Source organism: Spinacia oleracea, chromosome 2 (assembly GCF_020520425.1).
Source record: "Spinacia oleracea cultivar Varoflay chromosome 2, BTI_SOV_V1, whole genome shotgun sequence".
Taxonomy (NCBI): Eukaryota; Viridiplantae; Streptophyta; class Magnoliopsida; order Caryophyllales; family Amaranthaceae; genus Spinacia; species Spinacia oleracea.
This window is the reverse complement of record NC_079488.1, coordinates 94,062,484-94,134,572: the sequence shown is the minus strand read 5'-3', so window position 1 is coordinate 94,134,572 and position 72,089 is coordinate 94,062,484. Positions and strand designations below refer to the sequence as shown.

Genomic DNA, 72,089 nt, shown 5'->3' with positions numbered 1-72,089 from the left:
CAATCAATCAACAGGGAATAATATTAGGCCATTTGAGGAATTATTTACGGAATGAAAGACATGTATATTTCCTAAATTCACTCTTATAATCAGCGCAATAAATACGAATATTCACCGAATACAATTTCAACTTACAATGTTAAAAAATTGCCCCATAAATATTATTCCAAATCAACAAAAAAAAAGAAGCATAATTGGCTTAAAATAATAAACACAAATCAGAGCCAATTTAATTTCATCACACTTTTTTTGTAAGATAAGAACAATAAATACATTAGGAGGCCCTCATTTCAATCCAATCAACTGTTCTATTTGCTATTTCTGAAAATATGTTTGATATTCCATTTGCCAAAGTACCGGAGAAGATCTTTTATATCCTTGATGATTTTGCGTAGTTTCCTTAGAGTGGACCAAATATCATTTCTTAGTGTTGATAATAAGCAAGTTGTCGCCTTCAATGAGAAGTTTCTTTACTTTTTAGCTTCACGTAGCCCTTCATGCAGAGCACAAACTTCCGCCATAAGCGCGTGAGAGATGCCAAGATTATAGGTGCAGGATGAAATGACATTGCCACCACTATCTTTGATAATTAATAATCTCTTCTGCTGCTGGAGAAAGTCTGCAGGAGCCGTCAAAGTTTAGCTTGAAGGTATCCAGAGGAGGGGTACCAACGACCTAATAAAGGTGGTGGAGGCAGAGGAGTGCAATTGTGTGAGGTTAGAGGAGTAATCTTGAGTCGATGAGAGTTAATATGCAACCAATATTGCCATACATGGTAAGCTAAATTAGCTTTGTGAAAAGTTATGTGGTGGTTAAAAGAACCATTGTTGAAGATGTTATCATTTTCTTTCTTTCCATATAGCCAGATAATGAAAATAAATTTGCTAATCGTAGTGAAGGAAATAATGCCCTTGGTCCAAGTATGCATTCAATGTTAAGTCTAATAAATGCGGTTCAGTATTAATTAACAAGTTAATAATTCAGTGAGATCAAGTGAGCTGAATGCCTAGCTAGAGGCCGCTTCAGTTCAAGTGGAATTAATGATATTAATCCACAGCTTACTCTTGACTGAACCCGTAGGGTCACACAAATATTACGTAAACGGATCAAGTATTTAATGTCATTAAATACTCCATCTATGGATATTCGGAATCGACGGATATTGGTTTCAGTGGGAGCAGAGATCGTCACAGGCAAGAAATGAATACTCCGGAAACGATGATATTGCCGGAAACGGAAATATGGATCGTATCGGAAATATAAATATTATCCAAGTCGTAGATGTTGCCGGAAACGGAAACATGGTACGTATCGGAAAATATTATCGGAAATGGAAATATTGCCGGAATCGGAAATATTACCGGAAACGGAAATATTGTCAGAATCGGAAATATTATCGGAATCGGAAAATAATTCCGGAAACGGAAATATTAAATATTTGTTCGAAACGGAAATTGATTCCGGAATCGAAAATGTTGAATATTGTTCGTATCGGAAATGAATTCCGGAATCGGGAAATTAATCGGAAGCGTATCGTACGAATTAGCATCGGACGAGGCCTGCCAGACGAAGGCCCAGCACGAAGCCGGGCCATCGCCCAGCAAGCCAGCGCGCCACAAACGCACCAGCCAAGGCTGCGCCAGGCCCACCGCAAGGCAGGCCCAGCGCGCGCCAAGGCTGCGGCAGCGTGTGGGCTTGCGGCAGTGGGCTGCGAGCTCATGGGCTGCGCGCGCGCGCATGGCGCCCCTCGTGGGCTGCTGTGCGTGCGTGTGTGTTTGTGTGTTACTCGAATCCTGAAGCTACTGGAATTTGTCATATGATTAAATCTAATCCGAAAAGATTTAGTTTATTTAATTAGAGTCCTAGTAGGATTATAATTAAATAAATTAGTATCCTAATAGGATTCCAAATCCTTTTCCATAACTCTATAAATAGGTGCCTAGGGTCACATATTTACATCGAGCATTCAAGTATTCAAAGTGAGTTTTGAGAGCAAAATTCAGTCATACATTTGCCTATAAAGTGCCGAAAATAATAGTACCTTAAGGGCGATTCTAGTTGGTCAATCTTAAGGCGGATCCGGACGTGCTGTGGACTATCTACGGAGGGACGACACTTGGAGTCCTAAAGACTTGTTCTTGTTCGGTTCGGGCGCAGCTAGGGAAGGCACGCAACAAAGAGTATGCATCTAAACTATGCTAAATGATTATGTGTAAATAATATGTTTTCCTGGCTATATGGTTTTTCCGCATGATTTATGAATTGTCATATGTATCATAACCTAACAGTGGTATCACGAGCCTCTTATTATTTTCATAATCTAAATTGCATGAACATGGTTAAATATTACAAATTTGCAAGAATTAAAAGGGGTGATTAATTTTCGTAATTGTTAATTAATTGCAAATTGCGTTTATTTAATTATACGTACGCAGTTTTTCGGCAGTTTCTTCGTTACTCATCCAAATCGAGTGATTTTTGTGTCAATTCCGCATGTAAAAGGCATTCTAAAATTTTGACAAAATTATAATTTTCTGCCGAACCCAGAATTCTCAAATTCGAAGCCTAACTATGACTTTTCGGAGGTTTTAGTTTTTCGAATGCAAAATTTCGTAAATTTAAGATGTTAAATTAAATATTTGCGATTCTTGTTGATAAATCTTGAATTTTTGATTGACCTACTGTATATGTTTAACAAGTTTGAATGCCTAGCCTTGTTAATTATGCAATCTAATTTGTAATTATGATTAATTTGTTGAAAATTAGAATAATTTAGAATTAATTTGATTTTCATAATTAATTATAATTTAATTAGATACCTATGATTAAAAATCACCATAAAAATTGTAAATTTATGATAAATTTTAAATTTTTATGACCTAGACTTGAATCCATGTTAATCGGAAATCAATTGAATAATAAATTTTCGATTTTCCCCCCTAAAATTATGAAATTAATATTATTTATTAATTTGTCATTAATTTTAAATATAAATTTTTTAAATTTTATGCGATTCGCTCATATAACTTGCACGCACAAAGCAATGGACGCTACGTGTTACCCTTAAGGGGTGTTGTATAGTGCGGGCATGTGACGACGAGCAAGGGAGCTCGTCGCCCATGCGGCACGAATGCAATGAGCAAGGCCATGGTGCACGAGCACAAGGCAGCAGCCCTGCCTTGTGTCGTGGGCTGTGTGCAATGAACGAATGGGCGAGGGCGAAAGCAAGGCACATCAGTCGCGTGTGGGCAGCAAGCGAGCTGCGCCACAGCGCGCCTTGCCTCGCGCAAGCGTGCGGAGCCTCGCGCGCAGCGAGCGCACGCTCGCGTGCCACGAGTGCTACGCCCAGCGTCGATGCCTCGCGCAGCGAGCGCTGGCGAGCGCGCGCAGCGAGCGCTGGCGAGCGCGCGCAGCGAGCGCTGGCGAGCGAGCGCAACGAGCGATGGCTCGCGTGCATCGAGCGCTGGCGCGCGCGCAGCGAGCACCAGCTCGCGTGATGCCTTGCGAGGGAAAGCAGCAGCAACGATGCGACGCAGCGCATGGGCTGCGCGCACATGGCCAGCGATGGCTGTGTGCGTGTGGCCCATGGGCGTACGTTGCGTGGGGTTGTTGCGTTGCGATTAGATCGTTTTGAAATTTTAATTTGAAATTTTCAGTTTACGTAATTTTAATTAATTTTAAAATTAATAATTTAAATTATTTTCTTGGATTTTAGTTTTGAATATTGTAATTATAATAAATTTTATTTATTCTAATTATTTTACTAAAATTAAAATCATGAATTAATTTAAATATGACTGAAATTAAATTAAACTTTATGGATTCAATTATAAATTTATATGAGCTTTAAATTTTAATTAAATTTGTATGTTTCCGGTTAGACTAGAAATACATTTTTATGTTTAAAATTAGTAAAGCATATGAATTTATTGGTTTAAGTGGGAGCCCTTTTAGTCATAAACTCTTGATTAGGTCTACAAATCCCTAAGGTTAAAACAACTTGATTAGAATTAATAAGGACTGAATAATTGGTAGATTATTGGTGCCCTTGATTAATTGCTGCAAATGTTTACGTGATGCATAATGTGTTTTACTAACCAGCTATGTGGGCCATTCATGATAATGAATGGGTGAATGGTATATATTGTATATGTACTGTTTTGCAGGTTATGAAGTGACTAGTATGGCCCAAACAGGATAGAAAATATGGTCTGCGTACCATTAATTTGAATGTAATTGGTCTAAAGTACCAAAGTGTTTTTCAATTCAAATATGGTCTGCGTACCATCAAATAGTTGTAATTAGTTTTAATTATAGCTTATCCTATTTGAAGAAAATGGTACCTCCCACGGAGATTTTCAAGACGGACTTTGAAGTTAAAGCTTCAAGATGAAGTCGGGCCATACTAGATCACATTTATCTTATGCATGTTTTAAGTTATTTATTGCTTTTAAATATGTCTTAAAATGCATGAGATCAAAAGCTTGATTATGTTGCATGATTAAGGATTTTAGTTCACTTAAAATCTAACCAACATAGTAAGAGCCTTAAGTTCCAAACTAAAAAATTGAGTTAAAAGGTGCCATGCCAAAATATACACTTGCTTGGATATCCTTTACATCAACCTAGTAATAGTTTTCGCTCAGCGAGGTGTTACTTATTGGTCCTAAAGGGGAAAGGTACACAAATAATTGTGAGTACATGTTAGTTTTGGTGAAACTCAACGATATAAGTAAGGAGTCCTTTTATGTCGTGGCAAAATCGATAGGTTTACCTAATAAGTTCTTAGACGTACCTATCAACCAAGAATAGTTTCTAGACTATTAGCAAAAGGCTTTTGCTTACCTAAGATGTTTTAGGATTAAGTCGACAAACTGTGCTTAGTTTTTCAATGATTTTAGGATCTTGGAATCATTTTATTCACACCTGCCGGAACACATAACTTGAATAAAATGCTTAATAAACATTGAATTATGCATGTATGCTAGAATTTAAGTTTATTAAGAGAAACTGTGAATGGTTATTTATTTGTTTATTCTTTTCAATTGTAGTTTTAAATATGGCAAACAACAATTCATTCAACATTCGATCAATTCTCGAAAAGGAGAAGTTGAACGGGAAGAACTTCCTTGACTGGCAAAGGAACTTGCAAATAGTTCTTATGCAGGAAGAAAAGGAGTATGTCCTAGAAGAGGCGATGCCCGAAGCCGCAGGCGACGGGGTCACTCAGGCAGCCCTCAATCGTTGGATTGATGCCAACAAGGATGTGAAATGTCTAATGCTCGCCACCATGAGTGCGGATCTGCAGAAAACGTTCATCAACTCAGATGCTTTCACAATCATCAGTGAGTTGAAGAACATGTTCCAAGATCTGGCTCGAGTCGAAAGATTCGAGATTCATAGGCAAATTCTTGAGACCAAGCTTAAGAAAGGCGAGCCCGTAAGTCCACATGTTCTCAAAATGATTGGACTCATTGAGAATATGAGTCGGCTGGATCAGCAATTTTCTCAGGAAATGGCTATAGACACCATCCTCCATTCTCTTCATAGCGGGTATGATCAGTTCAAACTGAACTACAGTATGAATAGTCTGGACAAAACACTCACTGAGCTTCACGGTATGCTGAAGACCACTGAAAAGACGCTCAAAAGTGATAAGCAGGATGTGCTTATGGTGCGTGGGGGCAAGTTCAAGAAATCTGGAAATAAGAGGAATGCTAAGAAAGGTGGCAACAAGGCCAGCCCAACTAAGAAAACTGGCGCCAAATCTGTAAAGAGGAAGGTCAGTCAACCCACTTCTGAATCCGAATGCTTCTACTGCAAAAAGAAGGGGCATTGGAAGAGAGATTGCTTGAAGCTAAAGGAAGATCAGAAGAACGGAACAGTCGTTCCATCTTCAAGTATTTTCGTTATAGACTGTATACTTGCTAATTCAACTTCTTGGGTATTAGATACAGGTTGTGGCTCACACTTATGTTCCAATCCACAGGGACTAAGAAGAAGTAGAAAGTTAAGCAAGGGTGAAGTCGACCTGAGTGGGAAATGGAGCACGGATTGCTGCATTAGCTGTAGGAACTTACTATTTGTCGTTGCCCTCCGGGCTAGTTTTGGAACTGGAAGAATGTTTCCATGTTCCAAGTCTTACTAAAAACATCATTTCAGTTTCTTGCTTAGTTGCTAAGGGATTTTCCTTTTTAATAAAAGACAATAGTTGTTCGTTTTATTTTAAAGAGATGTTTTATGGATCTGCTAGATTAGTCATAAACTCTTGATTAGGTCTACAAATGTTTATGTGATGCATAATGTGTTTTACTAACCAGCTATGTTATTTTAAATAATGCCCTTGGTCCAAGTGAGCTAACCAGCTAACCAGCTATGTTATTTTAAACTCGTTTTATTTTATTTTAAATAATGCCCTTGGTCCAAGTATGCATTCTATGTTAAGTCTAATAAATGCGGTTCAGTATTAATTAACAAGTTAATAATTCAGTGAGATCAAGTGAGCTGAATGCCTAGCTAGAGGCCGCTTCAGTTCAAGTGGAATTAATGATATTAATCCACAGCTTACTCTTGACTGAACCCGTAGGGTCACACAAATAGTACGTAAACGGATCAAGTATTTAATGGCATTAAATACTCCATCTATGGATATTCGGAATCGACGGAGCTTGGTTTCAGTGGGAGCTGAGATTGTCACAGGCAAGAAATGAATACTCCGGAAACGATGATATTGCCGGAAACGGAAATATGGATCGTATCGGAAATATAAATATTATCCAAGTCGTAGATGTTGCCGGAAACGGAAACATGGTACGTATCGGAAAATATTATCGGAAATGGAAATATTGCCGGAATCGGAAATATTACCGGAAACGGAAATATTGTCAGAATCGGAAATATTATCGGAATCGGAAAATAATTCCGGAAACGGAAATATTAAATATTTGTTCGAAACGGAAATTGATTCCGGAATCGGAAATGTTGAATATTGTTCGTATCGGAAATGAATTCCGGAATCGGGAAATTAATCGGAAACGTATCGTACGAATTAGCATCGGACGAGGCCTGCCAGACGAAGGCCCAGCACGAAGCCGGGCCATCGCCCAGCAAGCCAGCGCGCCACAAACGCACCAGCCAAGGCTGCGCCAGGCCCACCGCAAGGCAGGCCCAGCGCGCGCCAAGGCTGCGGCAGCGTGTGGGCTTGCGGCAGTGGGCTGCGAGCTCATGGGCTGCGCGCGCGCGCATGGCGCCCCTCGTGGGCTGCTGTGCGTGCGTGTGTGTTTGTGTGCTACTCGAATCCTGAAGCTACCGGGATTTGTCATATGATTAAATCTAATCCGAAAAGATTTAGTTTATTTAATTAGAGTCCTAGTAGGATTATAATTAAATAAATTAGTATCCTAATAGGATTCCAAATCCTTTTCCATAACTCTATAAATAGGTGCCTAGGGTCACATATTTACATCGAGCATTCAAGTATTCAAAGTGAGTTTTGAGAGCAAAATTCAGTCATACATTTGCCTATAAAGTGCCGAAAATAATAGTACCTTAAGGGCGATTCTAGTTGGTCAATCTTAAGGCGGATCCGGACGTGCTGTGGACTATCTACGGAGGGACGACACTTGGAGTCCTAAAGACTTGTTCTTGTTCGGTTCGGGCGCAGCTAGGGAAGGCACGCAACAAAGAGTATGCATCTAAACTATGCTAAATGATTATGTGTAAATAATATGTTTTCCTGGCTATATGGTTTTTCCGCAAGATTTATGAATTGTCATATGTATCATAACCTAACACGTAGTAGGGTGTTCTCTGTGATATGTGATAGTGCCAAAAAGTCATAAGAGAGAAGGGAGAAGTCGAGCCATATTTACATACAAAATGTCATTATCTTAACCGACCAGTAAGTTTCAAATCAACCTCATTTAAGGAGGTGTTTGGTTCGAGATCTTTAGGTATGAGGTACGGGTTTAGAATGATCCAAAACTCTAAATCCATACCATTTGTTTGGTTGGTAGTTTTAAGAGTTTCAAACTCATACTTCAAACCCTCAAGGTAGGAGGTTTATGAACCCTAGGGAGGTAGATTTGGCTCATACATTTTTAATAGATATCAAATAAAAGAGAAAAGCCTCATTTCCGATTTAAACGAAACACATAGTATTAAGAATCAAATTACAAACCCATACCATCTTGATATTTCTGATTCCAATTCATACCACTGTGCAAACCAAACGCCCCCTCAGCAACAAAGCCCCAAGGTTTATCACGAGTCCTGCACTCCTACTCCGTACACGGTGCTGCGGTAGTCCGTAACTCTTATTTTTTAACACAACCGAATTTCTTAAAATCGCACTTCTTGAAATTTGTAACTCCAAACCCAATTTCTCTAGGAAGACCAGAAGAGCAGCAATGGCAGGGGAGGAAGACGCAGGAGAGTTCTACCTGAGATACTACGTCGGTCACAAAGGCAAGTTCGGCCATGAATTCCTCGAGTTCGAGTTTCGGCCTGACGGCAAGCTTCGATACGCTAACAACTCCAACTACAAGAACGACACCATGATTCGCAAGGAGGTCTTCCTCACTCCTGCCGTCCTTCGCGAATGCCGTCGCATCATTTCCGATAGCGAGGTCTGTTTCTCGGATTGTTGCTTTGATTCGTTGATAATAAATTAGGGTTTTGGGTTTCAGTTTGTTGGCAAAGGTTTAAAATTTTATAATGGAAACCCTAATTCTAGCCATTCCTTCCTATTTCGTTGCACTATTCAGAATAAACTAGTAACAACTAACTAGGCAGCGGCTTTCAGTAACAATTACATGTTGTTTTAGGTATTATAGTTCTTTGGATTTGTTGTGTTGATTTTTCTTGTTTGTATAAGCATTTAGTACCGGCTTAAAATTTAATAGGTGGTTTTACTTTTGTTTTTTGTTATTTGTTAGGTGTTTTTTTATTCTTGCAATGTATCAGGTTGCTTGAACTGTAATAAAGGACCATTACACCGATGCTTGTGATTGTGGTGCCTATAGTTTCTGACGTATCACCACTCTGTCAATTTTTTTCGAAATTTTGTTTCAATTAGATTATGAAGGAAGATGATAACCTCTGGCCAGAACCTGATGTTATTGGGAGGCAAGAGCTGGAGATTGTGATGGGCAATGAGCATATCTCATTTACAACTTCAAAAATTGGTTCCCTTGTTGATGTCCAGAGTAGTAAAGATCCCGAAGGACTTCGCATATTCTACTATCTTGTTCAGGTCAGTGCTTATTTTTACTTCCTCTTTTTTAGCTTTTAGTTCACATTTTTATTTATTTGTTGGGGGTCCTGCTTTTAAGTACGCTTTTGAAAGTCTGTTGTTTAAAGGCTTCCTATTACTCGTTTCCTTCCATCGTTCCATTTTTAAGTGTTTGCACATAGAATTGTATTTTTGTTGGTCCTTGAATTTCTTGCTATATATATGTTCCTTTGAATGCTTTACAAGTTTATCATCTTTAATTTTCTTATCGTGGTTCATATTTTGGATGTGTTTTTTACTTCTTTAAGCAAGCAATATAATTTTGGTTTAGTTGTATGCAATTGTATTCTTTAAACTACAATCATAAAGTCTATTTTGCTGGATTGTTTGCATTTTTGTGGTGGTATTGAGCGGATTCCTCAAAAACTCTTGGTGGATTTCCTATGTTATCTTTTCCGTTTTCTTTTTACTTTTTGTCTGAGTAGCAATTTCCTAATCGAAATCTCTGCTAATACTCCGCTACAAAATTAGAGGGATTTGTCAATCTCCCACCAAGAGTTGGAACTTGGAACAAGGGACTCCATTTATGCATGGTTGCTTTCAGGTCATTGAGTTTGAGATCTGTAAAATTGTAGACAAGTAGATACTTGTTAGATGGAAAATAAACGAAGGATCCACATTGGAATATTGGTTAATCTCCATAAGCTGGCCATGGCTCATCGCTCATGACCTCTTGTCCTCCAGCATTGGTGCTAATAGTGTGTCTTTGCATTTTGTGTCTAGCTCCTCTGCTGTTATCTTTGCCTTTAATGTCAATACCCTAAGCATTGCTGCTTGCCTTTTACCTCCAACACGCTGATCTTTTATTTTGTTGTTGTTGGGATCAACAGTAAAGCGTCTCCCCCCCATGGCCATGCACATGTCCGTGCCCCATAAAGTTAATGAATCCATCTTTCAAATGGTCAATTGTACATGATTTTATAGGCCAAATCCTAATGGTCGCGATTAATGGTGAAGCAAGCATGATCTCCTTCGCGTACGCTTGGCATCCAAGAAAATACAATCTGCCACCATTTTCTTGCTTGCTCTCCAAGTAAAAGTATACGCGAAGGACATCATGCTTGCTTCCTCATCATTCTCCCCTTCTTGAAAAAGAACTTGTCCTCATGTCCATCTTGGCCACGAAATGATCCAGATCCTTCTAACATGAACTATAAGTGTGAACCTTGAAAGAACATCCACACTACAAATTATCACCAAATTCAAATTCATGGAAATCTAATGTTTTGATCAAAGAATTTAATTTGTGGTTCCAAATCAAGTACACCGTGTCTTACTACATTCACATCTTCACAAATCTGATATGGTCGTTTTGTTGGATCAATTGATAGTGGATAAAAAGATTTGGCCTTTCCTTCATGAAGAAAATCCAAGGTCTGATCTTTATTGTTGAAACAAGAAAAAGATTTAATCTTAACTCATTATCAAACACTTGTGAATCTGAAATTTGTCCTTCAGCATTGGCAATGAATAACTCGTCTCCTTTTTCTTCTTGTTGTCGAAGTAATTAGCAAAGCGTTGAGTGTTGGTGGATGCTTAAGATCCTGCAATAACTTCTTAGCCCTCTCGAATCTTGCAACCATGTTTGAAAATCGGATATATCATCGAACTCACCCATCAAAAAAAATATCAGAAAATTTGCATTGAATGTTTTCTATCACTCAAGATACGTTACTCGTAGAAATGCTATGAAATTATGCAGCCTAAACCTCCGATGTTTTTTGAGTTCAATGCAAAAAGAGTCACTAAAAAATTCGAAGTAGAACAATCACAGATCTGCTCCCAGAATATCAATGCTCCCAAAGTAACGATATTTCGTTTTGATCTCTTGAAACGAATGGATATGACACCCAAAAACCAAAGCTCTTGGTATCAATTGATGTGGATCTTGGTGCATTTAACTTAGGTTCTCACAAGCTTCACTTGTTTTAGAGAAAACTAAGGGTTCTAAATCTGATTTTAGGCTTTACTCACCTTAACTCACAATTGGGGATATGTTTAGACTAATTTAATTTAGCTTCACTCACTAATAGAATTAACCTAGTTTAGAATCAGGTTTCACTCTCCTAAAACTAAGAATTTTATGTCTAACTTCACTCGTCAAACACAAGAATAATCTGGAAAATAACTCATTCCAAATCAGAATCATTATCGAAACCCAATTTGTCTTGTTCTTGCTTGCTCTCCAAGTAGAAGTGCACGCGAAGGGAGTCATGCTTGCTTCCGCATCAACGACCATCTACGAAAGAGGCACTTTGTAAGAGGGGGAGGGTGATAGGGAGGGGTTGGGTACTCCCTGAGGACCCACAAGTAGCTCTAGCGCTGGAGGAAAGGGAGAGTTTTTGACAGTAGGATTGTAGGACTTTGGGGTGCTCCCCTACTGATTTACTTAAAGTTCATAACCATACAAAAATATTTTGGGGTGTTGACCACTTGAACATTTGCGGCAGATTTTGACATAAAGCCCATGTGCTCTTGTATGATGGTATTTCTTTTCTTGTTTACAGGCATGTCTCGCTCATTAGAGAACAACTTTATAGGTTCTCAAGTTTTACCTTTACTCAGTAATTCAAGGTGTATTTTTTCCTCATTTTCAAGAACATTGACATGAAGTCATCCTGGATGATCATGAACATTGTAGTGTTTTGAATCTTTTGACTCTGATTTGGCCTTGAGTTAGTTGCTGCTGCTCAAGAACAATTATTTTGCTATTAGGTTCGGCTTTTGTGGTGTTAGTTGAAACTTACTCTTTACGGAGTACTATTTAGCGATGCTAAATTTAAGATGATGCTTACCTCCAGAATCATCTGTAGCCTGCCCCTTGTTACGTCATGCTTTATCATATCTCCTTTCTGCAAACTGTAATGACTCGGTAAACTCCCTCTCCCCCTCATGTGTGTGACTCGGGAACACCATTAACCATGAAGTGATGTTTCTCTTTGCAGTGTCATTGAACATTAGGTGCAGGTTGAATGAGTTTTTATTGTTATTTGCTTAGATCTTGGGGCTTACTAAACCCCGCCCTAGTATTACTCACCTCTCTATATTACCGCCCTATTAAATGACCCAACTACCCTTTTTATATTTCTTCCATCTTTTACACTTTGTACCGCATTTTAATTAACATGTAATCAATAATTAATAAACTAATCAAATAAATAATATTACTCCGTATATTTTTTCGAATTCAATATTAAATTACAAAAGACTAATTAAAATCACAAAAAAAATTGAAAAAATTTATTTTATATTTTAACATGGAGACTTCCACAGTATGAGCTTCTACCGTGGTAGAGACTTCTTTTGTTTGAGCTCCTACCATGGTATGAGCTCAAACAACAGAAGTCTCAACCATGGTAGAAGCTCGAAACGTGGAAGTCTTTGTAAGTTTTGTTATACAAAAAAACAAACTTTTTAACATGGAGACTTCTGCAATTTGAGCTTCCATACGGTGGAGACTTCTTCTGTTTGAGCTTCAACCATAGTGGAGACTTCTTCTGTTTGAGCTTCAACCATGGTGGAGACTTCTTCTGTTTGAGCTTTTACCATGGCACAAGCTCAACTGTAAAAGCATATGTGAAGTACCATTTTAAAAAAAAAAATATTAATTAGATTTTTATTATTTAGGGAACCAAATTAATTTCTATTATTATTATTATTATTATTATGATTTATTATATTAACCAGGTTAATATATATTATTATCATTAATTAAAATTCGATTATTTTGTTTAAACACGTGCACTTCTTCATTTTGAGTTTGGTCCATGGTAGAGACTTCTGCGCTTTAAGCTTCTACCGTGGACGGAGCTTAAGACGCAGAAGCCTCTACCATGGACTAAGCTCAAAACGAAGAAGTCTAAATTTCTATAAATTATTGTTTTTAATTTTTGGGTTTTTAATAAATTTATGAACCAAATTCATTAAATTCTAAAAATTAATTTAAGGAACCAAATTAATTTCTATTATCATTATTATTATTATTATTATTATTATTATTATTATTATTTATTATTATTATTATTATTATTATTATTATTAACCGGGTTAATACCTATTATTATCATTAATTGAAATTTGATTATTTTGTTTAAACACATGGACTTCTTCATTTTGAGTTTGGTCCATGGTAGAGGCTTCTGCGCTTTAAGCTTCTACCGTGGACGAAGCTTAAAACGCAGAAGCCTCTACCATGGACCAAGCTCAAAACGAAGAAGTCTAATTTCTTTAAATTATTGTTTTTTATTTTTGGGTTTTTATTAAATGTATGAACCAAATTCATTAAATTCTAAAAACACATTAACTAAATTTATTAGCAAGTTTGATGGAGAGATTAAGAGTGAGGTGGGGTAAAATGGGGGAGAGAAAAAGATAATATAATCAAGGGTATTTTAGTAACTATATAGGGCGAGTGAGTAATAATAGGGCGTGGTTTAGCGCTCCACTAGATCTTGAGATTGAGTGGAATGAGGTAATCTGTTGCCTGCAGGCTGCAGGAGATGATACACAGTGGTCTTTTTGTTTGGTTCTGTTGTAGGTTGGGGTTAAAGGTTATAGAATTTGGGGTTCTGGGTAAATGGAACTGTAGCGGTGCAAATAACGAGCAATTAGTTTATTGCTGACTATTGTGCTGGTTGGAAATAAGTTGTCCATGACTACTACTTTTTCTCTTTTAAGTTTCTTTTGTCTGCATGAACTTTATGTAAAACCACGGCAATATTAAACTTTGCCTCATTGTTCTTGCAGGACTTGAAGTGTTTTGTATTCTCACTTATCTCACTTCACTTCAAAATCAAGCCAATATAAGATTAGTGGTTTTATCTGCTTTGTAAAATCTCGATCGGTGGTCATTTGGTGATGTATTTTGGATTCCTGATTAAAATGTGTGCACATGTAACTGAACCTTGATGGGTTTGTCATTTTTCTTAGTTGAATTAGTTTATATGGCTTGTATCTGACATGGGGTGGACGATTCTGGATGTTTGTTTTTTGCATCTAGTTGCTGCCTTCTTGGTAAAGTTCCCATGGATGCTTGAAATTCAAGAAATTAGCAGTTGATTTTTATGCTTATTCACTTGTTCAATTCCGTTACAGTCATGTGATCAATACCCACATTGTTACGTGTTATACCATCCAAGTTTACTTATCAAACGCACACAAGAGGAAGTCTTTGTCACAAGTGACTTGTGTCCATATGGACACAAGTGAGTACCAATACAGAATCTGGTGTACCAATACAGAATATGTTAGTACCAATACAAATTATGTGAATACCAATAACACAATATGACTTGTATTGGTGGTACTTCTAATCAATTTTGCATTTTGGTACTGACATATTATGTGTTGGTACTTAAGATGGTTGTATTTGGATCACTTGTGTTCATATGGACACAAGTCACTTGTGTTCATATGGACACAAGTCACTTGAGGTTTAGAAACCCTCCGCATACAAAGGCATAACTAAATTGGGGTAAATATTACACTATGACAAAGAGGCATTTGACCCATCCCACCCAATTTTGTTATAAACTCAGAAGACTTGAATAAATGTGGGTCAAACGACTCAAACATGGCCCTAATAGACTTGTTGGATAGAGTGGCCGAATTTTGTAACATTTGTTCATCGACAAAGGCGTGCTCTTTATTAATTTTAGCTCACGGGAATTTTTTTATATGCATTTGAGAACAAGGTTGCGACTTTCATATAAAGGGGTCTACCCAATTTGTGGACTATGGACAATGATGTACAATGAGTATGATCCACCAAAAGAACATGCGTGTATAACAAAAATAACATATGATAGATGTAGGTGAACCTATTGGATTCTCTACTTGCCCGCAAAATTAAGTAGCGAAAATCTAACACCATACCTCATTTGTTGTTAAAAGTTACACTTCCTACCATCTTAACCAACAACTTATGTTGTGTCTTTCCATATAAACATATATACTCCTTTTTCCAATAAATTATAAATTGAATAAAAATAAGTGCAAAAAAAAAGAATTTTTTCCTTAATTTATAAATGTACAATCATTACTTTCCTAGCTTAGAATTACAAAAAAGCTCGAGTAATAGAGTGCAATAACGAGAAAGAGGGGAAACATTGACGGAGATGGAGTAATTAATCAAATGACGATGAAGAAAATGATTTGGTTATTTTGATTTTCTTATGTGGGGTTAAAGATTGGGAAGGTTGTTGATCGTTCACTAATCTTTGTCTCACCATCGCCAATTCGATGACAACACCGTCTATATGGGTACATATTTACAAAAATAAATCAGAATAAATGTCAAAATCCATGACAACGTTCGGGCCACATACTAATTAACTTCTGATAAACAGGTGAATCAATTGCAACAAAGTACAAGTTGATTTTAATCTCCTTCAAAGTTGATGCAGGCTTCAAAAGGTAGGCTAAGAATCTAAGATATCGATTTCCATACCTTCACCTAGGACAAACAACGATGATTAACACACTTAAGGCCTTAGTAACTATTCATAGTGTCCCCTCATAATAAAATAAAACTATTCATAATATTAAGGGGTTACTATTCGTCATCCATGTTTACTTATGTCGTCCACCTCACAAAAAAGAAATTTTCCCTTTTGCCCCTTTTACCAACCCAAATACCCCAACCAACACCTCAGCCACCACCCTCTGCAAACATGTCCACCATCAACACCCCAACCATAGCCACAACCGCAACAACCACCATCACCACACTTTTTTAAATTTTTAATTAGTTAAGTTGAGTTTTAAAAAAATTCACAAATATAAGCGACCTCAATGAAAAATTAATAAACAAAATTAACAAAATTACAAATAAAAACGAATTTAACAAAATCGGCGAGTAGATTTATAAATCGAAGTACGGAGTATAATAAAATAAACATCAAACCTCCACATAATGATTGATCATCAAACCTCCACATAATGATTGATCATCAAACTTCACATTTAATAACATGAACGCTGCACTCCACTATTGTGAAAATAATTACGTGTATCCGGATGCAACATTTATTGGTTGCCCCTCTTATATTTTTTCCTCACATATAAAGAAAACATGGGAAAGGGTGTACCTAATATGTCTACACCATTATACCATCCGTCACATTCTAACATATCTTTTGTACTCCATACTTCGTATCTTTTTTGGTTGCGGTAATGCCTTCTAATTTTAAGGATTGAATTAATCAATTTAAAGATTTATTAACTCCTTAACATCACTATTACTTAGGCCCTGCACTTTTGGACCTTTTTTTCTTCTTCATCATTTCAGTTTAGTTTAGTTCAGGTCTAATAAGTATAGTTCAGCTTCGATCCAATAAGTTCGGTTCAGATCCATTAAGTTCAGTTCAGTTCAGATTCAACAATTCCACTTCAGTTCAAAATAACAGGTTATAGTTCAACTTTGTTTAATATTACTAATATTTTCATACCAATATAATTATTATTTTATTTGTTATTATAAATTTTCCAGTTAATATTAATATAGTTATTTTTATTCTTAATATTGTCATTATTATTACGGAATATTATTTTTTAGGTAAATGAAAGCATATTTAATAACCAAAATAATGAGTACAAGGTTAAACGACCAACAAGCATTTGTAGATCATGAAATATGTGTTTCTATAGAATTTTGAACTATAGAATTTTGAACTTACCATTTTCTTCCACATCAACTTCATCATCATCTTCATGTTATGTCTGGTCGAATAGATCATGAAATATGTGTTTCTATAGAATTTTGAACTTTAGACATGCCATCTTCCCGATCTCCAATAATTATTGGTGGATCTTCTCTTTCATGACCATTTGTATGATGTTGTACCACTTTTAATCCAAGCGTGTGCATTCGTATAAAATTATATATGAAATGTTAAGTGAAAACAATTATTGGCTTTATATACACTTGTGTGACTTTGGTCATATTATATAGAACCTTTCACCTTTTCTATAACTCCTCAAACATCATTTCAACGGTAATTCTCAATGATGAATGTCGACAATTAAAGTGGTATGAAATTCCTACATGGTGCATCCATATATCCCGATAAATAATATTTCGTATCTAACTCATTAATTACTATTCGGTGACAAATATCCAATCATATCCGGTTATCCAATATACCAGTTTTTAATATTTGCTTTAAGCTACTTTAATTAGTTTTCATATTTTTCTTATTGTTGTTACTAGATTTTAACCCGTGCGATGCACGAATTCTTATTAAAATGTTAAGTTAAGATAAAAATCCTATATATACCGATTTCTATCTTTTATATATTACTCCACTATTAGAGTAGTTTTTAATTTTGGATTAAGTTTCATTTTATATACATTCTTTAATTATTAGAGTGTTTGATTTTTGGATGAAGTTCTATATGATTAATATTAGTAATTAATTAATAATAATATCTACATGGTACCCACTTATTTATCTATGTGGTACCCAACGTTTTAAATTCAAAATCTTATTTTTCATGGCTGAAACCATTAGATTTTTTACGTGGCGGTCTAATATTGGATTATTGTTTGATTTTGGATTGAATTTTATTTTAGATTAGTATTTTATTTTGGATGAAATTTTATTTTAGATTTATTTTTTAAATTATTAGATTGTTTGATTTTGGATGGAGTTGTATATATTAGTAATTAATTAATTAAAATATCTACATGGAACCTAATTAATTATCTACGTGGCACTCGATCTTTTTAATTCAAAAATAAATTAGAAATGTTATTTTTCATTGGCCGAAATCATTAGATTTCCTATGTGGCGCTCTAATAATTCAGCATATATATATATATATATATATATATATATATATATATATATATATATATATATATATATATATATATATATATATATATATAAGATTATTATTCCCCCCGTCCCTTAATACTCACATCGGTTTAACCGGCACAAAGGTTTAGACAATTTGATTGACTTATTAATTTATTAAGTGGTAGTTTGTAGTGAGTAATAGTTAGTGGAAGATGTGTCAAATAAAGGGGTGGGGTGAGGGGGTTTGAATTGTTTAATTTTTTTTTTTTTTATGAAGTAGGAATATATGTGGGTTGATGGTTAAGTGAGAGAAATGATATACTATTAGTAAAAGTATGTCATTTATACTATTAGTAAAAGTATGTCATTTATACTATTAGTAAAAGTATGTCATTTATAGAACTGTGGCGAGTATTAAGGGACGACTTTATAAGGAAATTGGGGCGAGTATTAAGGGACACATCGAGTATTTATAATTTATGGTTTATTTAATTTCAGTTAAGTTTAATTAATTTAAGTTCGATTCAGTTTAGTTCAGTTCAGTTCAGTTCAGGTCAGGTCCAATAAATACAGTTCAGTTCAGGTTCAATTAGTTCAGGTCCAATAAATTCAGGTCCAATAAGTTCAGTTCAGGTCCAATAAGTTCAGTTTAGTTCATGTCAGGTTCAATAAATTCAGTTTAGTTCAGGTCAAATTCAACAAGTTCAGTTCAGTTCAGAAATTTTCAGTCCAAAAGAACAGGACTTTATCCTTAACCTTTCAATCGTGCACGTGATATATTAAATCACCAAGGAAATTAATAGTGGAAGTTATTAGGAGTTACATAGAAGTTATTAAATCACAAAAAATTAGAAATGCATAAATTAAGGATTAAGAGATTGGAGGTTTGTGGTTAAAAGTGGAAAGAATGACATTCTTATTATTATATAGGATTTGTACCGGTTAGTCTCTTTAAATGCAAAACATATAATTTTGAGTATTATCTATTTCAATTTTTTTAATGTGTCTTAGATTTTAGTTATGGAATATCATTTTAACAAAGTTTAAGAAATATTTGGTATTTAAGTTACACAAACATAATTTAATATTGTTGATTCAACCTAACTTAACTCACCTTATTATTTCTTATATCTATTTTTAAGGTGAATATTGACTAGTACCCCAAAATAAATGCACACCACAAATTTTAATTAGTAAAACGTTTTTTGTAGACATCATTTAAGTTAGCATAGATAAAACAACAATTTACTAAAACTTTAGAGGCTTTAAAACATTCCTATAATTTCTGAAAAAAACAAAAACAAAACAACAACTCATAATCTACGTACTAAACTTAGCTACCTTGAAGCCTATAAAACTAGTAGTCTTAATCATAAAAATTCATCTTGTCATCCAATAAAGAATATTAAATTATAAATATATAGGTAACCCAAAATACTAGCTAGTAGGAGCATACTACTCCTACAAATGGCGTTGATGAACAAGAAGGTTGCAACATTTTTGTTGATCGCCATGGTTCTTATGACGACGACATTTGCAGAACTTCTTCAAGAAGCACGACCAGGATGCTTGGAACCATGTAACACAAAATGTACGGATTTGAAGAAATACAAACCAGAAAATTGCACTGCAGCATGTACTAGTATATGCAAATTACCTGCCGTTAACAATAATAATGGTGTAACATCTAATTCATTATACTCTCCGTCCAATTCGATTTTTGGCAGTGATATAGATGATCTTCTTCGTTCCTACTTAAGCGCCTACAGTGGTTAGTAAAATTAGTTTGTGACCTAACCTCTCTTTCTATATATATATATTGTATGTCAAAATTGATGACCATTTCATTAAAAGGAGTATTTTTGTATCTCGAAATTCAAATATATGTTATGCATTCGTTTAAAAAGGGTGCCTAATTCTTACTTGTGGACGAAGATGATCAATTAAGTTATTTTTGTGAATTTTTGTTGTTATTTTGGATTAATGTCAAGCGTTTTTGCACGATGATCATTTCCTCTGTTCTATTTTAGTCCACACATTTTATTATGGCACAAATATTAAGAAAAAAACGACAAATAAAGGTAATAGACAATGATACCCCTACCTACTAACACACGAACTATATACCCACACCCACATGTAATTATTGAATAAGAAATTTACATTATAAAACTAACCAAAATAAAAAGTGTGTCACCTAAACAGAACTTTCTCAAAAAGAAAAGTGTGCCAACTAAAAAAGAATGAAGATAGTATATGAGTGCAGATCAGATCATCATGTAAAAAGAAAAAGAAAAAAAATATTGCATTATGGGATAGAGATTCGAGATCGTATACATCATCAATATTTATATTAAGGGAAGATTTATATGTTCATATTCTAGAACAAAATTTTCAACAATTTCGCTATATGATGGTGGTGTTTGATCAAATTATGGTAACGCTTTAACCTATATATGTAACATTTATTAATTTTACAATTTCAACTGCTATTTTTATCGAATACTCATATTATCAGGTATCAAATTACTTTGACGTCGATATACCAGTCAGTTGCTCAAGCGTTAAAAGCTACCATCTACCGCTAGTTTTACGGAACATGATTGTTAATGTTATTTGAGAAAAAAAAAACTATGAAACCAATACCTCTAACATTAAATGCTTAAACAATCATATTGCCAAACACTTATAAATTTTATAAGTGGTGTTTTTATTCTTAATTAAAGTGCTACCCGATACCTTAAATGCTACCGCCGAACTATTTTAGGGCAGGTTCGGCGGACATTTTAGGTAGCGGCCTAGCGGTAGTGTCTTTACCTAGTTGATTAAAACGCTACTTATAAAATTTATAAGTGTTTGGTTAGGTAGTTGTTAGCGTAAGAGGTAGTGGTTGTGTAGCTTTTCTCAAACGTTAAATATCTTAGCGTTCAAAGGTATCAAACATCATTTGATCAAATTATGATAAAGTTTTAAACAATATAATGTACATATCTTTTTATTGTATCTTACAATCTTATCAACCTCTACCTTTACTGAACATTCTTACTATTTTGACAAGTGCTTTTTGAAAACTAATCATTACCAGCTTACCTTGACAGCTATCTCATGTTCAATTGCTAGAAGCTACCAATTACCGCATATTTTGCCGAATGGGGCCTTAACGTTGTAAACCTTTGTATTTACTGGGTTTGAAAAAAAAAAACTTTTCATAGTTCTGCATTCATTTAAGCTAATTAATAACCAATTTTCCCTAATTAATTGTCCAGATGTTATTTGTGTAGACAAAAATTATATTCTGGCCGGGAAATTATTTTTGTATTTGCTTTTGTTTGTTTTTTTGAGGAATGAAAAATAATTTTCTCAAAGATGAAAAATAACTCCTCAAAATAGGAAAGCATTTTCCATTTGTAGGAAAGGAATGCCACAATTTTCTTTTCTACTCTCACCTCTAATATTTTTTTTTCTCACCTCTTATCCATCATCTCATTTCCTCTTCACTTATATTTTTTTATATAACGTTTCTGGTAAGGAACTATTTTACAATAATTATGATTTCTTTGGAAATTATTTTCCATAAAAATCATTCTCCATCAAAAGTATTTTCCGTTAAAACAAAAGGACTTGTAATAGTAAAGTAGTTGTATGTGTCGTCATAAAAAATGGTTAATATCCAAAGTAGTCTTTAGTTGTCTATTGTGCGTAATTTAATTTTTTTCGCCAAAATAAAAATCTATAGAATGTAGTGGAAGACACTAAATTTATTCATTGGTGAAGATTTGTGTGATAACCTTGCGTCGAGATCTACCACCATTAGAATTTGATCAAATTCTAATTCAAATTACAATAGATTCATAGACCCACTCATTAAAGGCTGTGGAAGTTATGTCATCAACAACAATCGTGATTTTACGAGAGTAGAATTTTATTTAGTTCAATTTAATACGTATTTGTTGAATGACTTTAATTACAAATGTCGTATGAATTTGCATTAATGAATTAATTTTAGTTCTGGAAAAACAGTGGTGAGAATTCAAAAAACATTCTAATACTACCCGGTTTTTAGTAAAAGTATTGTGTTGATTTATAACACTATTCACTTATCCCTTTGATTATCTTTGATAGTTTATACATAAGGGAAAGTATGATCGTGTATGATCTTGTTATACTTGTCTCATTTTATATTTCTCTTTCTGTCGAGTTTTTATAATGTTTACTTCTACATATATTCATATTACTTATATTAACTATCAAAGTTATGCATTGAAAAACGTGAAAAGACAAATAATAGAACCAAATTCCATCAAATTTTGTTTGCTTGCTTATTTTTCATAAGTTGTTAAGAGTATTAACCCACATGTGAGTTGGGACAAATTCTCCCAAATGAAAAAGAAGAGGGAGAATAACTAACATATAAGATTAATGGCTTATATGTGGTCAGGCTATCTTTCGACATTGGCCTTGACTTAATCTAGGGGAGTTACCATGGTATCAGAGAAAGGTTCTTGGCCCATTCCAAGAAGGGAGAACTTAGTTAATTTAAGAATGCAAGATTGAGAGGATTTAAAAATCTATTTGGAGAAAAAAGTCGGTAGAATTGATTTCCCCAAATAAGGGTCATTTAACCTCAATTTGGAGGACCAAAGAAGGATCAACAAGGAAATGGTGAGTAATAACCACAGATGAGTTGAGACAAATTTTCCAAGTGGAAGAAGAGGAGGGAGAATGATTAACATATAAGATTGGTGGACTACTTCACCTATAACCAATTGAATTTAGGATGGATCCTATATTCCTATCAGACATATATGTGGTAAGACTCTTCTCCAACATTGGGCTCGACTTGATCCAGTGAGATTTAATACAAGTTGCAATATGTGAGCTAAAATGGGGAGTTGTTTGAAAAGGTTCACGCCCATGCGAGGAGGGTGCGGCTGAAACGCTCACGGCTCATCTCACATTCTCAATAAGTCACATCCCCATAGGGCACGATTTCGAAGATTAACCTTTAAGATAAACCTAGGTATATATATAACTAGAGCAAGTACATGTGGTTAGCCTCGAGTTCATGTTCAACATAACTAATGTGTTTTTCATTTTTTGTGCTTGGCACATTAGTTAATTTGCGAACAATTTGGTTTATCATGTTTTAAGCATTTGTGATTTTAGTTAAATTGTGATCATATCTATACCTAGTATTTAAAAACTAAAACCATTGTCACATGTGTGACATGTGTCCACCTCTCCATCTTCTCCATCTTTTTTTCTTTATTTTCTTTTTTTGATTGACTCATTAAAATGTCATTCAATATTAATACATGTATTAAAATTACGGATATTTCATGAAATGCCCCCGAGTTTTGCCATAATTCACCAAACGCCCATCAAGTTTCAATAATTCATAAAATACCCCTCACAATTCGTACAAATACCCAACATACCCTTACTAATAACGGACCGTTAGTCTGCCGTTAGCCAAGTTTCCAATTCACCCAAATGCCCCTATTCTGAAACTTATTTCACCAAATGCCCCTATTGTGAAACTTATTTCACCAAATGCCCCAAACTTAAATATAACTATTTTGATGTTTCAGCGACTAGTTTTTGTGTTTGAAAGGTAGCTGTTGGTCACGGTTGACTATAAAAGCCCCTTTGCTGAATGGTTCTTGTAAGTTAGATGTTATTTTGATTTGCTTTGCTAATTTCATAAGATTTTTGTCATGAGTTTTCTTTCAAAATCATCATCCACACCCAATGATCGAGTCCACATATATTAGAGTACCTACCAAATTTTGTTATTGTGGTAGGAAATTTGTCATTCGAAGCTCTGATACAACACTCAATCCACAAAGGTTGTACTACAAGTGTGATCCTTGAAACAATATGAGATGGTGCAAGGGAGTAGTTGAGCAAGAAAACAAGGGGCAACAACACGAAGGAAAATGCGGGGTAAGCTTAGACGAAGGAGAAAGTATTGAAAACAGGCGAAACAGTAAGATGCAAGAAGAATTGAAGTAAATGAAGAAGAAGCTAAAACAACAACAAAAAGTAGTCAAAGTTGTAATACAAATGGGGATATTGATGTTTGTAATTTTACTGTTTGTAATCATGAAGTAAATACAAGTAATGAGAAACAAATTCACATTTCATAAATAATTGATGTTGCATAATCTGCACAAAATACCAAATTGTGAAGCATTTCTGTTTTTAGCTTCACTTACAAAACATCGTTGCACCAACTACATTTAATGTTATTTTCTACTCAATGAATATGTGCAAGATCAAAACAAATGTTCAAAAAACTACCCCAAAAAGCATTAGCAGCTATCCAAAAGAGCTTGTGGAACACCACTTCAACCTCCATTCCTACCACAATAACAAAATTTGTTAGGTACCCTAATATATGTGGACTCATTGGGTGTGGAAGATGATTTTAAAAGAAAACTCATGACACAAATCTTATGAAATTAGCAAAGTAAAGTAAAATAACATCTAAAATACAAGAACCATTTAGCAAAGGGGTTTTATAGCCAACCATGACCAAGAACCAGTTTTCAAACACAAAAACTAGCCATCGGAACATCAGAATAGCTATATTTAAATTTGGGGCATTTGGTGAAATAAGTTTCATAATAGGGGCATTTGGTGAAATAAGTTTCAGAATAGGGGCATTTGGGTGAATTGGAAACTTGGCTAACGGCGGACTAACGGCCCGTTATTAGAAAGGGTATGTTGAGTATTTGTACGAATTGTGAGGGGTATTTTATGAATTATTGAAACTTGATGGGCGTTTGGTGAATTATGGCAAAACTCGAGGGCATTTCATGAAATTTCCGTTAAAATTATGAAAACTCAAAAGACACCCTTGTATATGAAAAAAAATTACTCAAAAGACACATATGATAAAAAAAATATTAAAATAAATAATCACATATTAAATCAATAAGTATTTGTACTTATAGTTTAATAATCTTTTTAAATTAATTCGTAACTTCAAAAATAATAAGAGTTATAGCAACCTCTCGTATCCATGCCCCCCTTATTAATAAATGTGACTACAAACCATTTTTGGTTATATCATTCACACAATCAATTACCTATATCAACATTCATTTTAAGAGGTAATGCGCTTTTATTTTATGTATTTTCCATCTTCACTATGACTACATCTTAATATTTTCCATTTATTTATATTATTTTATTAATAATTATTTTCTTTGCTATTTTTATTAATAAAATGACTACCGACCATCTTTATTCCTAAATTTTATTTAGGTTGATTTTGTATTAACCTTAAAGTGGAAAAAGAGTAATAAAAATAAAGTCTTCTATTTATTTCTATCTTACACTACCATAATATTTGAGAATGTACCATAGTAAAGATTATATTTTATGATAACAAAAAATTATCCGTCGAGCGGTGTAAGCTTTTCACACTTTATATATACTTTATCCGTTCCGGAAATATCGCACCATTTATTTTTTGTGATTCGTACGTAAGGAAAATTTTGTCATGTGGGGTCATGTTAGATTCATATCAATATATATTTTCTAAATATTAATTTTTATAATTTTTACTTGCACGTGATTTGAGATATTTAGAGTCAAAGTAATGGTTAGAGTAGTAAAAGTCAACCATGGTGCGATATTTTCGGAACGGAGGAAGTATATGTTTCATGCATTGCATGGGTCAAATTAATGCTATTTTGGTTTAATGAACATGTAAATAAGTTTGTGCGTTGCCCGAGTTACTTGAATGACACGTACGAGTTGTAAGATGTTGATGGTTGATGTTTTCTTTAAGACTTCGTTTGTAACGACGGAAAATATTTTCATAGGATTACACTTTGTCATGGAAAATAATTTTCAAGGGAAAACATCAATAGTTTTCATTTATTTGTTTCGTTTCAAGAAAGTTGTACAGAAAAAAAATCATAGAAGTGGAAATGAGAGATAGATAGGAAGGGATAAAAGGAAATGTAAAGGATTAGAGAGGAAAATGTGTCATTGCTTCTTTTCAAAAAGAAAGTTGGTTTTCCACTAGGGAAAGTTGGTTTCTACCTTTGGGAACATTGTTTTACACCCTTAACAAAAACAAACAAAGAAAAATGGGGAATCATTTTCCGAAAAAGTATTTTCCGTCAAAATAATCGTAGCCTAAATATAAGCATTCTTTAAATATATCTTATTACACTACACTTTACTAGTATGGTGAATCTATATTGTCCATGTTGTTTATCTACTTTATAAACTAGTCTTATATGCAAGCGATGCTTGCGGGAGTATATAGAAATAAAAAATTATGTTATTACAACTAAAAACTAAAAACCATAAACAATAGTCAAGAATAAATGTTCACAAAGTTCATCTAAAGAAAAATTAGAAATCATCTCATGAACTAAACATCTAAATGGTGAAACAATGTAATATCCATGTACATACACGGCCAAAAAAATCTAAAATGTTGTGCCAAAATAAAAGAATTAAACATATTAAATAGTGTGTTTCACGTTTTTAATTTTTCTCGCATTACACTTGTCTAACCATATGCACTCCTCATCCCAATCTATTTGCAGCACATAACTAACATCAAAGGAATGTTTTAGATCAAAATATTCAATTAGTGTGGATAACTTCCTAAAAAAATGTTGGTTCCAGAGTTTGAGAATACCTTTTACATGACCAGATTACGTACATTAGGCGCAAAAGAAATATGAGCTAAATAAAATCATAAAAGCATTTAGTTATAGTAGATTGAAACCCGTTGAAGTACCAATTTTATTTCAGCAGCTAAGCAATTAAAAAAGTGTTGTTACCCTTAAATGAAACTAGATGTATTACTTCAACCACAGGCCAAGCAATTGGAATTGAAACATTGGGTTGTTCCCATCCCTACCTACATCAACTAGTAGCTGACCACCATATGGCTCCTTTAAGAAACAACCATCTATCGATATGAAGGGTCTACAACCAGCTAAAAAAAACCCTTTTTTAAAGCTTAAAAATAAATGTACAACCTTTGGAAAACATTGTTATTCAACAAACAACTTAATTGTATTATTTTTGTTACTTCTTTGAATCTCAGGTATATATCTAGGAAGTAGAGCATAATGGTCTTTGTACTCACCGATGTGTTTGATAGATGGTTATCCACACTAATTTAGGATCCGACCCAGTGAACCCTATGTTTTTGTCCGCCCGTTTAGAATCCGCGAGTTAAAATCCGAAATCCGATCCGATCCGATTATATTCAACCCGAATCCGACCCAACCCGTTAGTATTGATCCGATTAAGATCCGAATCCGTTAACAGACCGATCCGTGACAATTCCGATCCATTTAATCCGATCCGAAACGATCCGAAACCCGTTTATGATCCGATCCGTTTCAATCCGAATCCGTTCCAACCCGAGGAATATCCGTTTAATCCGATCCGTTTTTAATCCGTGACCCGTTTAATCCGACCCGTTTCAACCCGTGACCCGTTTAATCCGATCCGTTTTTAATCCGATCCGTTTTTAATCCGTGACCTGTTTAATCCGAACTAATTCCAACCCATCGATATAATAATACATTCAATAACTTATATTACTGATCTTAAATTCTTATTACTTTTAAAAGTTAGTTATTATTTTCGTCCCCTAATTAAGTCATCGATATGATAATATATAATTTGGAACCGAACTGACCCAAATTCCAACCCGCTACCAAATAACCCGATCCGATAATTACCCGAACCAATATAAAACTGAATCCAATGTAACCAGGCTAAATTAGTTTCAATCCAACCCGTTTTAGTCTGTTACCGATTAATCCGATCCGATATGAATCCGATCCGATATGAATCCGATCCGAAATGAATCCGATCCGATATGAATCCGACCCGAAATGAATCCGATCCGATATGAATCCGACCGACATGAACCCGAACCCGTTATAGTCCGACTAAACCCGTTAACAATCCGTCATATTCCAATCCGATCCGATCCGACCCAAATCGACTACAATCCGACCCGTTTACAACCCGATCCGATATGAATCCGTGAATAAAAAATTCGACCCGATCCGGTCCGTTAAGTTTTCAATCCGATCCGATCCGACCCGTTAGTCAAATTAATCTGTTCCAATCCGATCCGTTTCAACCCGAATCCGATGAGTCCGACCCAAACCCGATCCGTTGATCCGATTTGACACCCCTAGATATTGTCCTTTTTGCCTAGCTCTAAGAGCCATGAATTTAGACACCTTAATGCCCTAGTCAGAAAAAACTAGTTGCATAATATCCAACAACTTCATATATGAGTTTATTTTAAACTTTTCATGATAGTTTTTTGGAATCCAAGTGGAATTAATTTTCTTCACTCTAGAAGTCCTTCGACATGCATGTGTGTTCTCCAACGTGCGTCTTTATCGTGAAAGACCTTTTTCCACTCTCCCATGTTGCCCATATTCTCCAAGGACAACCCTGATCTTTAAAGACACATTTTGCACCACCCCTATCTTGCTCATTCTTAGACCATGATGAACACAATAATCAGTATTGCATTCCTAAACTGGCGAACATTCTTAAACTGTTTTCCCACATAGAATACAGTATCTTGAACTTTAGTTCCGTCAACATATGACCATGGTTGTCAGGATCGGATCCCACTTGGGATCGGTGGGAGAGGGTAGGATCATATTGGTAGGATCAGATCGTAGGATCGTAAGATCATACAAATTTAACCAATTGAGCGACTGAAATGAAAGAAGGTGGGTTGGTATATGATTTTGTAATAAAAATAAGAACCAAAACACACTTTTTCTCACATAAGATCGAAATTAGTGTGACACAAGGCAATTCTACGAATGTTATTTTAAGGCTTACAATTTTACAATTCCAAATAATACAAGGAAAATACTTTTTAAGCATTACAACTTTTCGTAATAAATATAAATAACCAACAACACAAACTAATTTTCATCATAGCCGGAATTTCCGTCATCACCAAAATCGCTTAATGCCCCCAATATTCCCGTGACATTGACATCATCATAATACATCATTGTCGTCGTCATTTCGTCATTGATTACAATAACTTGCCATATTCTAGAACCTGTAATCAACATAATGTAATAAAAAAAGTTCCAGACTAACAAATCACAATAACTAAACTAACCAACAAAGAAACATGGTAATTGGGAGAAGCACACAATAACTAAACTAACATGTAATTGCAATTAAGGACTTGAATGATTAGATTAATACAAAGTCCTTAACTTGTTCACACTCACAGCCATCCAGTCGGTCAGTCACACACTAACTCACAAGTTTCAGACTATCAGGAATGAATCGCATCAAATCAAGTTAATTAACAACAACATTAAGTCCTTAATTTGTATTGCAGTTATTCATATGATGGTGTGTGTTGCTGCTTGCTAATAGAATGATCACATTACAATAAGGAGATGTTTACCATTACCGTTACTGAATGTTTGGTCAGAGTTATGGAGTAACGATTACCGTTATTTAGGGGTAACCTATTCCTCCCCTTTGTTACTGGTCCAACCCTAGAGGTAACAGTTTCCATTCCTTTCTCTTAACAACACAGCCGCTCAACTCCTCTCTCTCTTCTCTCCTTCCCTTCTCCTTCCCCTCTCCATCTCTTACTATTTTGGTTTGAATATCTGACGTCTCTTCAGTGGTGTTCTTCTTCGTCTTCTTAGGCAATGATTGCAGCCTCCTTCTGTATCTTTGGTCCGATTTCTCGTCATCTCTTTGGTTCGAATTTCCTCCGTCATCTTTTTGCTAACTCCTTCTCCTCGTCGTCGTCGAATTTTATTTTGTCTATGTCACACTCATTCAATCACTCTTTTCCGACCATTGTTTTCTTGAAATTGGAACAATGAATTTTAATTGAGCATGTAATCAATTAAATTTATATGTTAATTTTTTTAGAATTTAATTGTTTATGAGTTGTTGGGAAATTGAAATTATTGATTACAAATTGGTAATCCAAAAATTGGCAGGCTTTTGATTGGTGATTATTTGGGAAAATGCATTTTTATGTAAACTACTGATTCCAATTGGAAAAATGAAATTACTGATAATTAAAAATTAGTAGTTTGATTAGTGTTCTGTTCTAAGTTGGGTGTTTTTATTCGTTAGTGTCAAATTCCGCTGTTGATGTTTGGCAGGCTGATTAAAAATTGGCAGGTTGATGCTTGCTTCCTGTACTTCTGCTGTTTGTCTACAAGTGAGAGAAACATAAATAAGTGATTCCTTTCCTAGAATATACCAAACAACCAATAACAGTAATAGTTAACATTACCTTTTCCCCTGCTTATTCGTTTCCATTCCACTCCCTTTCCAACATTCATACCAAACACCCCCTAAGAGTATAAGAAAGTGATTCTTACTTCAGAGTTTTCAACTTATGTAAATAGGATCATTTAGATAATGAAATCCAGGGTTTGTAGAGGGAAGAACATGCATACTTTGGAACAGGGTTGCTGGATCATACTTGGGAAATTCAAAGTCACCAGGAACTTGTATTAACACAACAGAATTAGAAGCCACCAACAAGAAGCGAAAATTACGAAAATGAAATAAATTAAAATTTCTAAAATCAAATCAATTAATGAAATGAAAAGAAAATTAAATTAAAATTAAAATTAAAATTAAAATTTCGAAAATCAAATCAATTAATTAGTCAAATGAAAACAAATTTAAAATTTCAAAAATCAAATCAATTAATCAAATGAAAACAAAATCAAATTAAAATTAAAATTAAAATAAAAATACATAAATGAAATTAAAATTTCGAAAAGAAAATCAATTAATCAAATGAAAGTAGCAAAAAGACCACATTCATCATCACCTGACAACTCATACGGCTCTCAAAATCTGAATCATTATCCTCAAAGTCACTTCCCAAATTCATGTCTTTTCCAAACCCGGGGGTAGCCAAGTTCTTAAGGATTGCTAAATCATGTTCATAAGTCTCTGTCCTTTTCTTTTCATCTAGCAAATCCATTCTAACCTTAGACAGGTCATCATCATCCTCATCCTCATCAGTCCCCGATGAATCATAATTTGTGTCTTCATCATATTTTCCATTATTTTCCCTGCTCACACCCTTTGAAACATCTTTTGACTTAAAGGTATCAATACTAACCTTGCCAATTACCTCACATTCATGTACATCAAGCCCATCATCCCCATTACCCTGTAATAGGCTAATAAAGCTACCATAACTAGTAGAGTTGAAGTTAAAGGATGACATCTCAATCACCTCATGCTCTATATAAGTGTAGGACCCTAAAATCAAGTAATAAGGAAAGAAATGGACTAAGAATTCTATTTTCATATCCCAAGTACCTAATTCCAGTATCAATATCATTCCTTGGATCCAAATAATGTAGTTTAATTATATCACCATGATCCAAACTATCTATCAAGTTCTTAACATATCCCCCATCTACATTTTCAGGAATGTCCTCAAACACCTTAACAGTACCACACTACCACCATCATAAACCATCTTCCTGGTGAACACCCAAGTCCCACCATGGTCTACAATAACGCATGGTGGAATAACATCCATAATATGACTGATGATTGGAAAATTAAATGATTATATTAAAGCAAAATCATGTTGATAAATTAAGAATATGAACAATAAACTATAGGAAAAATAACATAACCAACAAATTAATGAAATCAAACACCACAAAACAGAGGTTGGGCTTCAATTCTTCAAAAATTATGCAATAAGTAACAATTTTAATCAAATTTTTAAGTGTTAAACCCACCATAATCTGTTTACCCCAATTTAATACTCCCTGGCTCCCTGCGTCCCTCAACCAGTTTGACCGACATAGAGTTTAATACAAAGTAATTGACTTATTATTTAAATAGATGGTAGTTAATAGTGGGTATTTAACTATTTTTTAATATAGATAGGGGATATGTGTCAACTTTTTAAATGGGCTAAGGGGGGAGGGGAGGAGAAAACTTTATTGACCCAGTAGGTCACTTACCCACCTGATGTGGCGGAATACGTAGCATGTAACATGGGTGATGACGTGGCATTGGGGTCAAACTCTTAACTTAAATGATGCATAGTGCAAGATTGTTCCGATTAAATACGGTGCGGTGAAATTCATGTTTTCCTCCATTTCCCAGAATGGACATTCATGTTTTCCCAAATTGTTCCGGTTACTACAATTAATTACGTCTTTCCTTTCTCTTGTATAACAAAAATAGCTTCAATGGAAAATCAACTCCCTGTAATTAGTTCTTTAGTTTTTATGACATTATCGTCTTCTCATGATTTTCATGGGTGGTAGGATTGTAGGAATACAACAACAATTAGAAATCTCCTCATGTAGCAGGTCCGGTGAAGGTGAATACCGATACGGCGATAATAGATGGTATTAGGATTTGATGGGGGGTTGTTGTGCGTGATACAGAGGGGCATATCAATATATCATTGCTGCGGCTGAGCCGCCGAGCGAAGTTGTAGAGCGGGTGGAGCGTGGCTGTGGCGGAGGCTATGGTAGCAGGGTTTGGATTGTTAATATAGCTAGGCAGTCGGGGTACGAGTGTTTAGATCTTGTGTAGTTGTGTCTGATGCAATTCTTGAGGTTGGACTTCTGGACATGGGAGTTGTTACGTGAGTCTTTTCTATTTCACATGTTAAAAGGGCCGGGAGTTCAGAGTTCTTTCGAAAGGTTTTATTGAAGTGTTAATTGTATAAATACTACGTATATACAGAGTGTGCCTAATTAAACAATGCTCTGCTTCTAGTCTTTATTATTCGGGCTCCGGCATGATGTGATTTTTTTTCTTTAAGAAGTAGGGACGATGTAATTCATGGTAATATACTTCGTAGCTTGGCTGTAACTCAAAAAGCATCATATTTGTTTCATTATGATCATATTGTAAAAGAAACGGTTTGTACTTGGGCCAACTCATTGCATGGGCCATGAGCCTTCAATAATAAGTCAGCCAAATTTATCAAAAAAAAAATATTGAACTTAATTATTTATATTTTAAATTAATTTATCCGAATAACTTTCTTTCAATTTCACTACAAGTAATCATAAGACTCGTAACTATCCCTCACAAAACTAACCCGGACCCGAAAAATCGACCCGTTTGATCCGATTTGTAACCAGAAATTGAGCTGAAACGACGACCCAAAGTTAACCTGAAAACCAGATTGACCCGACCCAAAATCAAAACCGATCCGAAAGTGATTTGACCTGAAATGACCCGATACCAGAACGACTCGAACCGAAGTTCTCCAACCGAGTTAACCCGAATCGAAAATAACTGTAAAGTTTAAATCAACCCGAACCGATCCAAACCGAAGATTTGAAACCGATCAGTATCGAAGAGCAACTCACATTTATAGAATTTTTAATTTTATCCTTTCAAATTTATTATGAATTTTTAATTTTATACTTTCAAATTTATTATGAATTTCACATTTTATCCTTTCAAATTTAATAGGAATTTCTCATTTTATCCTTTTCAAATTTACATACCAATAATAGTACGTAGCTAGTCATTTACAATTATATGACATACATGGATATGAATAAGTCGATACACTCGTAAACAACTCGTGAATAAGTTCATACTCCGTCAAATGGAAAGTTGGTTGAGTTACGAACTCGGGAACTTGTTATCAAGCTTAACTCGAACAACCTAATATATGGCTTAGCTTAATGACATTTGTAATGATATATAGTCAAAGAAATCTCATTTTCAATTGAATTATACTTACTTAATTATCGTATCTGATTTGAATTTATTATATAGAGTACACCTTATATTTTCGATCAAACCACCTTAATTTTACTTATATGGACAAGGGTTAAAAAGTATAGATAAATGTTGATTAAGTGTTACTCAAGTTTATGGTTTAGGGTTTAAGGTTAGGGTTTAGGGTTTAGGTTTAAGGTTAGGGTTTAGGGTTTAGGGTTTAGGGTTTAGGTTTAAGGTTAGGGTTAGGGTTTAAGGTTAGGGTTAGGGTTTATGGTTAGGGTTAGGGTTAGGGTTTAGTGTTTATATGTATAGTTTTTACCTTATGATCATTCTAGGTTAGGGTTTAAAGTAAAATAACATTTTTGACAACTTTGTATATGATCATACACCTTATCATCTTTAAAAAAAAATGATATTTTTGTAATTAACTTTCCCTAAAAAATGATATTCTATATTTAGAAAAGGAGGTAGCAGTACTTTAACTTCATACATGATTTATTATAATTATATACATTTTTAAATGGTATTTCTAGATTTTTAGTAAGTTTGTACATAGAATCTCACGACTCAACCCTTTAATTTTAAAACGCCCTATCGATTTAAAGTAGAATAGAAATTATGACAACTTGCATATAAATTAGACTTTAAATAATAGAAACCGGTTAGATGGGTTGTGTTCGAGTCAGGTAAATACAAGTTCGACTTTAAAAAATAGGTCGGGTGTATATCTAGTCGGGTAAATACGGGTTGAACGTATAAGTAGTTCATGTCGAGTTTTTTTTGTTTTTGAGGGAATTTCATGTCGAGTTAGGGTTCAAATACGGTGCAGTGACGCCTTTTGTTCCTTAACTTATCGAGCTACCCTAACCCGACTCATATGGATTAGGTCTACATATGGTCATATGATCTCGATGATAATGTTAATAATGCAACGAGACTCTTTTTCGACTAATTTTCAAAATTATTATAATTCCCTCAAAAAAAAATTATTATAATTCCCTAAAAAAAATTAGAATTATTATAGATAATAATAATAATTACCACGGAGAGATGATTTATTGGTGATTTATTAGTGATTTTTGACTTTGAATTAAAAAAGTCGATTGCCAAGTAAATAAATAATTAGGTGTCACATAGATATTTTAATTAACTAATTACTAATATATACAACTCCATCCAAAATTAAACACTCCGATAATTAAAAAAATAAATCAAAATGAAATTCAATTCAAATCAAGCACTAATCTAATCTAATATATAAAATATAGCAGTTGTATAGGAGTTTTATTTTCAATTAAAAATTTAATAAAATACGTGCATCGCACGGGCGAAAATCTACATTTTGGCGAAAAAAAAATTAAATGTCAACAAAAATTGTCCATCTCCTTCTCCTATATAAACCTATTGTTATATTATTTTTTTGTAACGGGAGAAAACTATTGAAAAAAAAGAATTTCCATTAAAAAAAATAGTTGAAAAACAAAATAAAACAATAAATGTTAAGTTTATTCTCTTTAATTCCCAATGCCCAAGCTATAATTAGGTTCAGGGAACCCATAAAACTTTTCGAGTATCTCTTCCATTCAATTCCAAGAAAATTCAGATTCTCTGTATTCTTTCAAATTTTATGTTTGAAAATTTTCCTATAAATTGTAATTTTTTTCAATGAATATTCACAAAATCACAACTCATACCATCAAAAACTGTTGCATGTTACACCAGGCCACAATTATTTATTTATGGGTACCAGGCTCAAAGATTAATTAACAATGAAAGAACCCTGTTTATGAAAATAACTAGAAAATTCAGTAAGAATTGGGAGAGAAATATTGGATTAATAAAGAGAAACAAAGATGTGGTGGGAATGTAGCCTAGTATGGGGGGCATGAGAAGGTTTCACTCTTAACAGAAGCTACCTGTTGTAATTTTGAAACTCTTCCACTTTTATAAATTGTGCTTTTAGTTAAAAGTCAAGTTTCCTAGTTGTAATGTATTGAATGTTAGCCGTTTTCCTAGAGAGGAAATAATTGACAAAGAAGATGAGTCTGGGCATCACAAAAATCAAGCGTCCAAGAAAATAAAGTGGCTGCTTAGTGCATTAGCAAAAAAAAAAAGTGGCTGCTTAGTGTTCAAGGTTGACACTAGAGATTTTAGGTTTTTACTGTAGGTACTTCTTTTTTGCTGGATGTAGTGTAAGATCACTAACCATGTAAGTTTAAAACTTTTATCCTAGTTATAGTTGATAATTATCTCCTGCTTTTGTAAGAGTATGAAAATGTTGTTGCTGGAAAGTTGAGGTTAAAAGGAAAACCACTTGATGTGGAAGCTGGTGGAATTACGAAGAAAACAAAAACAGAGGAAGCATTTTAAACAGTAGAGGACTTAATTAACAGCTCACGTGAATTATCAAACTTTCCCACCCTTTCCTACCTTATTTTACTGGGTTTCTCTTTCTTTTTATGAGTATTTTCCTTTCATATTTTCCTTCAGTATTTTCTGCCATGGTTGATGTTGATGTATGGCTCACAATTGAGTAATAAATCTTCCACCACAATACGGATTTGCAGACTAAAGTTATAAGAGAATAGTATTTTACTATTTTGGTACATACCTTGTTCGTGACTATAAAATTTGCTTAACAGAGCCGAATGAAAATCAGAACATCTCAACCATTGCTGGGAATTTCGTTGAATTTAGTTTATCAAAGAATAGTAACGTTTTTTCCTGATCTTAGAGGATGCAAAAATAAAATTCAAATGTTGTAATCAATTATGAAAATCAGATTTTTTGAGATAATTAAACTCTATTTTTCTGTAGTTGTAAACTTGTAATCATACAAATCAAGCAACATATTTTTCTGGTCTACTTAATAAATGCGCAAAACCCACACTTACCCTGGGGGTAAGTCTAGTGGATATACCCTGGTTTCTGATTTGCTTTTATACAGTCCCCACTGCCATGTCATCCCCAAATTTTCAACTGAATTTTCAAGTCAAATTTAAATTTGAATTTGAAAATAATTTTGATTTAATTTTTTTTCTCATGTCGATGATTCCAAAGAGAGGGTCAGAGAAACAAATCTTGGAAGAGCAGAGACTGAAGGAGAAAGGTTGTAGAGAGAGAAAATTCGAAAGAAGGAGAAGCCACCTACACCACTACCTCGTCAACGAACCCCCAACCGCCCACCAGTCACGCCATACAAATCGGCCAAAACCACCCAACAAATCTAACCATAACACCAACTTCTATCACGCGGTACGGATACGTATTCAAATGGTCGAATTTGTCCACGAAAACTCTAGATCTGGAGTTTTGATGGTCGAATTTTTTAGATGACACGATTTTTTAGGCACGTTTGTCAATGCACGATTTCAAACATTAATATCTTCAATTATGGATAAGAATAAATTATAATTTAAAAAATATTCATTAAAATGAATCTAATAATACCTCACATGACTATATTTTTGTTCTTAAATATAAATCACAAAAAGAAGTCAAAAGAGTCTGTGTGAATCGTGTCAATAACCATATTGTGTCATCTAATAAGAAATGAAGGAGATATAACATTGTGTTTAGAACAAATGAATAAGTCATATAGAAATCTGAATGTTTGACATTCTTAGAACTATGTATAAATTTTCCCCTCAACTCATTTTTATGTTTGACATGCACATAGTGGTTCTAATTTGAACATCCATGATCTGGATAGGTCGGTTTTGACTTGGACATATTGGTTCTGACTTGGACGTACATGATCTGGATAGATCGTTCTGGTTCGGATATATTGATTTGATATGGACATGATGTAGATAAATCTGATCTAATCTGGGCATGATAAAAACATATTGATTATGATCTGTTATGATCTGATTTGATCTAAAATAAGAAATAATGTATTAAAATAAGGTGAAATAAAGACAACCTAGTTAAATCCCTTAATGAATAAGCCATATACGTGTACATGAAAAAACATGAACGTCTGGAATTTGTTAGAATTGCGTGAAAAGTTATCCTTATCATATTAAACCATCTTAGACTTGACAACTTAACCAATTAATATTTTGAATTAGTTTAGTAGTTGTGTATTATTTGTTTTAGTATGGAACAACTTGTTTCACTAGTATGTTTTAGTATTATCTTTATTTTAGAAGAAGAAAATTGTATGTGAAAGGTTTTTTTCTATTTTTTTAAAAAACATACACAAACAAAATATAAGGGCATGAGAGGAACAAATAAATCCTTCAATACTACTTGTATAATGTCGTGTTTGACTAAAATATACACATGTTTCTAATTTTGGGATTCTGGAATATATATGGATGACATAGAATGTTATGTGGTCGAATTGAAGGAGGAGATCGAGCACTACATGACCTGGTAGTTTCTTACAAACGTTTTTTAATAGATTGTTCACTTGAGATTTGTAACACGTACACGATTCATTATCGTTCTACAATAAGTTTCAAAGCTTACAAAATTAGTTTCATAATAAGTTCGAATAATATCTATTAGTTTTTAATCATACAAGTACGATAAGGTTTAATAGAGTTCAATCACGCATGGTCCAACAAATTCCAATCCAAAATTTTAAGTGAATATATAAAGAAATTTATAAGTGAATTTGAAATGACTAAAAAAACTCGAACTATATACAACACTCTGAGGCATCGCCCGTTCCACTAACCAGTTAATTATTTATATCATTTTCTATTGTACTGTTCCATAGTACTTCGTATATTTTTAGCGTTTTCCTTTGTTTCACAACAATAACATTGTATGTGAAATCGAAAATGATAAAGGTCGCAACATGCGACCTTTAAGTGAAAATTATTAGATGCACCCGGGTGTATCGTGCACCCCAAGGGTATTTCTATGTATTTACATGTTAGGAGAAATGTAGGACTGTAGGAGGGTGCCCCGTGCTCCGGGGTGCACCTAATATATTCTAACCTTTAAGTCGTGTCACCTGACATTACATGCTTATGTGTCATGATTTAAATAGGAAACTAAAATATTTAATTTATATAAACTGTTATACAAAAGTAGGAAAATCTTAATATTCTAATTTGCTTCCTTCTTTATGTCGACTACCTTATTTACATACTAGTCTTATATGCACGCGATGCGTGCGGGATTATATAAAAACTTAAAATCGTATTACTACCACTAAATATAAATATTAGATAAAAAAAATGTTCACAAAGTTCATATTTAAAAAAAAATAAGGTTATATTTTACAATCATACCTCTAAATAGTGAAAAACAATAATCATGCCTTTACATGACAAATAATCTAAATCTAAGTACCAAAATAAAGAATTTGTGCTGTTGATAATAGAGATTTGCATATAAGTCAATTTAAGCCGTAATAAGAAACTTGATATAAGGAAAAGAGCAGCAAACAGATTACGAATTGGCTCCACCTGCAATATAAGTAAATAATATTAATCGAAAACACTTCATATGCAATTATATCTCAGTAGCAAATGCCAAGTACTAAAGATGAATAGAAAATTCTGTTGACCGGACGATTTTCTGCAGAATAGTGACATTATCTGTGTAACTGTGTTTAACATTCACAACAGCTACTCCTGAACATATTTTTTCTTGGAAATACAGCCTAATATCGGCATGCCTTATAAACTACACCTGAATATACCTTTTATGATACTGATAAGCACAAAATTACTTCAAATCTCTTTCTTAAAACACATCCTACATGCACATTATCTTATAGCACAATTTGTTGAACCCCTTATATATGCACCAGAATTTGTAAGAATCAACAAAATAAGATGAATACAAAATCTCTGTACTAAAATCAATATCGAAATCGAAATTCAACTGATTTAAAATTGTAGATAGAAATTCAACTGACAGGCAATTTAAGCCGTAATAAGAAACTTGATACACTTAAGGGACTGCTGCATTACTTTTCCGTAGCAGCTGGTTAACAAAAATTATCGGAGAAATATTAAAAGTAATTGAAACATGCACCTTCTACCAAATATGTCTGCATCACAAATTTACACTGCAAACCTAAAAAAATAAATACTCTCTATGGAACAGCTTCTTGTTGAGGATAAGCACAAATCAAAGACGGGGATGGAGGAATACAACGTCTCTGCCTCCTACTTCTGCTAGCAGAAGTTGTAGAACAATCAGACAATCAATTCAACTGATTTTGATCTATTTACGCATTTATCTATTAGAAAATCGATTTGCCTTGAATGGATCAAACACAACAGGGATGCAGCCATCAATGAGAGAATCAAACATGGACTTTCATGTTGGACTGCCCCCTAGAGGCTGAAGGCGAAACTCTGATGCCATGAAAAGTTTCTCAACAGGTATAATTCAATCAATATAATTTAGTTAGGCATAATCAATATAATCAATATAAATTTTAATCCACAACTGCAGACCCACAATTTCTCACATCTATAACAGCAACCGACATCGAATATTAATTTCCAAACACTGAAATTTCACAATTCAATTAAAAAATTACCCAGAAAGTACATGGACATAGTCACTTACCCCGTCAGTTGCCAACACGATGAACTGGTCTTTGGTGGTAATATTCTTCTGTGTCACTTCAGGCACTGATATAAGGCCAAACTCCTTGATGCAGTAATCCCCAAAATCTCTAGACATTATTAGGCCTGGCACCTCCTAATCAGGTATTCACACCCTATGCACTCCTGGCTCATCGTCTAAGCAGAATACTCGCCATTACATTGCATTATTCACTCAGCTTCCTCTGTTTGAAACAAACAATAAATAAGTATTGAAACACCGTCACCATCTAAAAACTACCAAGCGCCTTTCTTATTGAAACTACCTATTGTTACTTGATAGATTTATCTCAATCCTTTGGTAACTTTTTCATATAGCTCCCGGTTCTTTAGTTTCTCATTTCAGACAGGTGTTCTCAGATGAATGCAAAGAAAGAAAAAATAGGAGAATTTGCTACAATTAGTATGAATGAGCATAAACCAAATCAGAACATAAACATAATTACATGCACTGATGCACTGCATATAAAACACATGCAAGAAAAAAGATGGATAAAGTACTTACACAGCGAAAGAAGACAACAACAGCCAAGGCACAAACACCTCCGAGAAGAATATGAAGACCATTTTTTGCTGTTCTCTGCAAGAACAAAGATCTACTGTAACATATGATAATAGCCTTTGATTTGTGCACTTGTCATATCATATTAAATAATAAATACCAAACCAAACGACATCCAAGACGTGCACCAAAACCAAATTCAAATTGCTGACTTGCCGTTACATTTATATGTAAAGCACCCTAAATAAAATCCATTATACAAACTGTTAATTCAAATCAAAAGGTCCAATAGTTTCAATACCTCCTTTGTGTCTTTCAACCGCAGAAGATCTAATCTCCCTAATGGCCTTGTCCTTGTTAATGTGGTTAACTGCAATCATAAGCACACCAACAGAATTTGAACAACAAATTGTCATTATAATGTTGATCAAACAGTCTCAAATTTCAACATTCAATCAATTTTTTTTACTGGAATCGCCAATTCAAAAACCTAAATTACCTGGATTATTTGAAATTGAGGGTTTGATGATAAAATGTGATTCATCAACTTCAGTTGGTGCAACAGAATTCCAGCGATTAAAAATTCTGCAAGAAGTTGAAAGATTCTGCAAGAATTTGAATTGAATTGAAGTAAAACCCTAAAACCATATTACGAATCAATCACTGAAATGGAAAGAGTGGAAAGGGAAGCTTGAAATTAAACCTGAAAGGATGAAATGGAAGGTGAGCCGCCATCGCCGCCGCCTCCAAGGAGCCATCACCCACCATCGATTTCTATCTCCTCCATTATCTACCTTCAATCCGTTCTTATTTATAATCGAATCCCCTTTCCTAAACCCCTAATTCGATTATTTTTTACGGAAGTTTCAATTTGAATCTCTCTCCTTCAATGAAAAAATTTCCTTAGAAACCCTAAAACCCATTTCCGTCGCGGCTGTTGAGGGAGACGCCGCCGTCGAGGCGATCGAAGATAGAGTTGATTGAATACCATCTTTGCGGGAGAAGTCTAACCCTAGAAATGCAGTGTTGTTTGGTGATGGAAAGGTGAGGAGAGAGAAAAGTGAGAAGAGGAGCAGCAAACGCATACACTGATACACCGAATTAGGATTGAGAGATATCTGGGGTATTTTCGTCATTTAGTTTGGGGACACGAAAAGTTAATTTACTAAAAAGTCCTCAGGAGCTGGCTTATATAATAGAGATTTTCATAGTAAAAATATTTCATTGACAATAAAAATATTCCGATTACACATAACTTACGTGACGCCTATATGTACTAACTATATTAGATCCCGTGCTCGCACGGATAATATAATAGAAAAAATATTTTTTATCATTCTTTTTGTAAAATATTTGAGTAACAAAAAATAGTTCAAAAATAAAGCAGTACGGAATATAAACGATCTTGCAGATATTCAAAAGATTAATAATGTTATGAAACATTTTATGATTTTACAAATATTATTTTTGAGAAATTAAATTAATTACAATTGAAAAATTATATTGAAGATCAAACAAGCAGCGAAAGATAAAATTTTAGTCAAACTACTAAATCTTTACCATAAAAGTTAATTGAAATACATAAAAGAATAAAACAGAAAAAACTTTTGGCGGAATTTTTTTTCCACCAAAGGTGACACGTGTCACTCCTTGTGTCTATTTTAGTATAATGTAATAGATAGATTGAACTTTGACACGTAAAATTGCGACAACTAAATATTGTCGCAACTTTACATATATCATCATCCCATATGACTATATGCCTATATACACGTTGCACACATAATTATACGAGTTACATTTGTCAGTTAATCTGCCTAAATTTTTGAGAAAATTAAATTTAAGTTTAATATTGAAATTATTTTATAATTATTTATTTTACGTAGAATTAGGAGTAGATTATCTAACTAACGGTTAAATGATGAAGTATTTGAAATATGATTTTTGTGAGCTAATGAAATTGCAATTTTACCCCTTATTACTCCCAAAGTCAAAAGTAATCCCCTTTGTCTATCTCATGCCTTGCGTGTCATTTTACAGGAGTTATCATTTCCATGTGTCAAACGCTTAGATCCATCTTCTTCTCAATTAATATTATGATATAAAATATGTAAAATGTATGGGACCAAATATTTTCTTCCCTTTCTTTTGCAAGCAACTAAGCAAGATAATTAAGAATCAACCCAAATAAGTGTAGTATATATCGGAGCTTTACTTTAATTTAACCCAAAATCAACAAAGAAGCGCAACTGCAACAAATGCAACATATGCCGGCGACTGTGAATGAAGGAAGACGATAATGACGATATTTTGCGGAGCCCGGACCTAATAATCAAAGCAAGGGAAGCAGTATTGAATTAGTGGTTGTGTACTTGTGTGATCAAGAAATAATTCTTCTAGCTTGAGTTTGAGGCTGGAGAATCGAGATGAGAAGGAACAAGAGATCGAAATGCCCATAGACGAGAGTTAAAATTAAGCTACCTGTTTTTTTCTGCAACCAAATGCAAATGCAAATGCTATTTTAATTTTAATTATTACTACAATTATATAAATTACAAACGAAAATTTCACAATTATAACATGGCATGCTTATGTGTCATGATTTAAATTGGAAACTAAAATATTTAACTTTTTTAACCTATTATACATATTTCAAAAAAAGTAGGGAAATCTTAATATTCTAATTTGTTTCCTTTTTTTATCTCGAATACCTTATTTACATATTTTCATAGTAAAAACATTGTATTGATAGTAAAAATAATCTGATGACGCATACCCTACGTGGCGTCTATGTGTACCAATTAAATTCCGACACTTAAGATTGCGATAACTAAATGTTGTCGCAACTTGCGACCTTTATCATCACCCAATTACAAAAATTAGGCCTCTGCTAAAAATAATCCATGAAAATTTTGGAAGACTCAACTAATGAGGGCGGGAGTTTTCCCGCTTGGCAAGGTAAATGGCGCTAGTGCTAAAAACTTTCCCCCCTATTTTCTACTAGTTTCCCTCCAAAATGAAATTGTGCTTATCTTAGTTGGCACCATACAACTATCAGGGTATGATGACTCAACATACCCGTATGAACTCCCAAACTAATAAATGCTTTCATATTCCTATGTCTACTTGGTGTACACCTAATCCTCATATGTCCACATATATTGTCCACGTAAGCTGGATAAACTACCCGGTGGGTAGATCTATCAATCTCTGTAGGGGAGGGTGCATGAGACCACAAAATAACATGTGAAGGGGGTAATTAATATAATATTAATAAAAGTTTACCATTTATAGAAACGAAGTAAGTAATCCGGGACGGCTTTATAAGGAAAGCGGTGCAAGTATTCCGGGACGGAAGGAGTAAACCCTAATTTTCAGTTTTTTTATTTTAATTAGGATACACATAAATCTGGGTAATCTAACCAAATTAACATATACGGAATGCTACATTTCTTTTTTAATCCAAAATGAAATAGTTGATAGTACCATGTTTCATGTATACGGAATGCTACATTTTCTATTTTAATGCAAGAAAAAATAAAAAAAAATTTACTTTAATTTATTCAATACAAAAAAAAGGAAAGATAATGTGAGTGGACATACCTTCAACCTTGATAATTGTAGGCTTGAAAGTTGTAACCTTCTTTAATGAAAATTGATGGGTTTTTGTGTGATTTTTGTTTTTCCTTTGAAAGTACTCCGTATACGATATAAGCAGTAAGCACTATGTGTTAAATACGTTGGTTCACTTTCTCTCTCCTGTTTGTGGGTTTTGTTTTTGTTTTTTTACTTTTATTTTTTATTTTTTTTGGAATGTTTTATTTGAGAAAATCTAACGGCGTTAGAGGGAAGAGGCAAACTATACCTTTTTAAGATGAGGGGCCAAACAATAACTTAAGGCAAAGTCAAGGGGCCATAAGTATACTTAACACAATTATTGTTGTCACTAAACAATCTTACTTTGACTTTTTTCTAATCAGAATGCTTCCCTTAGGAAAATAACATATGTAGTAAATTTGTATCACACTTTCCTTAAATCTTGGCATTAAGTATTATTTTTTTATTTATTTAATGCAATTTGAATTGTGAGTAAGGGTAATATAGACTATTCTATAGAGGGACACCGAAAAGTCATTACTATAATGACCTCAAGAGTTCCCTTATAAAATAGAGATACCCATCTTCTTAATCGTCATTGAAGGAAGTTATTCCGTCATTATTCTCATTGATTATTTTTATTTTTTTTGAAAGAATTATCACTAATTAATAACGTACAAATACATAATCTCTATTATATAAGCCAGCTCCTGAGGACTTTTTAGTAAATTAACTTTTCGTGTCCCCAAACTAAATGACGAAAATACCCCCAGATATCTCTCAATCCTAATTCGGTGTATCAGTGTATGCGTTTGCTGCTCCTCTTCTCACTTTTCTCTCTCCTCACCTTTCCATCACCAAACAACACTGCATTTCTAGGGTTAGACTTCTCCCGCAAAGATGGTATTCAATCAACTCTATCTTCGATCGCCTCGACGGCGGCGTCTCCCTCAACAGCCGCGACGGAAATGGGTTTTAGGGTTTCTAAGGAAATTTTTTCATTGAAGGAGAGAGATTCAAATTGAAACTTCCGTAAAAAATAATCGAATTAGGGGTTTAGGAAAGGGGATTCGATTATAAATAAGAACGGATTGAAGGTAGATAATGGAGGAGATAGAAATCGATGGTGGGTGATGGCTCCTTGGAGGCGGCGGCGATGGCGGCTCACCTTCCATTTCATCCTTTCAGGTTTAATTTCAAGCTTCCCTTTCCACTCTTTCCATTTCAGTGATTGATTCGTAATATGGTTTTAGGGTTTTACTTCAATTCAATTCAAATTCTTGCAGAATCTTTCAACTTCTTGCAGAATTTTTAATCGCTGGAATTCTGTTGCACCAACTGAAGTTGATGAATCACATTTTATCATCAAACCCTCAATTTCAAATAATCCAGGTAATTTAGGTTTTTGAATTGGCGATTCCAGTAAAAAAAATTGATTGAATGTTGAAATTTGAGACTGTTTGATCAACATTATAATGACAATTTGTTGTTCAAATTCTGTTGGTGTGCTTATGATTGCAGTTAACCACATTAACAAGGACAAGGCCATTAGGGAGATTAGATCTTCTGCGGTTGAAAGACACAAAGGAGGTATTGAAACTATTGGACCTTTTGATTTGAATTAACAGTTTGTATAATGGATTTTATTTAGGGTGCTTTACATATAAATGTAACGGCAAGTCAGCAATTTGAATTTGGTTTTGGTGCACGTCTTGGATGTCGTTTGGTTTGGTATTTATTATTTAATATGATATGACAAGTGCACAAATCAAAGGCTATTATCATATGTTACAGTAGATCTTTGTTCTTGCAGAGAACAGCAAAAAATGGTCTTCATATTCTTCTCGGAGGTGTTTGTGCCTTGGCTGTTGTTGTCTTCTTTCGCTGTGTAAGTACTTTATCCATCTTTTTTCTTGCATGTGTTTTATATGCAGTGCATCAGTGCATGTAATTATGTTTATGTTCTGATTTGGTTTATGCTCATTCATACTAATTGTAGCAAATTCTCCTATTTTTTCTTTCTTTGCATTCATCTGAGAACACCTGTCTGAAATGAGAAACTAAAGAACCGGGAGCTATATGAAAAAGTTACCAAAGGATTGAGATAAATCTATCAAGTAACAATAGGTAGTTTCAATAAGAAAGGCGCTTGGTAGTTTTTAGATGGTGACGGTGTTTCAATACTTATTTATTGTTTGTTTCAAACAGAGGAAGCTGAGTGAATAATGCAATGTAATGGCGAGTATTCTGCTTAGACGATGAGCCAGGAGTGCATAGGGTGTGAATACCTGATTAGGAGGTGCCAGGCCTAATAATGTCTAGAGATTTTGGGGATTACTGCATCAAGGAGTTTGGCCTTATATCAGTGCCTGAAGTGACACAGAAGAATATTACCACCAAAGACCAGTTCATCGTGTTGGCAACTGACGGGGTAAGTGACTATGTCCATGTACTTTCTGGGTAATTTTTTAATTGAATTGTGAAATTTCAGTGTTTGGAAATTAATATTCGATGTCGGTTGCTGTTATAGATGTGAGAAATTGTGGGTCTGCAGTTGTGGATTAAAATTTATATTGATTATATTGATTATGCCTAACTAAATTATATTGATTGAATTATACCTGTTGAGAAACTTTTCATGGCATCAGAGTTTCGCCTTCAGCCTCTAGGGGGCAGTCCAACATGAAAGTCCATGTTTGATTCTCTCATTGATGGCTGCATCCCTGTTGTGTTTGATCCATTCAAGGCAAATCGATTTTCTAATAGATAAATGCGTAAATAGATCAAAATCAGTTGAATTGATTGTCTGATTGTTCTACAACTTCTGCTAGCAGAAGTAGGAGGCAGAGACGTTGTATTCCTCCATCCCCGTCTTTGATTTGTGCTTATCCTCAACAAGAAGCTGTTCCATAGAGAGTATTTATTTTTTTAGGTTTGCAGTGTAAATTTGTGATGCAGACATATTTGGTAGAAGGTGCATGTTTCAATTACTTTTAATATTTCTCCGATAATTTTTGTTAACCAGCTGCTACGGAAAAGTAATGCAGCAGTCCCTTAAGTGTATCAAGTTTCTTATTACGGCTTAAATTGCCTGTCAGTTGAATTTCTATCTACAATTTTAAATCAGTTGAATTTCGATTTCGATATTGATTTTAGTACAGAGATTTTGTATTCATCTTATTTTGTTGATTCTTACAAATTCTGGTGCATATATAAGGGGTTCAACAAATTGTGCTATAAGATAATGTGCATGTAGGATGTGTTTTAAGAAAGAGATTTGAAGTAATTTTGTGCTTATCAGTATCATAAAAGGTATATTCAGGTGTAGTTTATAAGGCATGCCGATATTAGGCTGTATTTCCAAGAAAAAATATGTTCAGGAGTAGCTGTTGTGAATGTTAAACACAGTTACACAGATAATGTCACTATTCTGCAGAAAATCGTCCGGTCAACAGAATTTTCTATTCATCTTTAGTACTTGGCATTTGCTACTGAGATATAATTGCATATGAAGTGTTTTCGATTAATATTATTTACTTATATTGCAGGTGGAGCCAATTCGTAATCTGTTTGCTGCTCTTTTCCTTATATCAAGTTTCTTATTACGGCTTAAATTGACTTATATGCAAATCTCTATTATCAACAGCACAAATTCTTTATTTTGGTACTTAGATTTAGATTATTTGTCATGTAAAGGCATGATTATTGTTTTTCACTATTTAGAGGTATGATTGTAAAATATAACCTTATTTTTTTTTAAATATGAACTTTGTGAACATTTTTTTTATCTAATATTTATATTTAGTGGTAGTAATACGATTTTAAGTTTTTATATAATCCCGCACGCATCGCGTGCATATAAGACTAGTATAGGAAAGAGTGTAAGGAAACCGTTAAAAGAGTACAAATAGTTGGCATATGCTAACTGATTGATGTCTTATTAATAAATTCTTCTTCCGTTTTTTTGTTATGATTGCACCATTTCGAGCTTGTCAATTTACAATCTAGCTTTCATCTATACTAATATATTAAAAAGTGTGCAAGAGATAGGACACAAATCGCCTCTGAAATGCGAGGAGAGAGAAAAGAGTGCAAGAGATAGGGGGTCAGCGAGCAGCATCAACGACTTCAAGGGTGTTTTGGTAATTTTGGCTGGGGACACGAAAAGTTAAGTTACGAAAAAGCCCTAAGCTCTTGGCTTATATAATAGAGATAAGAAAAAAATTAAAACAAAATTCAAACATCGCGGACTTCAAAGTTAGTATATAACATTGTACTTTAGAGGCCTTAAAACATTCCCATAATTTCTCAAAAAAATAATAACCCACAATCTACGTACTAAATTTAGATACTCTATCATAAGGCGCCTACTATAAAATTAGAAGTCTTGATCATCAAATTTTCATCTAGTCATTAAATAAATTAAAAATAAAAAAATAAAAATAAAAAATATAGGTAACACAAAATACTAGTGGTTACATGCATATTACTTCTACAAATGGCGTTGATGAACAAGAATGTTGCAACATTTCTATTGATTACCATGGTTGTTATGACGACGACGACGACGACAACATTAATGGCAGAACTTCTTCAAGAAGCAAGACCAGGATGCGTGGAACCATGTAACACAAAATGTAGGGATTTGAATAAATACAAACCAGAAGATTGCAATATAGCATGTACTAGTATATGCAAATTACCAACTATTAACAGTAATGGCATAAAATCTAATTCGTTATACTCGCAGTCCAATTCAATTTTAGGCGGTGATATAGATGATCTTCTCAGTTCTTACATAGGCGCCTATAAGGGATACTAAATTTATTTTTGTGATGACCTAGCCTATATGCATGTATAATTGTAATGAAGAAATTTATGACTATTTAACTAATTATAGGATCGGAGTATTTTTTGTGTTTTGAAATTTGATATATTTATACATTTTCCTTTAAATAAAAGGGTGTCTTGTTCTTGTTCTTGTTCTTGTTCTTGTGGATGAAGATGATTGAGCCATTTTATTGTCATATACAGATTTAGATTCGACCGAGGTTATATCTTCAATCTTTACGGAAAGATTTACTACTTATAATTTAGGATGTATCAAATTGTAAAAAAATTTGCTGCTTTTAATTATCAACATTTTTGCTAAAACTAGTATGAAGGTTATAAATACTCAGATGTTATTCGACTCCGTTCGAGCTTGACTTGAACGAGGCTCTAACTTGACTCGAGATGAGCTTCAAAATGAACTTAAGGCGTTAATATTTTCACCCTATAAAAATTAGTTATCATCAGTGTATCAAAACTTAAATACGTTGCGTTTTGACTGTTATTGTTAATAGGTAATTTGCATAAACTACACCTAGTTACTAATATGATCATTGTTTCTTGTAAGCGTTATAGTGGCACGATTCTTGTTGAGGCATATCGCAACTTAATTATGATTTATGAACTAGCTTTCTTAGTGCTATGTGCAAGTTTTTTTAATTAAAAAAGTTGGTTAAACAAAAATGCTAAAACAACGATAGAGAGAGCATGCATGTGTATATAAATTGATGCAAATTGTGCAACTGAAAATGGAATGTATGTACGATAATTGTTTGTTCTTTGTCGTAATTAATTACACGATTTGCGATTGTTTTTTTTACGATATAACTTTATTTATAGAACATGCCCTCTTTATGAAATTAATTAACGGATACTTGTTTGTAACTAGTAAGAAGGATTAATAGTTACATGAATCTCAAATTGGTGGAAAATAATTTGAAGTATCATCCATTTTGTAACGTGAAAGAAGAATTAAGTCACATGTTCAAACTTGTACGGAGTGTTGGTCGAAAATAATTCCAAGCGGCTACATATGTGCAGTATATAATCTGACTCTATAAATGTATCTCGATAAATTTCCTAATACTAGACTCCTTCCACCGTTCCCCTTGCGGTATTAACCGTCTACCATCCTCCCTTGATTTCATTCCCTGTTAATTTTCTTACCCACAAAAATTCTCCCTAATTATTTCATACTCTAATTTCTACTTGTTTTATAAACAAATTTAGTTGCCTCAAAATATGCTCTTAATTAATTTCTCTATGTAACAATAACTATAAACTACCAAAATTTAACATCCTTCGGCCTAAATTTCTATTCTATAAAAAGAATCAGGAGGAGTTAAAACCCCCTTTTAAAATTCCTATTATACCCTTAATAATGCGTTAAATTTGTGAGGTATCGGTGTCCCCTTCTGAAACTCCTATTATACCCTTACTAACGTGCTAATTTTTTTAAAATTAATTTTTTCATATTTAACCATGGCAATATTCATATAAATGTTATGCTTGCATCGCATGCATAAACATTAGTCCTACAACGAATGGAAGAAATAGAACAATATAAAACATGATGTACGTAATCCATAAATAAAAACAAGGATTTATTTATTTATTTATTTTTGCTACCTCTTTTAAAAAAAAAATTTAACAAATTTTAGTTTTTACTACTTATACTTTATGTTTTGTCTTTTTACTACCCCAATGTTTACAACTTGTTACACTTTAATAACTTAATCAGGTTTCAGGGAATTTTCTTCCATATCTTTAAATTATTACCAGAAATTATTTTTTCAACGAAATACAAAATTAGGTTGGGGAATATGGTGTACGGAGTATGTATTATCGATCTACTTGGTGTTTATTTAAAGAGAATCAAGCTACTAATTTTATTTTTATTTTTGATTTTACTTACATAGTTATATATTTTTAAAATTGAACCCAATTTGTAGTAATTAGGTTCATATTGTACTGAAATATGGAAAATAGAGAATATAGGGAGTAAAAAAGGTGAGTAAAAAGTAAATGAATTGGTGAGTGAATTTCACATGACCGGAATTTTTCCGGAAAACAAGTTAAGGTGCCAACATAAGTAGTAAACTCAAAAAGTGGTGAACAAAAGGTAACAACAATAAATAAATAAAATCCTTAAAAAACAAACATTAAATTTATACGCCAACAATGGCTGCGAACAAGGTTATTTCATATCTCTTTATCACCATTCATGTTTTGAAGACAATGTCGACGACAAATTTGTTGCATTTCTCTTGATCACAATGCTCGTTTAACAGGAGCCTATTTTTTGAAGATGAAGAAATATTTTTTCTGAATTTTATCTGTTGTGTGACGTTTTGTTGGATATATGGTTTGTGTTATGGGTCGTTTTGTATGACGTGAGATCGACGCATGAACGGGTCAACGTGAATCAGATCGTACCAGTTAGCTCCTACTTTTAGGGAGTCGTTGTGGCTGAGTCAAGGTCAAATCAGTTAGAGAAGGTCAAGGAAGCGGTTTAGAAGATCGTGGAATCAGTTGAGCAATTCAAGGAGCATTACTAGCACAACTATCTCAACAATACAAGACCTAGAGTTCTATATAAAGACCCTCATCACCTAAGACTGAGGGCGATGGGATTCTCTCTCCTTCTATTAGCTATTTATCTCCTTCTCACATTATTAACTACGGGCCTATCATGGTAGCCTTGCCCGGAGCTCCTGCCATCATCAAGAGGGAGCTTCCCTTTTAACCTCCACCTAGACTTTCCACTTAGACTATTACCCTTTATCATTTATCCTATGCCTCTGTATTATCCTAATGAAGAGACCTTCCTCCTAATATGGTTTGTGCCGCAAAAGTAACCTACCGCCACATTGTCATATATTTTCTTAGACCTTCTTTAATTACCCTCTGCCAATTTATGTATTCCATTCGTACTCTCCGATACCTTATACTCATGCTTAATTAGTAGTTACGTTTACATACATGAAAATACACTGATGTACTTGTATTCAACAAGGCTTTTTACGCCAGCAACATAGTGGATTGGTGGACTCATGGCCACCCGCGGTTTTTATCCCTTTCGGGTTTTCCGCGTCACCATCTCTTGTCTCGTCTCTCTTTATTTCCGTCATTTATTTCTTGTTATTTACACTCTCTATTTTATCTAGTCGTCTATGTCCCAACCAAAGGTCGTCCATACGAAATTTGGCATAAACAGTTTGGCGCCGTCTGTGGGGAGATGGCTAGATTTATCTTCAAACACATATCCACAAATATCCTCTCAAACACAATATCCGACCCACTTGGGTTCACCAATAAAGTTGTCGCCAGGCTATGGATTGTTGCCATACTTTGTCGCCACCATGAGATGGAGCTACGTCAGGGCACATGTCATCAGCATGACAGGTGTCGTCGACAGGTCAGGCGTCGTCGACGGTCAGGTGTCGTCGACTGTCAGGTGTCGTCGACGGATCAGGTGTTGTCGATCGGTCAGGAGTCACCGACGGGTCAGGTGTCGTCAAAGGTCAGGTGTCGTCGACGGTCAGGTCTCGTCGACGGGTCAGGTGTCGTCGAAGGTCAGGCGTCGTCGACGGGTCAGGTGTCGTCGACGGGTCAGGTGTCGTCGACGGGTCAGGTGTCGTCGCCAGGCTCGTTAGTCGATGGAATATGGAATGACGTCAGGGTACATGTCGTCGCCAGATTAGGTGTCGACATCAGCAGGTGTCATCTCTAGAAGTGACGCGTCGGAGTGGTCGAATTCGACCTAGATGATGCATATCGTGACAACAACGACACCAACGCTTGATGACATCGAAAATAGGTACTAATATTTGTAATATTCAATTCTAATCGTTTGGCCTCGTTTTCGAATACGTGACAGGTTTCGGTCTAGACGTCACGGACCATCATGTAGATGTCACCGCAAACAAGATACAATATGAGTTGTCTCGTACCTTGACAAGCTCCCGAGACGATTGACCACCTGACGTCGCGAAAAGTATGGTATAAAACTCAACCCCAAAGATTTTAATTTAAACTAATATTGTTTCTAGTCCTTGTTGTCACTAAAACAGATACGAACACGTGACATCACCCTCGAATGACATGACGTCAACATGTTTTCGTCCGACGTCACCTCCACATCAGTCGACGACGTCTCCATAGACGAAGGCGACAGATGGAGATTCAGCAACAAAGTTGTCGTCAATACTAGATTTTGTGGCTAACTTTTCTGGTGAACTCAGGGGAGCATATAGTATACTCTACCTCATTTGATTTTCATATAGTATACTTTACTTGATTTGTTTTTTATATAGTATACTGTGCTTGTTTTAATTTCCAAAAACACCTTAAAATATATGCTATGTGTTATTATCCCACTTTTTGTACTAACGTCGTCACCACTTGTCGTTTGATCACGTCGTGTCGCCAAGTATTGTCCACAGGTATTGACGTGTCGCTTGGCTGGGTCATGAGTACATCAGGCGACCGACGTTAGAAAGCAGGTGACAAGGTATTGCCTTGTCTACAGGCACTGATGTGTCGCTTGGCAAGGTCGTGAGTAAAGCAGGTGACCAGCGTTAGAAGGTCGTGAGCATATAACAAGATGTTAGCCAGTGTTACACGAGGTCACAACACGACATGAGGTCACGACGGCACAACATGACGCCACGACAGCAAGGCACGACAGCAGGACCCGACCATTCTGGTTACCCCCATGACGACAAGAAGCTTCTTGGCGTTAAACATGGTACGTGGAAGTAATTATCGAACATCTTTATTTTAACAATATATTTCTTCGTAAGTTCGCCAACAGATCGTCGATACATGAATATCAATGGGGGCTAAAGGTACGAACGTACTTTCGAAGTAAGTTATCTTTTATTTATAATATATACGTATTGTCGCTGCCATGTACATCGCAGATCATGAGGGTCATCAACACAATCGAATGGTATGAGTGACTCAATTCGTTTATGTTAATTAGTGACGTCAAAATTTTATAAACTAACACCTCATACATGTTGAAATTTTCTCACATATCTTCCTTGATAACTATTTTTCATTCGCTAATGACATGCCGCGACTATACGCGTTAGTATGTATATTAATGACAACAGATTACCTTGATCATGACGGTAGCCCCGACGCCGCGAGATGGCAATGACCGATGACACGACGCCACCAGACTACCGAGAAAGCTAAGGAAATCGGAATGTCGAATAATCATCATCAATGACCATGATGACACATGAGTAACTTCTAAACTATTTTTCACACACTTTCTCATTTCAATTCATTCATTGTTGTTCTCTTGTATTAATATGTCTCGTATTCAACGTTCATCAAGTTAACTAATAAATTTTTGCATCGCACCGTGAATGTCTCAATTTCTCTAATGACTAAACCATTTTATCAAATCGTTTTGAGGTAATTTGACTTGACAGGACGTTTAGAGGTTGCATCATGCTGGCACGCATGTACGACGTCAAATATAAACGAACGTCATCATATCTGTGGCCGACTTCAGTCATGATATCTTCCTAAAGCCGCCACAGGGGAGCAAGATAGTACATACTCCCGTTCAGTTTAATATACTTGTTACAACTTTGAAATTTAACTGACGATGTGATACAATTTATTTTCATGATGATCTTGTCGTAAGATTTGGGTAACAGGTACGACGCTAAGACAAATGTACAAACATTGGGGGCTCAACTACTATCACATGTCGAAATAGGCGGATAAAGAAAAGTCATTGGGTTTCCCAAAGACGACAAGTGATAGGACGTCAATCGATTAACAAGAAAGGTAATTTATAAAGAGTTCACATGTATTTTAATTTACGACATATTGTAATGTAAGTTTGTCAAATGGTTTTACCAAAGACGTTAAGAAAAAGTCCACTTCTTAAGACAGTATAAGGAATTCACATTAACCATATGTTCTTTCTGGTGCCACATTGCGAGGATCAACCAATAAGCCGACCAACGTTGGAATGGACAGTATCAAGACCAGCGATGCGTCATCATTCAACGTGACGGGACGACGCCAAATGTGATGACGGTGGTACAAGCGATGACAATGATCTCAGGAACGAAAACAAGATCGGCGACGAGAGGTGTCACAACATCAGGACAATGCTGTTGATTGTAGAATCGTCATCAAGGGACAGTCAGCGACACGACGTAATTTCGTTACACGAGCCCATATTAAGTTATATCTAACACTTACTTCGTGCGTTGATTAATTTATTACATTTTTCACTACACTGCGATTAAAGTTCAATTTCAGTTTTTGTTATCTGTCGCATTGAATATATCCTTCCAAACGCAATTATATTATATTTATGTTTCATCTTATTTATTTGAAAATCAACGCTAACATCGCATCAAGCGAACGTCCACCTCTACCTTTTCTATTCTCTACAGATCACTTGTTGACGATATCACCAACGACAATAACAACTTACGACATCATCAGAAGACGACATCAACGAACGACGCTATCAACTACAAGCGACAACGTCTCCATGGTCATGACCCTTAAACTTATTGGATCCCAACGACGACATGTCGCTTCTAAGTGCGACCACTACAGACGACGCAGGTACTATTTATGTGCACATAACTTCGCTCTTTGAGTACCTAACAGGTGCCATCTATTCCACAACGAACAACAGAGACAGCGTAAACAACATCTTAAGCTAACGACGTGTATGCACCCTTGACGCTTGTCCAAACGCCTAACCAATCGCCAAATACAAAATAGAAAAACACACATTTTTCCCCTTCAACACCGACGACAAACGAAGCCAGCCCAGAATACTCAAAACCTACTTAGATTACTGTTCCGAAAATCCCATAGGCTAAACTCTCCTTCCATAGACTGCACCATCGAAGCCTCTTATCCCTCGTCCTCATGTTATAGGAAACCTCACAACTCTTCGACTCTTCTTGACATTCGTCATAAGTTTGCTTCGAACAATCCACTTCATTTACCTGTAAATTCAACTTAGTCGCCTGCTACCTACCCTCACATGGCATTACATCCGACTAAAATAATTCGACCTTGTGCCCAATCGACGCAACTTCCTTCTCTAAATTCTTCGCATGACTACGAACAAACGAAGAGGCTTATATCGCATGCATACGATAGATGTCACACAACAGCGACACTAGAGGCACGCCTGTAAACATCAGATGACCGACTGAGATACAACAGTTGGCCATGACGCCTGTAAACATCAGACGACAGACTAAGATACAATCGTTGGCCATGACGCCCGTAAACATCAGACGACAGACTAAGATACAACAGTTGGCCATGACGCCTGTAAACATCAGAAGACAGACTAAGATACAACAGTTGGCCATGACGCCTGTAAACATCAAACGACAGACTAAGGTACAACAGTCGGCCGCGACGCCCGCAAATATCAAAAGACAGACGAAGATACAAAAGTTGGCCATGACGCCGGATACCTAACTAACGGCTATGTCTTAACATGTTTTCGCAAAGTTTTGTAAGAATTACACTATGTCGTCTTACGCTTGTTGAGAGAAACGATTCTTTCACAAGATGTCAGGTTTACATCTCATTAAGTTGAGGACACCAACATCGACATAAAGACACCAATATACGCGTGATGACATCGAGTGCTATCAGAAATCGTGGATGACACCAGGTGGTGACGTCATTGAACAAGATTAAGTACGAAAGACGACGGACAAGCCGAAGACAGTGACAGATTAGCGTCGATAACAAACGAACATGGTGACAAGCTTTGAAGATTATTTTCCTAACTTCCGACTTGCTACAATTAGGGAAATGGGGGCTATTGTTATGGGTCGTTTTGTATGACGTGAGATCGACGCATGAACGGGTCAACGTGAATCAGATCGTACCAGTTAGCTCCTACTTTTAGGGAGTCGTTGTGGCTGAGTCAAGGTCAAATCAGTTAGAGAAGGTCAAGGAAGCGGTTTAGAAGATCGTGGAATCAGTTGAGCAATTCAAGGAGCATTACTAGCACAACTATCTCAACAATACAAGACCTAGAGTTCTATATAAAAACCCTCATCACCTAAGACTGAGGGCGATGGGATTCTCTCTCCTTCTATTAGCTATTTATCTCCTTCTCACATTATTAACTACGGGCCTATCATGGTAGCCTTGCCCGGAGCTCCTGCCATCATCAAGAGGGAGCTTCCCTTTTAACCTCCACCTAGACTTTCCACTTAGACTATTACCCTTTATCATTTATCCTATGCCTCTGTATTATCCTAATGAAGAGACCTTCCTCCTAATATGGTTTGTGCCGCAAAAGTAACCTACCGCCACATTGTCATATATTTTCTTAGACCTTCTTTAATTACCCTGTGCCAATTTATGTATTCCATTCGTACTCTCCGATACCTTATACTCATGCTTAATTAGTAGTTACGTTTACATACATGAAAATACACTGATGTACTTGTATTCAACAAGGCTTTTTACGCCAGCAACATAGTGGATTGGTGGACTCATGGCCACCCGCGGTTTTTATCCCTTTCGGGTTTTCCGCGTCACCATCTCTTGTCTCGTCTCTCTTTATTTCCGTCATTTATTTCTTGTTATTTACACTCTCTATTTTATCTAGTCGTCTATGTCCCAACCAAAGGTCGTCCATACGAAATTTGACATAAACAGTTTGCATGTTCAATATGGTGATTATAGATCTATATGTATAATTAAGACCAACATATTTCCAGAACTGAGATTTTAACTTCGATTGATAAGGGAAGATGTAATCGATTAAAATTTTATAGCATTGAAATTTTACCATCGGTCGATAGGAATCGAACCATAGAACAATCCTATAAACATATCATCGAAACCTTGGATGGTAACTATTAATGATTCAAGACAAGAATGCCACCATAAGCTGAGGAAGTATTTTCGGATATCAGATATGTGTGGGCAAATGCATATCATAGTAAGAGACAAAATAAGAAAAATGATAAAAAAGAAATTAAATGGTACTTTTTTAAACAAAAATGGTACTTTTTTTAACTGAATGGTACTTTTTTTACAGAATGGTACTTTTTTAACCTAAATGGTACTTCCTTTTTTGTCTTTTAGCTATTTGTCTTTTAGCTGATATGTGTGTTGCCACACATATCTGATATCCGAAAAAACAACCTCCCATAAGCTAGCTATATATGATACATGATGCATAGCAATGACTAAATAATCTCTACATATACTTCATGTTAGGGTGTTCACTTGCTTAAGTGAGCGAGGACATATCACTTGTAGAGCCTAATGACACGCGCAGATCAACTCTTAGAGTTTGGGCTAAATCCGATTTTGGTAAACCGAGGATTGAAATAAATCCTCCAACTTCAAAGACACTAATAATAATAGTGTTTCATATGGAGGCATTTAATCATGTAGAGTTGAAAAGTCCAATTTAATCTCATGTTCACTCTCTTCTCCTCTAATCTAACTTCCATTAACATATCTAATTTCTTTTCCTTTAAGAATTTTATTTTTTTCCTAGATTTATCAATCCGATCATATGAAATTATAAATCTTGGCTTGACTTTTGTAATAAACTAGCTTAGGACCCGTGCGTTGGATTAAATTAAACTTATTTACGGAATATTATTAATTATTTATAAATAATATTGCAATTATGAAATATGTTGAGTGAAATAAAATTTATTTGTATTTTTTATATGTGATTGAGAAAATATGAGGTACGAATTAAAAATAACGACGTAGTAAAATTTTGAATTTGTTTAAAACACAATTAGTTCAAATTCCACAGTTAAGTATGATGATATTACGTAATAAAATACAAATATAAACCTTGTTATTTTCAACTCACTTTCACATTTTTGAAGAAAATTGATGAAAAATTATGTTAAAGAAAAATATATTTAAATTTAACAAACATAAGAGATACATGATTTCTCTAAATTTTTAGGGGTTAAAATTGAAATAAAATTTTGTAAACTTTGAGTCTTTTTGTAGGGATTTAAAATTAGAGCCCAATATATATCTTTAGAAACTATGTTGTACTAAAATATTATTTGATTCTAGGTTAGACTCGTGTTGTAAGTTAAATTCCATATAATTTCATCATAGTTATATTTATCATATACGGAGTATATTTTTTGAGTCTTGTGTAGATCAAAAATAAAATACATATGGTAGACTATATTATTTAACTTAACAAGATATGGATTTTTGTTTTGGTTATATCTATCTTGTGTCATTGCTGATTTATTATTATATTACTACGTACTATTTTAGTAAAAAATTAGTTTAGAAAAACACTCGTGTTATAACTTATGAGGGTAAGTTATGACCCATACAAAACATAAATTGTAGAAAATATGGTCGATAAAATTACCAGAAGACCTATTTTTTTTGGTATAAATTTATTTGTCATTACTTATTGTTATTTCATACGGGGTATATTGTTATTTTGGCCTAAAGTACGACAATAGAATCTTGAATCTATGTTGAGCCCTGTATTTTACATTAAAAATGGTATGTAAATGTTCAGTATTCTTTTTTTTTAACGCAAACCGACGAAATATATATATATTAATTAATTAGGGATAAAAACCCTAATACTAACAAAAGCAAGCATGATCCAGAAAAAAATCAGATCAGCTGAGCAAATCATCCTTGTCCTCCTAACTATCTTCCTTAAGCCCGCAAAAGATAGGACTATCAAAATGAGGATGAAAATCGTTATCTATCCTAATACCATAATCGATATTACGAAAATACTTATGCTTTAAAACTAGGATTATATACATCCAAAAAGACGCCATATATAACCTTGTGAAGCCTGCGTCGCACCAAAAGAAAGATCCAATTAGTTGTTGGTGACAGAATTGATCTCCTCATCGTCTTCAACTTCAACAATTTCTATATCCTTTGGAATTGTTGAACTACCAACAACAAATGGAACAAAAGCCTTTCCTTTACCCTTATCAGTATTGCTTCCAACCTTTCCTGAATCCTTATCCTGCATCACCTGTTTGATAGTAGAGACTATGGAACCGAATACAATTTCTGTAGCTGAAGAAGTCTGAGCTATATTGTTGTTTTTTGCTGCATTTTCTTTTCTTGCATTGCACATTGCCCGAACTTGATCCCGGGCATTTCTTCTCATCTCCTCTGCATATGCTGGATTTGCTTTTTCAAAATCCCCTTCATATTCCTCTTTTGCACAAGATGGAATGATATAGTGAAGCTTATGTTGCACCACCATAATCAAAGAGTGAGCTGCCAAAGCATGAGCAACTCTATTATAGGTCTTTGGAATGTGAGAGAAACTAATTATCCAGTTTTCTCCCAAAAGCTGAGTAACCTCTCGAAGAACCGGACCCAATTCATGATGAGTATGATCTTTCACCTTATCAAGAAGGAGCTTAAGATTCAAAGCATCTGTTTCAACTTCTAACTTATCAATTAAGAAGTTCTTTGCAATTTTTAGGCCCTCTCTCAAAGCATAGAGTTCAGAAGCCAAAGGAGAATGAACCCTAAATTTAGTAGAGAACCCAACAAACCAGGAGCCAGTGTGCCTTCTGAATACACCTCCTCCTCCTGCCACATTTTCTGATTTCCAAGCACCATCAATATTTAGTTTCATATATCCTTCCAAAGGTGGCATCCACTGCTTCCTAATAGGGGGAAGATTCGTTTTGATATCTGTACTTTTACCCTGCAAAGCCAAGTTAGTAGAGTTCCAGTCTATAAAGAAAGAGTTATAAAGAGAGAAAGCACTTTTCATTTTGAGATCAAAAACAGCTTTGTTTCTAGAGATCCAAATATGCCAAATAGCAACAATAAAAATAACTTTCCAAGAAGCAGAATTATGGAGATTGAAATGAATCCAATCCTTCCAACTTGAATTATAAAAAGCACAGAACTGGAAATGTTCAGTGTTCCAAACCCTCTGAAAAATGAAGGACCACAGAACACTAGATTGGAGGCAATCCCTAAAAAGATGTAAGTGATCCTCTTTTTGCTGTTGGCACCTAGAGCAGATAGGGCTAATATTTGGAATTCTTTGATTTAAAATAGCAGCTACTGGTAATATTTCATGACAGCAATTCCAAAGAAGCATTTTGTATTTGTAAGGACATTTTATTTTCCAGATAGTTTTCCAAGGAAAGCTAGGAAAAGAAGTAGGAGAAGGATCATGCAATTGAATATGATAAGCAGATTTAATATCAAAATCACCATTTTTTGAGTATTTCCATCTTATAAAATCCTCTTCATCCATATTATTTGAAAGGGGGTAAGCTAGAATAAGATCCTTAATATGAGTAGGAAGAAGATGTTGAATCTCATCAAGATACCACTTTCCATTTCTAATGATTCTATTGACAAACCAATGGGCTTTCAACTCTGAAATTTTAATATCCTCAAGGGTATAAAGAGGTGCTTCCCCTACCCAATGATGATACCAAATAGAAGTGTTCCTACCATTACCAATTCCTATGATTAAACCCTTTTGAAGAATATGATTGCCCCTAAGGATATCTCTCCATAAGGGAGATTGATTGTAGTTAGGCATAGAGTTTAAAAGGTTTGAATTCTTTAGATACTTCTCCTTTAAAATTCTTACCCACAATTTATCTGGTTTATCAAGAATAGTCCATCCTAGTTTTGCCATAAACGCCAGATTCCAATCCTTCAATCTTCTAATTCCCAACCCTCCAACATTAGTAGGAAGAGTAACTTTATCCCAAGCTAATCTTGCCATATAATTACTTCTATCCACCTTGTTCCAAAGAAATTTTCTACAACATTTTTCAATAGCATAGGTAATGTTGGAAGGAATTAGAGAAGTTTGCATGGCATAAAGAGGAAAAGAGCTAAGAACTGATCTAATTAAAGTACAACGTCCAGCCATATTCAAAAGCTTAGCTTGCCATCCTCTTATTCTATCCATCGTTTTATCCAACAGACCTTTGTAATTATTAATTCTTAGCTTATGAGGTCTAATATCCACCCCCAAATATTTACCAAAAGAGGAAGAAATCTTAATGCCATAATTACCAGCTATGTCTCTTCTTATATTATGATTAAGGGATTTAGGAAAAATAAGAGTTGATTTGGTGAGACTTAATTTTAACGCTGACATATTCCCAAATTGTTCCAATAAAGACATTACTACATTTATATTATCCACCGAAGCATTACTAAAAAGAAAAACGTCATCCGCATAAAAAACATGAGAAATTTTAATATTTTTGGTCAAAGCTATAGGTTTCCAATTATAGGAGTTTTAGTTAAGGCTGGATGAGTTGGGATTTTTAGGTTTATTATTTATTTTCAATGGATGTAGATTTATTGGTTAAATGGCAATGATGATTCTTATTTATTTGACCTTGATCCATTATGCTGTTAAGAAAAAAAGGCAATGCTTGGTCACAAATCAATGTCTATACATGTCATTTTCAGTATTCTTGGTCAAAATATATTTTCAATTATAGGAGTTTTAGTTAAGGCTGGATGAGTTGGGATTTTTAGGTTTATTATTTATTTTCTTTGGAGGTAGATTTATTGGTTAAATGGCAATGATGATTCTTATTTATTTGACCTTGATCCATTATGCTGTTAAGAAAAAAAGGCAATGCTTGTAAACAAATCAATGTCTATACATGTCATTTTCCCAATCAACTGGTTATCAGCTTTCAACGGTTAGCTAAGTGTTATCAAACACATTTATAAAACAATTAGTCAAATCCGCGGTCAAGTCTGTTAAACAAAAAGGTAATCATGTCAAACAGGACCGTATTAAAAAATAGAAGCACTAGTGGAAAAATATTCATTTGCGTCGGTCTTTTAAGCCCATTTGCGTCGCACATTTCGTCAAAAGCGCGATGTAAATGAATTTTTTGGCACCATTCTGAAAAGTCATTTGTGTCGCAGTTTAAGCTAATGTGCGACGCAAATGACTTTTTAGCATAGTGCCAAAAAAGTCATTTGTGTCGCAGTTTTACCAAATGTGCGACGAAAATGACTTTTTAAAAAAATCTGAAAATATGATTTGTGTCGAACTTTTGTTAAAATGCGACGTAAATGACTTTGATTTTTTATAAAAAAATACGAGCTCCGCATTTTATTTATTTAATCTACACTACATACTTTTAGTGCAAATTAAATAAACAAAATGTGAAACTCTTAATTTTATTACATATGGCTCACCCTAATATGTTAGTCCACAATAAATAACAATGTTTACAAAAATTAAAATCATAATATATTAATGATAACGAGAAACGAAAAAAAAAAATGTTGTTCTATGTTACAATACACTCAATAGCTCGGCAACCCTGCTCTTTTCATCATCAAAGTCGGCGTTTAATTTGCTGTACCTAGCTTCTTTTCCCTCAACTTGACAACATACTCCAAGATCTCAATAGAATCTTCTATTATGTAAGAATAAGAACATGGCCAATAATACATCATTTTCTATCCTCTTTTGACAGTTTGACAATATCATAGTTGATTCTCAACAAACAGGCTATCATTTACTTTGTCTAGATAAGGTTTAATGAATGGGTTGGATACTAATGTTGATTTGCCATTCAAAATCATGCTTTGAAATATTTGTTTTCTTAAGTTTAATATTTTTTATGAAAATGATTAAAATTATTTCGTATGCATAATCAATGGAATTTTTTTGTTTTTTTATATTTTTTTATTTTTTATTCCCCATTATTATTTTAACAACAAAAGTTTTATCTACTACAAAATTTTCACTTAACAAAAAGAGATATAATTTTGTGTAATATATAATCTCCATATACAACTTATAACAAACTGAAAATAAACTACTTAACACTACAAGGATAGCTAAATCTTCTCCGATGGCCCCCGGTTGTTCACTTGACTTTGTTTACATTGCCAAACAAGTAATAGCATGCCAAAGTCAATCTTGATCGTTTCCTTGTAGAATACTGAGATACTGGGAAAATAAAGTGGAGGCTCCCTTAAGAACCTGAAACACTTGAGACCCAAAGAAAGAAGTAGAAGAGTAGTAATGACACGACCCGGTTGCAAGGGACTTGTGATTTGCTCACAAACGGCATGAATCACTAAAAGTGACTCAAAAAGCATGCTATAAATCCTCATAAAATGGGGAGCAGCGTTAAAATAAGAGGTTTTGAAAGCGACAAACACAGTTATCGCTAACCTAAAATGAGAATTAACGTTAGTTAACCCCATAACAGACCTTACAACCATGACCAATGTAAACTCAAACCCCCTCCCACACATATCCCCTTCCCTTGACATGGCGCCCAAAACAGAACCTCCAGCGTTTCTTACACCACACAAGGACAATCGTCCACCTAAAGACCAAAATTGCCCAAATGAGGAAATGTCATTCACACGCATTACCTCCATACACTTATTAACTAATCCCAACATTCCTATCCCAGGCTTCTGAATTAGGAACTCCCACATAAGAGTCCCTGGAAATTTAACCAAAACTACAACAACCTCATATGGGGAAACAACCCACCTAAACACAGAGAAAAAATACCAAGCTACCCAAAACAAGTTGACCCAAAACAGACATACCAATGGGCCAACAACTAAGACAAAGAACAAACTAAACAGGGACATAACTCTGGCCATCCCTAAACCATTAACCCAAAAACCAACTAGACTAACCATCACACAACTAATTAAACTAATTAACTCAACAAAATAGAAGGCCAAAAAAGAGGAAGAGGAACACCACTTACAGCCACGCAATTTGACGAACATCCGCGACAAAGACTAGTGCTCAAACTTGACTACCCAAAATCGAAAGCAGAAACTCAACCCAGCTTTCACCAATTTTATTGCCAAGATCGGCGTTTTTCCGATACCACAAGACAACGGTGACCAGGTTAGCTCCAATTGATTCCCTCCTCTCCTTTATCGTCAAGATCGGGGTTTTTCCCGATACCACAAGACGACGGCGATGAGAGTAGCTCCAATTTTGAGTGGCTGGAATCCCCTCATTTTCCCAAAATAGAAACCCTAGCTCGTACTTTACCTTTACCGGCGATTTTCCGACGGCGGCGTACGAGTTAGATCTGAGATTAGAGACCCAACGATTACTGAAAATCAGATCGAGATTTATCTCCACCCTCTAAATGCTAAGAACGATCCCCCAAGCAAAGCAAGCAAAGCCAAACTTGGATGAAGACGACTAAACACCTACCTAATTGGAAAAAAAACCCGGCTAGAGAGAACAACACTAAGAGGAATTGGAAAATTCGAGACACAAACCTTGTTTTCCTCTTCTTCTTCTTGGCCGGAGAAACCCTCGCCGATCTCTTCTACACAAAGACGGCGGCGATGAGACAGACACCTACAGAGATGAACTCGTCGGCGACCTGAGGTAGGCGGAGCTCAGGCCGCCGACGAGCTAAGGCGGTGGAGTTAGGGTTTGAGAGAAATTGGTTTCCTTCTTTGAGAGGAAATGTAGAGAGAGAAAGTAGCAGTATTACTCCGTATTGATACCAACTTGTCTCTCCATAATATTTATGTTGCCTCCATAATCAATAAGATTCGTAAAAAATAAATTATTTACAGTAGTTATGACTAAATGTCACGTAATATTTTAATAATTTCATAATATTTACAATAAAATCTATTTCCTAAATAAAAAAAAATTCATGTCTTGAATTTTTTTCATGAAACATATATTAAAAAAAAGTATTTACTTTCCCTCAAAAAAAAAAAATTAGTATTTACTACCTTAAATATACACCACTTTTGTATTTACTACCTTATGAAATTTTTATTTTAAATTACTACCTTAAAGTTCAATTTTTTATTTATTTACTACCACTTTACAGTTTTCTCATTTTAAATTTTAGATATCTCTTTCATTTCTTAATCGTTTAAAGTGATTCACAGTTCATTATTTCCTTTTTCTATAGGGATTTCATCTTTTATAAAAATTTTAAAATTTTACAAATAATATTTAATTCGTTTTATCTTTTACAAAATATTAAAATAAAGATCCATATGGAATCCTTACACATAAATGAGAAGAATGAATTACTTTATACGATTAAGAAACAGAAGAGATATCCTAATTTTAAAATGAGAAACTGTAAAGTGGTAGTAAATAAAAAAAAAATGGAACTTTAAGGTAGTAATTTTAATTTTTTAAAATAAGAAAGTAAAAAAGTGGTGTATTTTTAAGGTAGTACATACCAAAAAAAAATGTCCTTAAAAATATTACGTTTAATGATGTGGATTGGAAATTAACATTGTTTTGCAACTCAAAACCATACATTGAAATGTTTTTTTTTTTGGCAAGCAAATAAGGATATATTGATTAGCACAAAAATAGAAATACATCCTTAACCTTTGGCACACCAGAAGCAGCCACAAGGTCAAAGAACAGAAAGGCTAAGAGCACCTAGCCTAAAAACAAACAGGAAGAGCAACAAGCTCTCCTTTACAAACTGTTAAACCAATTGAGATCACTAGGCCTAGACTTCTTACTAAGCAGGTTGTAAACCCTTCCTTTGACTTCTGCCTTGATGTTAGCAACTGTAGAATGGATAGTAGGCACCTTAGCAGCCCAAACAGCTGCATTTCTAGCTTTCCACACATTGTACACTAAGCTGGCTATGGCAGTAAACAGAATTGCCTTTTTGCATTTGCCTCTATTGTATCTTTGAACCCCTTTGAGGAGACTGGTTACAGTGAATCTATTTAGATTGATCCCAAGACAATCCAGAATCAGCTGCTTGCATTGTTTGCTAAACTCACAGGCAAAGAAAAGGTGATCAATCTTTTCTGTATGAGTGAAACAGATAGGACACAGGTCATCAGAAATAATCCCCACCTTGTGAAGTCTTTCTTTAGTTTTCAATCTGTCAAGCATTGTGAGCCAAAGAATAAATCTGTGCTTTGGAATAGTCAGCCTATTCCAGACATATCCCTGCCAAGTTACTCTATCCCCAGCAGTTGCTATTTGACTGTAAATGTCTATAATGGAATACCTGCTACTGGAAAACCACTGAGGTGACTGCAGCTGGTGAGTAACACAACTCTTCACTTTGCACACAAACTTTACTACCCAACTGGCAGCAGTAGGAGCAGTAAAACTTTCCCAATTTTTCTCCTTGATGTAAATTGCATGAATCCATTTCACCCATAAATTATCCTGTTTTTGAGCAATGGCCCAAACTTGCTTTTCCACAGCAGCTTGATTCCAAAGTAAAAGGTTTCTAAATCCCAGACCACCATGTGGTTTAGGAAGGCAAAGGTGATCCCAAGCAACAGGCCCAGGTCTTGCATCATCATAAGTTCCATACCAGAGAAAAGCTCTACAAATGGAGTTAATCTTTTTGAGAACATTTTTGGGAAGTAAGAACATCTGGCACCAGTAAACACTGATACTCATCAATACTGAATTGACCAACTGGACTCTACCAGCAAAAGACAGATTTCTAGAACTCCAGTGCCTAACTCTTGCTGTCATCTTATCCACTAATTGCTCACAATCTGCGCTGCAACTAATACACTATTTGCAACCTATACAGGTAACCCGCGCTGCAATTAACCTGTTATTTTCAGCGTGTACGCTCGCTGCAAAAAATCTTACGGTATTTGCAGCCATCACAATTGCAGCGCGCGAAAACGCTGCAAAAAGCCTGTTTTACGCGCGCTGCAAATGTGATTTTTTCTACTAGTGAGGTTTTCAATTTCCAAGGGCTCACGTGTACACCCAAGTATTTGAAAGGTAATCTCTCCTGAAAAAACCCAGTTAAATTTGTGATGGCTTCTACCTCTTGAACATTCATGCCACAGCAATACAGGGAAGACTTAGAAGCATTGACCTTCAGGCCAGTGGTATTAGAGAAGACCTTAAATCCCTCCATCATCATGCTAATGACCCTTTGGTCCCCTTTACAGAACATCAGTAAATCATCTGCAAAGCACAAATGGTTCAACCTCAAGTACCTGCATCTAGAATGGAACTTGAATCCTGGGCACTCTCCCACAGCTTTCATAGTTCTGGAGAAGTACTCCATGCATAAGGTAAAGAGAAGGGGGGGAGAGAGGATCCATTTGCCTCAAACCTCTTCTTGGGTGGATAAGCCTAGATGGAACACCATTAATCATAACTGAGTACTGAGTAGTAGACAAACAGGTCATGATCAACTCAATGAAGAAGGTAGGGAACCCCAAATCCTGCATCACCTCCTTAATAAACTCCCACTCCACTGTGTCATATGCTTTCTGCAAATCAAGTTTCAGAAGACAATTGGGTTGAGACTGGCCTTTCCTATACATTTTGACAATGTCTTGACAGATAAGAACATTATGGAGAATGGATCTCCCTGCAACAAAAGCCCCCTGGTTTTGAGAGATGATGTCAGGAAGCACACAGCTTAGCTTTTCACACAGCAACTTGGAGATACACTTATATAATACAGAACAACATGCTATGGGTCTAAATCCCCAACTGTGGCAGGAACACTTACTTTGGGAACCAAAGTAATGGAAGTAACATTGATCTATTTTATCATTTTTCTTGTTCTAAAGAATTCAGAAACAGCAGCAAACATATCCCCCTTAACTATATCCCAGGTAGTTTTGAAGAAGTGGCTATTGAATCCATCTAAACCAGGTGCCTTGTTGCTAGAAATGTCACCCAGTACCCTTTTGAGATCAGCCAAACTGAAATCACAAGCCAGCTTGGATCTGTGGTCATCAGTTAACCTAGGCCCATGATCCATTAACACAGGATCCACACTAGTCTTGTTTTCAGTGTGAGAACACAATAAATTACCATAGAACTCCAAGAAGGCATCCTGAATCTGATCTGGAGAAGTGAACCATTCCCCATTGAGATTTTGAATAGAGTAAATGGCATTGTGTTTTCTTCTTTGTTTTATACTGTGAAAGAACAGTTTTGAATTCTCATCCCCCTTTTCTAACCATTTCACCTTGGCAGTTTGGTGTAAGAAAGAGTTGAGATTATCTTTGGCTTCCCTGTAAGCTTCAGCAATGGCTTTTTCTTCAGCAGCAAGAGTAGTATTATAGGGATCTTGGTGAAGCTTATCCTGAATTTCAGCAAGTTGTTTTTGCTTAGTGATTTTCACAGTTTCCATATCACTATAGCCTTGATGGTTTAGGCTTTTAAGCTCACTCTTTATCCACTTGACCTTATGAGTGACTCTAAACATATGGCAGCCATAAACATATTTTTTCCATTGCATAGTAACCAGAGATAGGAATTCTGAAAAGCTGGTCCACATGTTGTAGAACCTAAAAGGTTTCTTCTGCCATACATTGAAATGTTTGTTTTCTTAAATTTAATAATTTTAAGAAAAATTAAAAATTTCTTCACATGCATAACCATTGGATTTTATTTGTTTATATTTCCCATTATTCTTTTCAGCAACAAAATTTGTGTATACTATAAAGATTTCACTTGACAAAAAGGGCAGAAATTTGTTTAACAAATACTCTCCATAATATCTTTTATTTTTTCTATATAACACATAAGACGGTATAAAATAAATTAAGTTATACAAAAACTTATGTGAAATTTTAGTATAATTTTTCAACTTAACTTACACCGTAAAAATTAACAAATCAACCTTGAATTTGATAGAAGCACTTTGATGGAATAATTATAATTGGATCATTTTATGAAATAAAAATTCATATCCAGATTACCCTACCTCATATACTCAACAATAAATTTTATATACTTCAAATAAATGTTCATTTGACAAACCATGCTGGAATTTGTGAAAAAACACACTCTCCACAATAGCTTGCATATTTTCTCCATAATACATAAGAGGAGTAAATAATTAACTAAAATTCATTAAAAACTTCCCAAAAGTATTACTCCCTCCCTTCTTGAATGTTAATCACTTTTGAAATTTAAGACAATCCAACATAATAATACTTTTCACAAGAATCTCATAGGGTGTAACTCACGTGGGTAGTAGAGAGAAATAACCATGAGGTATAATTGGGATAAAGGTTTATTCGGAAGTAAATAAGTGAACCAATTGGATAGTTACAAGAGTACAATGGAGAAAAATGTTAAACAAAATAAGAAAATATTTCAAAATAGACTAATAAACAAACAACTCAATACCGAAAGGGAACTAAAATTCAAGAACCGAGGGAGTAACACAATTTCCTAATTTAATAAAATTACATTTTTTTTATAAGGAATTAACCTTGAATTGAATAACACCATTTTGAAAGGATAAATTTAACTAATATCATTTTATGATGGAACTAAGTATAGTCAAAATAACATACTTCGAATATTATTTGGTAATATTAATGTCTTTTGTGCAGTCATAAGTTTAAGCCATTTATTAAAAAAAAAAAAAAAGAATGTTTAAAATTTTTTAGAAGTTAAGGGGATAAGTCGTGGTTTGATCATAAGTCTTGTAGGTTTTATAATGTGTAAATGAATTTTTTCTAAGAATGAATTCAATTCTTACAAGGAGTATTTATTTTAGCAAATATTTATGTATAGTAATTGGTTACTATATATGCTTTCTAGTAAGTACTTGAAAATTATTATTTCTTTGAGTAAATATCATAAACTATTGAGAAATTATATTTTAAAAAGTAAATATTTACTTTTGTAAATTAAATATCATAATTCTATTGATAAATTTATTACTTGTAAGTATATCATGTGTATATTAAATTAGTTTTGTATGTAAAATCTACTAATATTATTTACTCCCTTTTAGACTTCTCCATATATATTGAACATATATTATATTCATAGAAGTCGAAAAGAGTAAACCTTTTCACCTCCCTCTTATACATTCATTTTGTCTTTTCATTCTTATATTTATTTGTTTCACGTTCAAATTTGAATTATTTAATTTTCATCAAACTTTATATTCTTTACCACGATTTTTTTCAACATCTTATCCATTATAATGTCATTTATTATATAAAGAATTATGACCTTTTTTTCATCAAAAGAACCATGTAATGCAAGGGCTAAAAATTAAATGTGTTTTGACAGATTTTGACGGATCTCTATTTAGTGTGAGTGCAACTGTGTTTAGTGCATGTCCCAAAAATTATATTGGAAGTTCGGCCTGAACCATTATTGATCGAACCATGTCAAGCAAGGTCCTAGTCCTCTGTTCCGACTCACCATTCCATTGTGGTGTTCTAGGAGGAGTCAATTCTGACAAGATTCCACAATCTTTCAGATGGTCATTAAATCTATACCTCAGATATTCACCGCCTCTATCAAACCGTAGTGCTTTGATCTTCTTGCTTAGTTGATTCTCTAATTCACATTGAAATTCCTTGAATTTGGTAAAGGATTAAGACTTATGCTTCATTATGTTGACATAACCATATCTACTAAAGTCATTGATGCGCTCCCACTAGTAACATGGGAGCTCACCAGATTAATAATAATTTTCTTTCCACCTGACCCAATCCTATGGCACTACACTAAGTATAGTAGAAAAGGGGTACGTAAGGGGTCAAACTCTGGGGATCAAGCGTTTTCTACACTAGCAAGGGATATGCACTCACTAGACACTTTACCCGGTCACAACAATCAATGTTGAGTTGTTTGCACAACTTGTCACTAATTGTACAAATGAGGGGTGTTAACAATATTAAGGGATAAGACTAGGGAAGGAGGATTCCACCTAGTATATCTATTTCAAGTCAAGGTTTCTCTA

At 34.6% G+C, this 72,089-nt stretch overlaps 4 protein-coding genes across 7 annotated transcripts; 2 read left to right on the top strand and 2 right to left on the bottom strand.

Moving 5' to 3' along the window:
* Positions 1-8,280: 8,280 nt before the first annotated feature.
* LOC110799935 (protein mago nashi homolog 2) lies at positions 8,281-14,362 on the top strand. Its single transcript, XM_022005217.2, has 3 exons — positions 8,281-8,627; positions 9,077-9,253; positions 14,039-14,362. The coding sequence occupies exons 1-3, from the start codon at positions 8,409-8,411 to the stop codon at positions 14,096-14,098; spliced, it is 456 nt and encodes a 151-aa protein (XP_021860909.1). The 5' UTR covers positions 8,281-8,408; the 3' UTR covers positions 14,099-14,362.
* A 24,680-nt stretch (positions 14,363-39,042) lies between these two features.
* LOC130468021 (uncharacterized) lies at positions 39,043-45,062 on the bottom strand. The gene is made up of 7 exons (XM_056837358.1): positions 44,533-45,062; positions 41,633-43,254; positions 41,429-41,534; positions 41,231-41,299; positions 40,933-41,007; positions 40,390-40,612; positions 39,043-39,272 (listed from the first exon to the last, which is right to left on the bottom strand). Exons 2-6 carry the CDS (start codon positions 41,695-41,697, stop codon positions 40,595-40,597), a joined length of 333 nt encoding a protein of 110 aa, XP_056693336.1. The 5' UTR covers positions 41,698-43,254; positions 44,533-45,062; the 3' UTR covers positions 39,043-39,272; positions 40,390-40,594.
* A 161-nt stretch (positions 45,063-45,223) lies between these two features.
* On the top strand, positions 45,224-48,304 carry LOC130467094 (uncharacterized). The gene is made up of 6 exons (XM_056835556.1): positions 45,224-45,714; positions 45,813-45,918; positions 46,048-46,116; positions 46,340-46,414; positions 46,735-46,957; positions 48,075-48,304. Exons 1-5 carry the CDS (start codon positions 45,650-45,652, stop codon positions 46,750-46,752), a joined length of 333 nt encoding a protein of 110 aa, XP_056691534.1. The 5' UTR covers positions 45,224-45,649; the 3' UTR covers positions 46,753-46,957; positions 48,075-48,304.
* An 11,609-nt stretch (positions 48,305-59,913) lies between these two features.
* On the bottom strand, positions 59,914-65,925 carry LOC110779079 (uncharacterized). 4 transcript variants are annotated; one of them, XM_056837356.1, is made up of 3 exons: positions 65,656-65,915; positions 65,124-65,459; positions 59,914-61,081 (listed from the first exon to the last, which is right to left on the bottom strand). In XM_056837356.1, the coding sequence occupies exon 3, from the start codon at positions 61,028-61,030 to the stop codon at positions 60,230-60,232; it is 801 nt and encodes a 266-aa protein (XP_056693334.1). In that variant the 5' UTR covers positions 61,031-61,081; positions 65,124-65,459; positions 65,656-65,915; the 3' UTR covers positions 59,914-60,229. The 4 variants fall into 4 exon arrangements, with proteins under 4 accessions (XP_056693334.1, XP_056693335.1, XP_056693333.1 ...); XM_056837357.1 differs by lacking the exon at positions 65,124-65,459 and having other exon boundaries at positions 65,656-65,925; XM_056837355.1 differs by having other exon boundaries at positions 65,124-65,911.
* Positions 65,926-72,089: the final 6,164 nt, after the last annotated feature.

Coding starts and splice junctions, on each gene's coding strand:
- LOC110799935 (XM_022005217.2), top strand. CDS start 8,409: ATGGCAGGGGAGGAAGACGCAGGAGAGTTCTACCTGAGATACTACGTC. Junction 8,628..9,076: donor GCATCATTTCCGATAGCGAG/GTCTGTTTCTCG, acceptor TGTTTCAATTAG/ATTATGAAGGAAGATGATAA. Junction 9,254..14,038: donor TATTCTACTATCTTGTTCAG/GTCAGTGCTTAT, acceptor TTGTTCTTGCAG/GACTTGAAGTGTTTTGTATT.
- LOC130468021 (XM_056837358.1), bottom strand. CDS start 41,697: ATGGTGGGTGATGGCTCCTTGGAGGCGGCGGCGATGGCGGCTCACCTT. Junction 41,535..41,632: donor CTTCCATTTCATCCTTTCAG/GTTTAATTTCAA, acceptor AAATTCTTGCAG/AATCTTTCAACTTCTTGCAG. Junction 41,300..41,428: donor CTCAATTTCAAATAATCCAG/GTAATTTAGGTT, acceptor TTATGATTGCAG/TTAACCACATTAACAAGGAC.
- LOC130467094 (XM_056835556.1), top strand. CDS start 45,650: ATGGTGGGTGATGGCTCCTTGGAGGCGGCGGCGATGGCGGCTCACCTT. Junction 45,715..45,812: donor CTTCCATTTCATCCTTTCAG/GTTTAATTTCAA, acceptor AAATTCTTGCAG/AATCTTTCAACTTCTTGCAG. Junction 46,117..46,339: donor GGTTGAAAGACACAAAGGAG/GTATTGAAACTA, acceptor TTGTTCTTGCAG/AGAACAGCAAAAAATGGTCT.
- LOC110779079 (XM_021983608.2), bottom strand. CDS start 65,145: ATGTTCGTCAAATTGCGTGGCTGTAAGTGGTGTTCCTCTTCCTCTTTT.